Source organism: Natrix helvetica (genome assembly GCF_964273705.1).
Source record: "Natrix helvetica genome assembly, chromosome: 1".
Lineage (NCBI taxonomy): Eukaryota > Metazoa > Chordata > Lepidosauria > Squamata > Natricidae > Natrix > Natrix helvetica.
Window position 1 is genome coordinate 30,489,657 of NC_138548.1, and position 71,893 is coordinate 30,561,549.

The 71,893-nt window shown below is 44.1% G+C and overlaps 1 protein-coding gene across 1 annotated transcript; it reads left to right on the plus strand.

Moving 5' to 3' along the window:
• The first annotated feature begins 28,813 nt into the window (after window positions 1–28,813).
• Window positions 28,814–46,273, plus strand: OTX2 (orthodenticle homeobox 2). The gene is made up of 4 exons (XM_081939140.1): window positions 28,814–28,900; window positions 36,963–37,206; window positions 38,488–38,639; window positions 45,257–46,273. Exons 2-4 carry the CDS (start codon window positions 37,110–37,112, stop codon window positions 45,875–45,877), a joined length of 870 nt encoding a protein of 289 aa, XP_081795266.1. The 5' UTR covers window positions 28,814–28,900; window positions 36,963–37,109; the 3' UTR covers window positions 45,878–46,273.
• Window positions 46,274–71,893: the final 25,620 nt, after the last annotated feature.

The window sequence follows — 71,893 nt, forward strand, 5'->3', positions numbered from 1 at the left end:
GCTTAAGATACAGAAGGATCTTGACAAACTTGAACATTGGGCACTATCTAATAAAATGAAATTCAATGGTGAAAAGAGTAAGGTTCTACATTTAGGCAACAAAAACGGAATGCACAGGTACAGTTTAGGTGGTACCGTGCTCAATAGTAGTAACTGTGAGAGGGATCTTGGAGTCATAGTGGACAACCATTTAAATATGAGCCAGCAGTGTGCAGCAGGTGCCAAAAAAGCCAACACAGTTCTAGGCTACATAAACAGAGGGATTGAATCAAGATTACGTGACGTGTTAATACCACTTTATAATGCCTTGGTAAGGCCACACTTGGAATCCTGCATTCAGTTTTGGTCACCACGATGTAGAAAAGATGTGGAGACTCTAGAAAGAGTGCAGAGAAGAGCAACAAAGATGATTAGGGGACTGGAGACTAAAACATATGAAGAACAGTTCTAGGAACTGGGTATGTCTAGTTTAATAGAAAGAAGGACTAGGGGAGACATGATAGCAGTGTTCCAATATCTCAGGGGTTGCCACAAAGAAGAGGGAGTCAAGCTATTCTCCAGGGCACTTGAGGGTAGAACAAGAAGCAATGGGTGGAAACTAATCAAGGAGAGAAGCAACTTAGAACTGAGGAGAAATTTCCTGACAGTTAGAACAATTAATCAGTGGAACAGCTTGCCTCCAGAAGTTGTGAATGCCCCAACACTGGAAGTCTTTAAGAAGATGTTGGATAACCATTTGTCTGGAACAGTATAGAGTTTCCTGCCTAGGCAGGGGGTTGGACTAGAAGACCTCCAAGGTCCCTTCCAACTCTGCTATTGTATTGTATTGTATTATTTAGGGTTATTATGTTGAATGTCTGTTTACATGCAGACAAAATCTCTGAACGTATCATTATAGTCACACATGTGAGTATTATTCTATTTCTTCATACCTGCATTACATGCTTTGCATAAAAATGAACATGCCACAACCTCAAGTCCAGGCCAGTAGTGGGTTTCGGCTCCCATTGCAACTGCTACACTGCAATGGGAGCCTGGCATGGACCAAGGGCTTGCACACTTCACATACATGCACACCCACCACCTGTGACATTCCAGCTGCTTGGCGAAGTATCGCGCAGGCACTGTACACTGCGCACACGTGCACAAATGCCCCATTTCCTTCAAATACAGGTAAGGAACAAGGGTGGGCAGGCCCCCCAAAGCACCGTTCCGGTACGGTGGCTGCTGCTTCCGGCAGGCACCGGTACGCACGTACCGGGGCATACCGCCTGCAACCCACCACTGGTCCAGGCCAACATTCCTTTGAATAAGGGTCTGATTAAGAGCAAAAAGGAAACCTTAATGATGGACTTTCCTAGAAGGCAGTCAGGAGGCCAGAGGAATATAGAGAGGAATGTAAAAAATGATTGGAAGATCTTCCCCCCCCAATCTGTTATTATTTACACTAATTATTATTACACTAATCATCCAATGAAGTTGAATTAAATAACAGTTGAAGTTGTATTGAGTACAATCCAGTGATGGGTTCCTAACCGGTTTACTACTGGTTCGCTAAGAGAGGCTGTTTTGCGGACACGCAAAAAAAATTGTGGGAAAACAAGTGGGAAGTTCACAGAATCTTGTCAATGTCTATTTCACCTAGTTTATTATTTATTTATTCTTTAAATTTATTGTCTGCCAAATTCCAGCGGACTCTGTGCAGTGTATGAAACTAGGGGAAAAAATCATTTAAAAAGCTATAAATATTAAATCAGACAGATAGCCCAAACTAAAATATTGAGGACGAGGTGCAAAGCTGTCAGGCCAACATTCACCTTTTGGGGCCTATGTACTATTAGTATACACCCAAGAGGAGAGTTCTGCTGTCTCCTTGCACCTCCACATGCTATTACAACTACCGTACATTCCACCAAATATTTTTACTGTGCTTGAACCAGTTTCATCTTCATCTTCATTGTACTGAACCAATATCTCTTACTTAAAATGGGAAATTGGCCTAAAAATACAGTAGTGTAATGAAATGAAACATTCTATCTTGTCATCAGTCTTTTCTACTTACCTATTTCATTCATTCATTTTTAAGGCCTTCTATTAACCTCTCTGTGATTTCATAGACTACTCTTGTCTGTCCCCCCCCCCCTGCGCGATACTCCCCCAACACAGGGCAAATGATATCAAAAGAAACCACATCTATCTTCCAAGCAGTTACTGAAAGGTGCTGTAAAGAAGAATCATTATGTAGATTAACATCTTCTCTATGCAATCATCTGGCTATTAAATTCAGCTTTGTAAAAGTGAAGGAAAGAGAGAAAGTGGGGAAAATAAGATTTATCTGAAAGACTGTAAGCAGAACACGTCCCCACCTCTCTACTTCCTTTGTTCCAGTTTAATTCTATTTTTAAGAGAAATTATTAAAGCTAATTGCATTATTTAATCCCCATCACATGCAATTCTCCTGTGTTTCCCTAATCAGCGTAATCAAGCCAACCAAAACAGATAAAGGAAATCTTTTAGCAGGCCTTGATGAGATTTTATCATCAATCTCCATGTGAATTGCAAAGCCATGAGATACTCAGAAGAAACCATTTATATCTTAGGATAGAGAAGTCCTGATACGGCAGCCAGAGGCTGGTCAATCTGAGAATGGTTTTGCCCATTGTACATCTTGCAAAAGAAGGAAGAGGAAGAAAAACTCCAGGATGTGATCTTAAATAATAGCAAGGAGGAAAAGTAATGAATGAAAGTGAATATATGTGTCCCAGGAAAATTTTAGCAGGAGCCAACCTGGATCAGTCATTGGGACCAGAGGTTCTGTCTTCCGAGCTTTTGGACTCATGTTGGAGCCCATCTTCAGGGAACTTCTCTCTAGCAGGGTGTGTCCTGTTCTGGGAGTAGGATTTATAATCCCTGTTGTAAGTGACTTCTTAGATGTAGATTGGGGTGTATTAATGGCTGGCTTTTAAGTCATTAGCTGTCCTTTCCTTGTGCTGCCCACACCTTCTAAGTACTTGATAGACTGGTGGTAAATCAGATACCTGCTGACTGAGGAGGGATCTGTATCTCAGGCTTCAATCATTTCCCTGGTTGTTTTTGTGCCTGCTCGTCCAACAATCTTAATAGCTGCTAAACTGAATGTATGTCCTTGTTCATTGCAGTGTGAGGCTACCAATGAATTTGGGTCTTCTTGTCTGATCGCTCATTTGTGTTCTTGCAATCTGGTGGTTAGTTTCCTCCCCACAGGAACAGGAACATTGAGGGTTGCAACCTCAGGTGATCACCAAAATAATCAAGCAGATTCAAGCCTACTAGTATTGGAAAGAAGGTTAGCAAGAAATTCAAAACTGTGGTCCAGGGTAGGAAGTAGACAAAAAAAACAAAGGAAGGCAGTAGCAAAACTCTTCCAGATGTTGCCAAGATCTGCATGAAATCATGAAATTCATGAAATCATCAATAGTTTTCAAAGGGTAAGTAAATTACAGAGTCAACAATGATTTTATTGTATATATTTTTCAAGATTTCCAGAAAATAACTTATTTAACCATTCAGATCTTAAATAAACTGAAAAATCCTTTCATTTTTTAATCATTTTATTCATATTATATATGGGAGGAAAATGCCAGAAAAAAACACAAAAGTCCAAAGCTGATGAAAAAGGCCAAGTGTTCTTTTTCTTTGTATGTCCTTCCTCCCAAAATAATCAAGCTGAAGACACTACCCTAAGAAATGAGATTCTCCAAAAAGTCCAGAAAGCTGGGTGATCAGCTATTTTGGATGGCTTGATTAAGGATTTGGGTATTCTGTCTCATATATCCCTCCACCCACCCACCCACCCACCCAAGCTCTCACTTTTTGTCTCCCTCGCTCTCTCCGACTCAACAGTTTTCATCAATATTCTTCTCCAAATACCAAGCACCAACTTTCCAAACTTACTTCCTTTAGTTCCTACCAAGAAGAGGGAAGTTCAGATTGGCTAGACCTTCCAGTAAAACTGGAAGCCAAGAATACTTAATACAAAGGCAAAATAATGTTCCACAGGTAACATTTCTCCATCTTTCTCTTCACAGAATCACAGGGGTTAGAAAGAACCTTCAAGGTCTTATAGTCAAATTCCTTGTCCAGGCAAGAAATCTTCATACCATCTTGGGCAACTTGTTGTCCAACCTTTGTTTAAAACCTCCAGTGATAAAGTCCACAGACCTCCAGGAAGCAGGCTATTTCATTGCACAACAGTTCTCATGTTCAGGAAATTCCTCCTTTTGAGTTTGGATTTCCTTCTTAAAAACTTCCATCCATTGGTTCTTGTCCTACTTTGGGCCATTATGGAGAATAAACCCATATGCTCTTTACTATTACAGCCCTTCAGGTATTCGAAAACTGCTATCATGTCTTCCCTTAACTTTCTCTTCTTTAAACTAAACATACTCAGTTCCTTTAACTCTTATCCTAAAGTTGTGAGTATTGTGCTAATTTTTCTCTTTTGTGTTTATTTAGGCTCTCCAAAACCATTCCAGTCTATTAGACTTCTGCAAAGTTTTGATTCGAATATCTAATTTGAAAGAAATCCAAGTGAATTTTTAAATTGAACTAACTTTCTGACTCAAATCAACAATTCAAATAAAACCATTTATCCCAACACCTCTGAATCACGTTGATGATTTGTAAGGTCATTTATATTGCACAAGAACACTTTATTCCAGTTTGATTGAAGTTCAAATCAGAGTGAATCAATATGTTCCAGTCTTTCAAGTCAAAGCATTGGATCAAATTTTCTAGATCAATTCCAATCTTTGAATGGAAGTCAAGCGGCAATCTCGATCAGATCAATTATTCCAATTAGGTCAGAGCTGATTTGCCAGCATAATCTCTTCTCTAGATCAGAATTAATCCAGTTGTCAGAGGATAAATGTTTCCTTGGAAGGAGCCATCACAACATGATCTATTTTTACAAACCGCAACTGTTAACCTACAAAAGAAGGAATCCTGTCACAGTGGTATGGCATCGCCTTTGCATGTAGATGATTTCAGGTTCAGTCCCTATGTAAGGCTAAGAAAATATCTGGTCTTCTTTCTGTAGGCCATACTAAACTTTCTACATTCCACTGAGAATTATTTTTTAAAAAATCCTCCAGGAGATTGCAAATAAAGGCCTAAAGACTTATATCATGAAGAAACAGGTTATTAACTTACAAATTGAAACATAAAAGTATTCTTTACGTATCGAACTGGAAAACAAGATTAATATTTGTTTACTGTGGAGGACAGTTGCTTTCCAAGAGCCAAAAGAAAGATGCTTTCCTGCATAACTTGACACAGAATTCAGCTTCTGTCCTCATACACTAAACATACAACAAAAAGAGTGCAGAGAAGAGCAACAAAGATGATTAGGGGACTGGAGACTAAAACATATGAAGAACGGTTGCAGGAACTGGGTATGTCTAGTTTAATGAAAAGAAGGACTAGGGGAGACATGATAGCATTGTTCCAATATCTCAGGGGTTGCCACAAAGAAGAGGGAGTCAAACTATTCTCCAAAGCACCTGAGGGTAGAACAAGAAGCAATGGGTGGAAACTAATGAAGGAGAGAAGCAGCTTATACCTGAGGAGAAATTTCCTGACAGTTAGAACAAATAATCAGTGGAACAGCTTGCCTCCAGAAGTTGTGAATGCCTCAACACTGGAAGTCTTTAAGAAGATGTTGGATAACCATTTGTCTCAAATGGTGTAGGGTTTCCTGCCTAAGTAGGAGGTTGGACTAGAAGACCTCCAAGGTCCCTTCCAACTCTGTTACTCTATTCTATTCTAAGTTAGTAAAAGGTGGGAGAAAGGTTGCGGCTCCTGGTTTATGGATCTGTATGTCAAAAAGTCCCTGTTAAATCTTAACAATAACAAATTTATTGATTGTAGTGAAAGGATTTTTTTAATTTCATCCTTTGTATGAGACATGGCAACGCTTGATGTCTCATTAAACAGCTGGACTGTGCATTTAGTTAGTTATCCAAGAGCTGTAGCATCTCTTAAATGTCATAATTTTTACTTTGCGATGTATTTGGGGTCCAAGCAGCTTAAATAGAGTTAAATTGAATGAATTATGAAAGGGAAAGCTCCACAAAATCAATCTCTCTCTCTCTCTCTCTCACACAGACACACACACACTGCAGCCTTTTCCATTTCTCAGTACTTGTTCTTCCCTCCCGTTTTCCACCCTCTTTCCCTTCATCTTTTTTCTCAGCAAGATGCACACATCAAGTACCGCCTATCTGCATGTGCACACAAGCATATTCAACAAATTCATAACCCAGGTTGGCTGCTGTCTTTGAATCATGCTTCTGCTTGGGACAGATATGAACCTGCTTGTAGAAACATGCCAGAAATATCCAGCACCGATGCCTGCCTCGTGGCTCTTATGCTTCAGAGTTCAGATAGCTGGGGATAAGATCAGCCATTTAAAATTCCCATAGTTCCTCTGTGCGATGTTGCTGCTGAGCATTGTGGGAAATTAAGCCACCTGCTGTGAATTCTGAGAGCTGCAGTTTTAATTTCTGTCCGCTGCTTAAATTTCACGCAGAGCTCAGGAGGCAACAATAAAGCCAAGGCTTCCATTTGGGGCAGGGGGGGTGGGTGGGGAGGGCTGTCAAAAACAGTGAGATGATAGTTGAGAAGTCAAAGCCCCACTGCTTCATGAATGTGTGTGAAATTGATATGTATACACAAGGGGTGGGGCTTCTATTATGATGTCACAACTATCACTTTGCCTGAATTGATTTGCTCCAATTGATTAATGGCATTGTTGGAAACATCAAGGCGTGTCTTTGAATGTCCCCAAGGCCATTTGGCACCTGAATGGGGATTTTAGAAGAAAACTGATGTTTTTGGGTACAGTGTTATATTCACGCCTAAGAGCATGGAATTCTTTATCGCAAGGTGTAGTAATACAATTTTAAGCAAATTCATGGAGGGTTTTGGATGCAATATGCTGTTCCTGAGGAACATGAGTGGGATGCCACTGCTGTAGCCCTCAAGATCAGTAGCCATGGAAAACATCTGGTTAGCTATTGTGGGAAACGTAAGAACAACAATATTCATCTCAGAGAACATCACAATTTTTCATCCAAGCACATGTCAACTCATATTGCAAGCTTTTTGATGAAATTATCCCATTGTTTACCTATTTTCAGGTAGCCCTCCACCTATGACCATAAATGAGCCCCAACACTTCTATTGTTAAGTGAGACATTTGTTAAGGGAGTTTTGCTCCATTTTATGATCTTTCTTGTCACAGTTGTAAAGGAAATCGGGGCAGTTGATAAGTTATAATACAGTTGCTAAGTGACTATGGCTTTCCCGTTGATTTTGCTTGTCAAAAGGTTGCAAAAGGTGATCACATGACTTTGTGATCAGCAATAATCATAAGTATGAACCAGTTGCCAATCATCTGAATTTTAATCACATGAGCCTGAGGATGCTACAAAGGTTGTAAGTGAGAGAAATAGTCATAAGTCACTTTTTTCAGTGCCATTCTAACTTTGCACAGTCACTAAATGAACGTATTGTAAGTCGGGTACTACCTGTATAAGCAGTTGACTCTATTCCTTCATTTTCCCAGATACATCCAAGATATTCATCAACATAATTTAGTCAAAAAAGTTTTTTTTTAATTCTAAAAGTAGTTAATGCAATGTAACAGCCTAGGCAATTTAATCATTCTTTTTATACTTATACCTCTTTTGCATATACAGAACATGAAATAAGGAGGTGGGGGGAATCTGTTATATCCTAACTTGTGTTTTAAAAACTGTAGTTTTTGCATGAAAATGAACAAGATTTCAGGAGATCCTTTTCCAGTCTCAACTCTTAACAGGAAGGGGGGGGATACTTGCAGTGGGCTTTTGGCATTCCCTTCATCTCAGTATGCCACACTGCTGCTTTTTGGATGGAGCTCACAGGGCCTGGAGATCAAGCTGTGGAGGAGTCTTCCCAAGCAACTGGCAGCATCTGGCCCATTGGCAAACCGAATGAGTGGTTGAGCTGGTGACAGTGGCAGCAGCTTTTGACTAGCCTCTGGGTCTGTCATGCAATTTGGCTCTCTGAACTGTGTGGCTGTTTTTACAGAATTTTTTTTTAAATGCTTTTCTTTTTAGATGGTCTTCATGGTGCAAATCCTTCTGCTCTAGGGAAGCATCAGCACCAAAATGTTCTTGCCTAGGCCACATTCAACTGAAAAGTTTCTTTTCTGTGTTCTGCTTTGGTTTGTCAGTTGGTTTTACAAGTGCTGCCCTAGAACTTTAAGAACAGAAACTTGTCTTTTCTTAAAGAATCACGGAAGGCTAATTTCAGGTGCTATCGTGTGTATGTGTGCGAGAGAGAGAGACAGAGAGATTATTCTGTTTCCACAATAGCAAACCTTAGCACAATCCAACCCTTGTTATGGTAACAGAAAATGCTAATACGGGAGTGTTAAACTCAAGGCCCGTGGGCCAGATCCAGCCTGCAGGATGCTTAGATGTGACCCACGGCCCCACCCTGGAAATAGTGAAAGACCGGCCCGCAGTGGCTCTGCCAGAAAAAACAGGCTGCTCTCCGTTTTCAGCTGTGACAGCCTCCTGCATCCTCTGCCAGAGAGGGCTGCAGGATATCGAACTGGCCATGCCCATCCCAGCAGCACCCACTCCCCCCCCCCAAGGTCAAACACAACCCTGATGCAGTCCTCAATGAAATTGAGTTTGACACCCATAGTCTAATAGTATTTGAATTGTCCTGATCATCTTTATAATAATTATGGTCTGCAGCTGCAAGGTGTTTTGTGGTATGGGGAAAAAAAACAGGATGAATAACTCCTCAGGGATGAAACAAGGCCAATATCACAAGAAGATAAAATAATCTTTGATTTTAGGCCAATGGGATATATGGGAGTATGCCCAACATGCTGAGAAGACCAGAATATTATTTGTATTCCAAAATATAATATTTTTAATTCAACCTGTATATAGGGATGTATCTTTGAAGGAGACGGGTTTTCAATGTCTGAGCTCAGCCTTCAGCATTTGGGTGCCTTGATCTTTTTAGAAATAGAGTTGAAATGGAAATAGAATAGCAATAGCACTTAGACTTATATACAGCTTCATGGTGCTTTACAGCCCTCTCTGAGCTGATTTAGAGAGTCAGCATATTGTCCCCCAACAATCTGGGTCCTCATTTTACCAACTTTGGAAGGATGGAAGGCTGAGTCAACCTTGAGCCTATTGAGATTCGAACTGCCAAATTGTAGGCAGCCAGAAATGTATTTATTTATTAGTATAATGCTTGCTGCATTCAAGGAGACTCTTTGCCATGCATAGAACACGTCTATATACGCTTTATGATGCAAGTGGGAAAATAGCTTCCATACTTGCAAAAATTACTCTGTGAAATGTCTATTTCAAAAGGGGATAAGAGCCAGGTCTTTGTCTTCTATGTCAACTTCCTTGTTTTAACTCATTATCATTATGCCCCTTTCTCCTTGTAGCTCAATGCATCATAATGCCATTTATGCCTCCTTTTTTTTCTCCACAATAATAATTTTACAAGGTACACTTCAGTTGACAACAGCTAACTCAAAATCACATAGTAAACTTTTGTGACTTGGGACTCCTAACCTTAGTCCAACAACTAAAATCACTGCACTAAAAAACCCCAAAACTGTTCTTCCAATCAACATAAATATTCTATCATCCTGATCTTCATTGTTTCTTGCTGGCAGTTTGTAGCTTTGCTGCCTGAACCACAGACTTTGCATAGATACCAGACATAGCAAGCCACAACTGAAGTATAATATTTAAAAAATCCGTTTATGGTCTCCAATATGCCATTTGACTACTTGTGAAAAGATTATTTGTTGCCCCTTTCCTTTGGGGAGAGCAAGATCTCTTGACCTCTTATGCCCACACAAGATGACCTTCTTCCATCTCCAAGACTCCTCTGGCTCTACAACTTGAAAAACAGTTCCTCCAACATGGATATTCGAAGGAGAGTCAGAAAGAGTTAACATCTGTATTCTGTATGAATTTAAGGTAATGTAAGGTGACTATAATTATATTATTCCTAGGGTTTTAAACCTGAAAAAGTTTTCCAAGGTCAACTACCCCAATCCTTTGTTTGATGCAACCAATCCATTACTATGACGTCTCTGATAAGTAGGTTGAGATTTAATCAACTTCTGAGGCAGTACATTTCTTTATCCAGCATCTCATACCACCAGGAAGTTTTGTCTAATATTTAATCTCAATGTAATTTATGTCTTTTGGTTCAAATGAGTCTATCCCCTGAAGCAGGAGACTGCAACTGCAGCTCCTATCCAGTGTTCAGTGTAATTTTAAAGCTCTTTTCAAGATATCAGTTCAGGCTACTGGTTAAGAACTATCTGTCTATTCCCACAGCTTGCTGCTTAGAAGATAGAGAAGAGAAGAAAGGACTGGGTGTGTATAGAAGGGGGGGAAAATATCAGAAGCAAAAATGTCAACTTTCCGCTCCTGCATTTTGCTTTCATTGAGTCCAGCTACCACATAGCCTTCAATAGAGTTTGACTATTAGTAGCAAAAAGTTGTCCCGGTCAGGTGACACAATGTGGCAGAGGAAAGATCAAGGGCCACATTATTGTGGTGTTGACAAAACAGGTGTGGTTAAGATTTTCAGAAGAATCTTTGAGAGGGCTTGAGGTTTGTTTTATTTTTCTCTTGGTTGCTTTTCTGTTTGCAGTATTCAGCCTAGAAAAGAGGCTTACAGAACTTATGAGTGCTTTGCATTTGTGTACACGTGTATAAAATGACTCTGACCATTTCTTAATTATTTGCCATTGAAATTTAATGGTATCATTTCTGGGGATTTGGAAAATAAAACAAGAGGAAAAAAGAACTGGCTTAGTGGTCATTTATGGCTACCTCTAGCTCAGAAGAATGAACTCAATTCCATGTTGTCCCTGTGTCATTTACTGTAATGTCAACTGCTAAAAGAAGATCTCCCCACATTTGAAGATCATAGGAGTCTCGAGAAAGCCACTGTGATATCATGATTGCCCTCTTGCCCTCTCCATGGACATTCATGTACTGGCTTGCCATTAATAATATTCGGTTTCATTTCTCTATTCCATTAGATTCCAGGAACAGTGTATAAAGTACATAGAGTATCTGAACTGTTGTTTAAGGACACTAATGGACTAAATGTGGCTTTCACAAATGAAATTTATTCCAGAAGCAGTGGTGGGTTTCAAATTTTTTTAGAACCTCTTCTGTGGGTGTGGCCTGCTTTGTGGGAGTGGCTTGCTGGCCATGTGACTGGGTGGGAGTGGCTTGTTGGCCATGTGACCAGGTGGGAGTGGCTTGTCAGCCATGTGATGGGGTGGGCGTGGCCAGCTTGTAAAATGTGGTGAAACTCACTTAACAACGCTCTTGCTTAGCAACCAAAATGTTGGCTCAGAAACTCTGGCATTTGAAGACGCAAGTCTTAAAGCTGTCAAGTTACAAGACCCTTGCACCCCAACCCTTTAGAAAAAAACCTAGGGGTGTTCAAACTTGACAGCTTTAAGACTTGTGGACTTCAACTCCCAGAATTCCTCCTCTCGCTCTTCATCTTGATGATGTGCGGACAGGCGGGGGGGAGGGAGCTGGAACCGGTTCTAAATGGCACTGTAGATTTGTGGAACCTCTTCTATAGAAGAAGTTAGAACTGGCAGGAACCCACCTCTGGCTGCTTCTGAGCTGAATGTGATGCTGTTCCCTTTGAAATGAAAGCTTGTTGATGCTCCTGCCTCTGTGTTTTTCCCTGCTCCAGGAAGAGCTTACTTTCTGAAATCTTGTGTAACTGTCTTATAAGCAGGGGTGTTCCAAAAAAGTCAAGGTAGTGGCTGCAGGGCACATTCAACTTGGGATATATTTTTTTAATCATACCCTGCAAACACCCCTGGCAGTGGGCCTTGTTCATATTTAGTTGTGTTATTAATGTATTTTGCTGAGAAGAACAGGTCAACTGTACCATTACATTTTTATGATGTCCTTTTAATGCTTGTGATTGTTCTTTTAAAATAAGTCTCTTCTTTTTTTAGCATGTGGTATTTTGAGAGGTCTTTCGTGTTCTGTCCCTTACTAAACCATTTTGGGAGGAAATCAACTCATGCTTTTTAATAAAAACTTCAAGAGAGAAGGTTCATCAAAGGAAAATATGGCCAGAAACTTGCCCTTTCTAAACAGTACCACTGAGATAAACGTGAATTCCTCTGAAACATAAGCAGGGTAGTCTGGAGGGATGTGTGATGTACTGTTTGTCTGGCATACATTCACACAATCATCCCCTTCCCTGATGAAAATATTCATTCCTGGTTTTTCTGCTTCGTTTGCTTGACCCATCCACCACCCATCCAGCTGCAAACGTGTTTGATTCTTGGTCCATTTCTGGGCAAGAAAAACAAAACTCTCTGCCTAAAAGCCCTCTGCCTTCAAATGTCTCTGCAAAGATAAAGAAAGGCTGACACCAGGACAGTTGTCTGTCAGTCTGTCTGTCTGTCTGTCTGTCTGCCTGCACAGGAGAGAGGAATCGGCGTAGCCCTCTGTGCCTCTGAGGAGCAGATGGTTTACAGCTGGTCCTCCTGACCAAAGAAAGAAAGAAAAGATCTTAATTGGGGCACTACATCTGCCTGCTTGCCTGTTTGTTTCTGCTGGTGGCCTTGCTTCAGGGTTGCCACCAGCCCTCTTGGCTGAGCCCTCCTCTGGTCATCCGAAAGGGAGTTTGCAAACTCGGTCCCCGGATATGACGGGTTTCCAGAGCGGAGCTGGGCTAAGGCCTGCTCAGCTGTCAGCAAGAGGCCCCTGTTTTGGAAGAGGCAGAAGCAAGAGCTGGGGTCTGGCCGCCAAATCTGCCAGGAAGGAGTTCAGCTTCCTTGACGGACGGTTGCCCAGGTTGTTTCGGCATAGACTCCAAGCAGGAATGGAGGAGGCAGGGAGGGACACGGAGGTCTCTCTGCTTCTGCCTTCCCACCCCCACCCCTTGGAGATTAGCCTGGCTGGAATCTGGCTTGGCAAAGGCTGGGAGGAGACGCGTCACTGCCTTTGTGTTGCAAACGGCAGGGAGAAAAGCTCAGGAGCCGGCATTGTCAGCTCCAAATCCACCACATGGTCTTCTCTTTCTCGGTGTCAACAAATTGACAAGGAACCCCAGTGGCGGCCTAGGCCTTGAGGCCTGGGCACCTGGCCAGATGGGTCCCAAAGCCAGCGAGGGGGATGGAGATGAAAGCCCCAGAGATCAGAGACCCCAGATGTGGACCACCTCCACTCTCCCAGTCCAGATCCTTTGGCTGCACACACACACACACACAAACACAAACACACACACACACACACACAACCTTTCCTCGTGTAGCAGGCTAGGTCCATTCCATGTTCAGCTATCCTTCTGAGCAGCTATGTTCCTGCAATCATATTCCTGAACTGCACTTGCATGAAAAATTGCTCCTACCAGTAGTTTCCTTGCCTAAATAGGAGAATGCAGGTCTCCTGGTTATGACTTTTCCTTCCATGAACTGGGAAATCACTGGGCTTCTGTCCACAGGAGGGAAGGTAGAGACGGCTGCTGTTGTGAAAATATATAAATAAAGACCTACACGCACACACAGAAATGCAGATTAGGATCCTATTGTAAGTCACGTCCCAGAGTTTAGATATAACTTGCAAAAAAAGGAGGACTAGGAGGAAATAAGTTGAGTGATCCATCCAAACCACGTACAATAATGGGTTAATACTACGAATGGATTAATAGCATCAATACCATTAACTCAGAGGCCTTTTCTGGCCATTCAGAAATGTTGACCCTTCCCCCAGGCCCTACCCTCATTTTCCTTTACCACAAAACAAAAACAGCCATGTATTTTGCTACTAAAATTCAGTAGCAAAATTCTATGCCTCTAAATGTCAGAGTTAATCCATTTGAAAACACTTTCTGGGTGAGTTTTCATTATTGTCTGAAGCAGAAGCTGTTGAATCTCCTTTTAGCTTAGCCTAGTGTATTGTGTGAACTCAGACTCTTAAGTATCCTTTCAGTTAGGAAGAAATACCTTCATTTGTTTTTAAATCACAATTGTTTGTATTTAGGAGATAACGACGAGATGAAAGAAGCATTAACAATCAATAGTCTGAGCATTGAAGATTATTATGTTACTGGTACATTTCCACACTGCAACACTGTCATATCACAATATAATGCTCTTCAGATTGCAAGCTTTTGTGAGGTGTTTTGGGGGAAGCCTTACAGCAGTTACATACATGCTTCCAAAGAATATCTCAATTATCCAACTCTACTATTGTATTGTATTGTATTTTATCTGCAACATCAGTGCAGTGTAATGACTAACCAGCTAAACACAACTCCATGTAAAGTCAACAGAAATACATATCAAGATAATAAGAAACAACAGTGTCACATTTTTCTCCCTTAGTCAGACCTCCTTAGGGCAACTCCCAAGTTCTGGGCATGAACCTAAGAAAAATATCAACAAGCTGGAATGTATGTAGAAACTTCACAAAGAGGTGAGGGATCTGAACATTAAGGCTCATGAAACAAGATGAGGATTCTGGAGAATTTATGATCAGGAAATGTCATAGTTATCTTCAGATATCTGAAAAATTACCATGTAGATTGGAGAACCTGTGTTCCTCCAGATGTTTCTGACCTCAATTCCCAGCATCCTGGATCTGCTGGAGGTTGCTTTTCAGCAAGCTGTGAAGGGCTACACAGGATCCCAAACTTTGTTATGCTTCTTGGATGAGAAGCAAAACATTTGCAAAAGAATAAAAAAACCCAAAATCCCAGTTGCTTTTTGAAAAAGAACCTTTGGGACTTACCCAATGTATTCAAATTACAAAAGTATAGACATTCACTTCAATACCAGAGAACCTGTCTGGAAACTCACTTAGAAGAGTCTTCCTCCCCAGTCTGGGACCTCCATTCTACAGCTCTCATCATACAAACTCTGGGGATGGGATGATGAGGGAGAACATGCAGCAATTTTCGGGGTGCTCACAAAAGGTTCCAGCAGGAAAACTTTGATATCTTCCATTCAAAGACTTTCTCCTGTTGCCAGACTTTTCCTACAACCTGATCAGAATGGAAGGCAGCAGCTCTTCGGCTTGGCCAGTGGCATAAGGCAGCTTTCTCTTCATTTCCACTTTGGTTTGGGCTGCCTCTCTTTCACCCCCCCCCTACATTTTATTCTTCTTCTCCCTTCCTCCCACACACAACCCCCCTGGCATTATCTCCCAAATTAGGGCAGTTTGTTGCTCTTCAAATAATTTGCTTCTCAGAGAGGGTGCCTCTTAAGAAGACAATTTGGAATGGTCTCTTCTTTGCTTTCAAGATGGGAGGGAATGCCAAAGGCAAAGTGGCCGACCTCTTGGGAGAGGGTTATCTGTTGGGAAGGGGAAATATCTGCCTTTTTAAAAAGCCCAGAGGGCTCCAAACTCTCAGGTTATCCTCACCCCATTAAAATACCTGCCAAAGTTGGAATATTATTGAAGGAAGGATACTTTTGTGGGTGGAGGAAGAAGAGAGATGAGGAAAGAAAATCAGTCCAGAGCTCAGGGGTTACCTAGATTTCTGTATATAAATAATAATGTAAATATTTTAAATGAATGAAAATATGTATTCATTTTCCCATTCGCTCATTCATTCATTCAAGTGGAGGCCACCCAGCTCATCTCTCTATGCTGGATTTGGATTACATTTACAGTTTATAATGGTTCACAGCAACATTTTATGGAAATTCTCTTTAAAATGTTTTAAAATAATATATTGGATGTCATCTATGCAAAGTGAAGCATTCCATAGTATTCTTGATATCCAAGGGACTTGCTCATCTTTTGGTGTGGCTGGATAATAAATCCAAGTTTGGGGTATTCTTTGCTCGATATTATTATATTTTTAAGCTTGCCACTACTTCTTCCAGGCTGTTTTTTTTTAAACCAAATCTCTTACTTCTTTAGCATAGGAGCTGAAAAAGATTCCTTGATGATCTCCCACCCAAGTTCTAACGAGACCTGACTGTCTTGACATTTTGAGATTAAAGATAAAGGTTCCCCTCACACATATGTGCTAGTCATTCCTGACTCTAGGGGGCAGTGCTCATCTCCATTTCAAAGCCGAAGAGCCAGCGCTGTCCGAAGACGTCTCCATGGTCATATGGCCGGCATCACTAAAGACCAAAGGTGCACAGAATGCTGTTACCTTCCCACCAAAGTGGTCCCTATTTTTCTACTTGCATTTTTAAGTGCTTTCGAACTGCTAGGTTGACAGAAGCTGGGACAAGTAACAGGAGCTCACTCTGTTACGCGACACTAGGGATTTGAACCACTGAACTGCCAACCTTTCTGATCAACAAGCTCAGCATCTTAACCACTGAGCCACTGCATCCTGACATTTTGAGATTAGACAAGGCCATTTAGGGACAGCCACTGGCAAGGAAATGTACTTATAGTCAACACCACTCTGGATTTCTCTCTCTCTCTCCTAAGATCAACCTAGGAAATGTACTTATAGTCAACACTGCTCTGGATCTCACCACCAACTTGGGGAGACCTTGGGCAAACACCACCAACTTGAGGAGACCCAAGTATTGGGACGTGTGTCTATTGGGGTTTACTGCTCTGAACAGTTGTGGCACCACAGAGATAGATCTTCCTTATTGAGAGCTATTACATTGAGTGGGGTTGACTTCAAAATAGCACCCCAACCAATTCCAGTTTATCTGTGTTAGAAATGTGGAACCAAAGCAACCTGATTTTGCTTTATCTGATTTTTCTTATTGGCTTTCCCCAGCTCTCTATGCAGTTACTCACCTGCACTCACTGAGAATTCATCCAGGTGGACCAGTTAAAGCTTAAGTCTGGTCTTTGAGTGGGCATTAAAAAATGGTACCCCGTAGCAAGGTCCTACAGTACTTCAATAATGACATTAATAAGTGGCACTGTCTCTATAGTTGTAATGTCCAATGAGTTAAGGAAAGTGGTTGGTAAATACTCCTGGCTTTGTCACCTCTTTCAGTGAGCAACCAACAATTAATCTACAATGGGGAGGGGTGTTAGAATAGTGTAAGTGGGTGCTTGCAATTCCCCTCCTCTTTCATTCCACGCCCCTCCTTCTTCCATGGAACCCATGCTCAGGAAATGCCCAACTGGAAGGTCAATATCATGGAGGAAAATTCCAGGTCCTATTGGGTGAATTTCCTCCTGCTTCACTTCTGTCCCTCTTCCAAGCTTGTAATCTGTCACTTCCATCCTCATCTTATATTGTAAGAGAACATTGGACGTGGTCAGCACCAGAAATAGCTGATGGGGTGGACACAATGATATTAGCACAGGAAACATGGCATTCCCTCCCAAAGTAACAAAATGTATGGCCGCATTGTAGGAAAAATAGTGGAAAACCAATGATGTGTTCTTGGTGGCAGAGAACCAACACAATGTGTTTAATAGACCTGACTTTTTCTACTGGTTTAAACTCATTTCCTATGTAGCACAAGACTAGTGCTGTTTTAAAGTAGCAGTAAACTCATATATAAATGCTGGGCAGATCCAACAAGAGCTTCAAAAAGTTCCGATCAGACATTATGATGTAGAGTCCAGATGATATAGAGTCCAGTCTCTCCTGAAACCCAAACCAAAATGTCATGGGGAGGAGGAGGGGGGCAATGCTCAGAGGGCAGAGGGCATGCCTGTAGCACCCTAAAGTGTCTTGCAGCAGCTGGATAGCCTCTCATGAAGCATGATAGCTAATCCCAAAGGTGTTTTTCAAGGGGCAACTGGACTTCCTGGTTTTTCTTTGAAGACAATTCGCTTCTCATCCCAGAAGCTTCTTCAGCTTCTTCTTGGATGAGAAGCGAAACGTCTTCAAAGAAAAACCAAGAAGTCCAGTTGCCCCTTGAAAAAGCACCTTTGGAACAACCATGATCTGGATGACTGAGAGTCTCCATAGTCATGCTTGCTAATGTCCCTGGCAGAAACTATTTTGGGAGAAGAGAGGAAAGATTAAGCGAACATCTTCAAAACATCTCAGCTTGGCTGGGAATAGGACAAGACAATGCAATGAGGATTTGCCTTATGTAAGAATCTTACTGGGCCATACTTGTCCCGTGGGTTAAGGGAAGAGAGGATGAGCATCAGAAAACCATAATGCTGTGTTGCCCAAGCGTGATTCCTACACAGCACTACTCAGATTTGTTAGAAAGAAATGGAAGGTTGAGATCAACGGATTCCTGGCTTGTTCTTGGAAAGCCTAGTCCAAACATGGTGGAAAAGAAGACCACTCACAGAGAGGATGGGGTGGTGGAAATTGCTTCAGTCAAGTTGTCAGGACAGAAGCCAAAAAGAGTAGAAATTTTTTCCCATTATGATTTACAATATCTTTTATAATATCACCCAATTATGCTGTGCTAATATTGTAACAATGAAGGCCATTTCCACACTAATGATTTATAGCAGGGGTCCTCAAACGTGGCAACTTTAAGACTTATGGACTTCAACTCCCAGAATTCTCCAGCCAGCTGGAGAATTCTGGGAGTTGAAGTCCACAAGTCTTAAAGTTGCCAAGTTTGAAGACCTCTGATTTATACTGTCATGCAATTGTCATTGGTCTTTCTAGCTTATGCTGTCTCCACCCAGCCATGGTTGGATGAGGCAGAGAAGCTCTGAATCTCTCAATGGGAAGGCCAATAGATCCCATATACAGGTAGTCCTCAACTTACAACAGTTAGTCTAATCAAAATTACAAGGACATTGGGGAAAAAAGTGACTTATGGCTGTTTCCCCCACTTATGACCATTGCAGCATCCCATGGTCAGGTGCTCAAAATTCAGACGCTTGGCAACTGACTCATATTTATGATGGTTGCAGTGTCCCAGGGTCATGTGATTGCCTTTTGGGATCCCTGGAAAGCAGAGTCAATGGGGAATCACTTAACAATCAGGTCACTAACTTAACAACAACTATCTTGCTTAGCTTAATTAACACAGAAATGTTGGGCACAATTGTGGTTGAAGTCGAGGACCAACTGTATGCACACACACACACACACACACACACACAAACACACTTAATAGGAAACAAATTTGGGAAATTACACAACATGAAGGTGGATTCAATACAGTGGTGAAATTCAAAATTTTTAGTACTGGTTCTGTGGGTGTGGCTTGGTGGGCGTGGCAGGGGAAGGATACTGCAAAATCCCCATTCTCTCCCCATTCCTGGGGGAGGATACTGCAAAATCCCCATTCTCTCCCCATTCTTGGGGGAGGATACTGCAAAATCCCTATTCTCTCCCCACTCCTGGGAGAGGATACTGCAAAATCCCTATTCTCTCCCCACTCCTGGGGGAGGATACTGCAAAATCCCTATTCTCTCCCCACTCCTGGGGGAGGATACTGCAAAATCCCTATTCTCTCCCCACTCCTGGGGTAGGATACTGCAAAATCCCCATTCCCACCCCACTCTGGGGCCAGCCAGAGGTGACATTTGCCGGTTCTCCGAACTACTCAAAATTTCCACTACCAGTTCTCCAGAACCTGTCAGAACTTGCTGGATTTCACCCCTGATCCAATAGCATGTTGCCCCCTGGATTTAAAGCAGCAGGGCAACAAGGTGGCTTGGGGAAGAGGGCAGAAGTTCCCCTTTTGCATAGGCTGGTCTCCATGGACCTCCAGATGTTTCCCAGGATGCTTGTAAGGAGGGGCTCTTCAGCCCCTCCATTTTCACGGCCGTCCATTCTAACCCATTCCCAGCCCAGATCCCAGGACGGAACCCGACTTCTTCTCAGCCTGCTCCTTGACGCCTCCGTTGCTGTCCAAGGGCTGAATCGGCCACCGCTAATCCCCACCTGACCCACTCGAGCCCTTCTTTGGATCGCCGGAGGTAGGGGATTCGAGAGACGTTGGTCGGCTGAGTTTGGCTGTTTTACTTACAAACGTTTCCTTACTAGGTAACATCCGCAGGGCTAAGACCAAGTTTAGGTAACGAAAGATCAGGAAGAAACCAACCAAACGCAGAGATGCGCCAAGCGACCCCTCATCTCAACCCTGAGCTACAAGTATTCTCCTTTAAAGATGGGTGCCTGAGGGTCATTGCTGCCCCCCAGGCCCAAGTAGAAGCTGTCCCTCCTCCCACGTGCAATCCCAACAGCGAGGCTTCTCCATTGGGGTTAATGGCCGCGTTCTCCCCACCCCCACCCCCTTTTATTAATTGACTCCTTGTTTGGATAAAGTCCGTAATCTTCTCCTCGACGGCACCATTAAAACCAGGTTGCCTTTTTTTTCAATTAAGAGCTGCTTTGCATCCCCACCCCCACCCCGACCGTCCATTGTCCTAAGGATAATACATGATATTTCCACTGTTCTTTCTCTGCCTCCTTCCCCTCCCCCAGGCCAAAATAATGGGCCATCCTACGTTTTCATTAGACCTGATTGGGGGGGGGAGGAAGACCAAGAGGGGAGGGAGGGTTGCCTGAACTAAATGCCCAGGCCTTGTTGGGTATTATTAAAGCACGACGCTTTTAAATAAATTGGAATTTCATACAATATAAGCCCGGGGAGCAGTCGATGTGTCCACAGCAGCTTCTTTCAGATTAAAGCGGAACATTATATATCACAGAACTTGGTGGTTGATGTTTTTTTTTTCCTTTTAGTCCCTTGATTGGAACCGAGGAGGGCTGGGGCGGGAGTGGAAAAGGGCGGATGATTATTTTGTTCATTTGTTTATTCGATATACACCCCGCCTTCCTGCGCTCCAACTTCCCTCCACACTGAGCTACCATTCTCCAATAAACTTCGGCGGCCGTGGTAGTGATGGCTGTTTTTTCCCCGTTTTTTTCTCCCTCCCAGCTCGGTTTAAGTCTGCATACATTAAATGCCAGAGAGACGAAGCTCTTGAAATTGTCTGTCTGTCTGTCTGTCTGTCTGTCTCTCTCTCTCTCTCTCTCTCTCTCCCTCCCTCCCTCCCTCCCTCCCCTCTCGGGTTTTGGGAGAACAAGTCGACCGCTTAGGTCAGGCAGAAGCCCGGGATAAATTCGAAAGATCGAGCCGCGCTTCTTTGTGATTGTGATGGTTTTTGTTGTGGTGGTGTTGGACGAGGGCGTTTAGATTTAGATTATTATTTTTTTGTCCAGCCAAACCAGACTGTCAAATTTAAAAAAAAGTTTCTTCCCCCAATGTTTATAGACCAATTAAGGAGGCCTGTCTTTCCATGATTTTGTAACATTCAACCCTCTGTTCTGTTAGGAAAGGAAGGACCGAATCCCGACCCCCCACCATCAATTCAAGATACATTTTTTTCTGGTGTAGAAATGTAAAGAGATGGGAGAAAGGGGCTTTCCCCTTTCCCTCCTGTGCAGGACACAAATGGGATTATTCCCTACTTTGCCGTCCCTACATGTAGTTATTTTTTTTAAAGCAACGTTAATTTCCTTTTTCGAGTCAAATATTTTGAAAATCTTTGATGAAGAGAAATGAGAGAAATAATTTGTGAAGGTGTAATTTGGAAATGCAAAAGAAAAAATAACAACAACAACAACCCGAAACAGCCCTTTCCGGGAAAAAATGGGAAAGAAAACAAAGCGAAGGTCTGCTAATGCTTTGTGCATCTCTGTTTGTTATCTTTGACACCCCTTTGTCACTTTTTACACTTCAGTCTGCTTTTTTTTAACTCCTGGAAAGTGAGATTTTGCCTGTGTGTCGAAGTAAATGCACCCCTCTGATCAGAAGCTTTTAAAAAGCAACACACACAGACACACACATACAAACATCTTTTCTTCTGATTAAAACCTTATCCCATCTCACCCCGGATTATATGATATCGATTCTCCAAATAATTGATGGGGCCTAATTAAAAATCTGAAGAAAGGAGGAGGGAAAGTTCTTGGACAGACCTTTCTCATAAAACAGGGTAGTGGGCTTTTTTTTCTTAAACAGGAAAAGAAAGCTTGGGGAAAGTAGCAAACGAAAATATTTAGAGGCGATTGAAAACTCCTTCACTGGGTAGCGTTGGTGTCTTTCTCACCGCTTCTGCTTATTCGACTGAGGCTAGTTTCTTCTTTCTCTTTCTTTCTTTCTTTCTTTCTTTCTTTCTTTCTTCCTTCCTTCCTTCCTTCCTTCCTTCCTCCTCCCCCTCCTCCTCCTTCTTCTCCTTCTATCTATCTATCTATCTATCTATCTATCTATCTATCTATCTATCATCTATCTCTCAATCTCTCTCTCTCCCTCTCCCTTTCTTTCTTTAGCTACGAAGTTTAGAGACCCAGGAAAATCCGAGGACCGTGCGGGTCATTTTTTTTTATTTCGGGTTTGGATTCTCCTGAAGGATTGTGTCAAATGCGGGACGGGGAGAAAAGGGTGGGCAGAGGAAGGGGTTATGCCCCATCGGTGTGAAAACTCCCCAATCCATAGTTGCCTGGCCATTTGATAGGGCCAACTAAAAAGGTCACGAAATAGTGTGCGAGTTTTCAGAAGCCCTTTCCAAGTTAGTGATAAAAGAAAGTCACGGGTCAAAAAAAAAAAGACGCCAAAACTGAAGCCGAATGTCGACCGCGGGGATCCCACGGCTACACACTTGCACCAAGAAGAGAGATTCATTCCTCGGTTGGTAAGCCCCTACCAGGAATCTGTGGAATATCTTTCTCTAGTCAACCTGCCCGTTTCCCAGCCAAAGTCCACTGAACGGAGCTCTGAAGTGCCTTCAATCCTTGAAGTTTTCTCCTACTTTTTCTTCTTTAGGACCTCGATCTTGAACAAAGTTTCCTCCACTTTAAGCGCTTCATCCCTGCTTTGGGGGATCCAGTCTTCAACTGTTTTTTTTTTACGGCGCAGCGGGGGTGGATGGGGAAGGCGATCTCTTTCTGGTTCCTTGAAAATCCAGCTTGAAATCAGAGCCAGGGTGCTTACATCTCGGGAAGCGTGGGCAGCAGGGAGGTAGGAGGAGTGGGGCTTGAGGCAGGGTCGGTAGCGTGGCGAGGCAGACCTGCTCCTTGCGCGGCCGTAGATGCCCCTCACTGTCTCCCATGGGGCCTTGAACGTACAGCGAGTGCACCGCTGCCGGGGGCGGGTGGGGGGCAACCATCTGCGCGCTGCCCACCCTTTCCACGCCGCTCCGAAAGAAGGAAGGACGAAGGGGGTCAAAGAGAGAGGCTGGACTGGAGAAGGGATGGGACTTGGGACCGAAGTAAAGGCTCTCTCCACCGTTGATACAAACACGGTGGATTCCACCAATGTTGGAATAGTGCTAAGCAATCATATGAGGAGTCGGGGTGGGAGTGGGGACTCGGGGGAGGGAGAGGGAAAGGTGGTGGGAGAAAATCGTTCAGGATGCGCCCCCATCCCGTCCCCCCCTCCTCCCAAGCAGAAATTTTCCCTCTATCCCAAATCTCCGGATGGGTGATAGCTAGGAAACCCACGCAAGTCCAAGAGCGCTGGGGGGGGGGGGAGGCAGATCGGTCGTTCCTCCCCCCTCCCATTTCTGGTAACTCCTCGCCTTCCTTCAGCTCCTTGCCAGCTTCCAAAGAAAGAAACGTGGGGTCGGCAGGCACCTCAACTTCAAGGAAGGTGGAACCAACTTCCCTTTGCCAACTCTCTTGATAAGGAACACCCCCCCCCCAGACACACACACACGCACACACACCACTTTGGTTTGCCATAGTATCTCTTGACCTTTCCTAATCCCTAATTTACGGTATTGGAGTTAGAAAGCAAGCATAGAAAGAACCCAAATTGGCCGCTGCTCCGGCTGAAAGGGAGAAATCATTGTCAGCTTCAAAGCCCTTTGACCGCGCAAAAGTTCCCGAGTCGGTGGCAAGTCCCCATTCCCGGAATATAAGTGGAGCACGGAAAATTGTTGCGAACATGCTCCGAAGAGGAGTGAATGGGGAAGGCAGCGGCGGAGAAAAGTGCATATTTCACTGACAATTCCTATTTTCTAGGGGAGGGGACGTGTCTCCCCCCCCCCAACCCCACTTCCAGTTTACCGCAGACTCAGAGCAGATTACGAAGTCGAGGAAACTCCCTCCTTTCTCAAGGGGGGGGGACCCGTAAAGATAATTGGGAAGAGTGTGGGAAAGTACTGAGGGGGGGGGGGTGTCCGCAGGGAGAGAAAGAGGATGGGTGAGTGGAAGGCAAGGTAGAAAAAGGAGAGAGGGGGGAGGGAGGGAGGGAGAGAAGAGCCGGTCTCTTAAACAGCTGGCGGGACGGAGAATGGCAAAGTAACTTACTTCAAAGAAGGTGGGAGCGCTCTCCCGTTCCCAACACCGCAGCAGCGCCAGAGTTGGAGCATTATTCCAGTTCCTTCGGATCCGAATTCGGTTTCAGCTGGGACTGTAAACAGTTTCCAAGTGGACCGGGTGGGGGAATTAGAAACGCGTTTGAGGAGGAATCCGGATGCATCCTTTTCCCCTCCTCCCCCATCCCCAAAAATCTCACGTTTCGGTGGAGGAGAAAAAAACACCACACACACTAGGATCCGCGAGAAATCTGCAACTTTTCTTTTAGCTGTAAAAGCCCCGGAGGTGTGAATGGCCATTCCTCAAAAAAAAATAAAAAATCAAAGTTGGTTCTGATTCCTGTAGAATGCACACCCACAGTTCCCCCCCTCTCTTCTCCCCTTTCTCTTCCTTTCAGGTCCATTCTTTTTCCCTTTCTTTCCTTCTTTTCTTCCTCTCTGCTTCCCCTCCTTTTTTTTCCTCTGAAGAGCCCTATGGACGCCACTATGGCTAAGCTAAAAGGGGGGAAATTTCACTTTGATAGAGCCGTGTTCCCAGCCACTGGGTTTTAAAACCTAAATCTATATTCAAATCTGGCTGAAGGTGTGTTCTGGGATTTATGAAAGCCTCTTAAAGGGGTAAATTTACCAAACCGTGACAAAATCATCGCGATCTTGCTTTTTTAGACATCTGGAGTGGAGGGAGAATTTTAAAGAGGGACCTGTTGTTTATTTAAGGCGCACAAACGCCAACAATCCGTTTTCCGGCCCGGCTTTATTTCGTGGCCTCGCGAGAATGGCAAGTCCCTGGACCAGGGGGCCAAAGGGTCGGAGAAAAGCGGCCTGTGTGTTTTATGGCTCCCTTTCGCCGCCTCAAACCGCAGCCACGCAAGGACCCCTCTGCAATTTCAGCAGGACATAGTTAAGCTTCTGTAGACAGATGTGGGCATGTATATGTGTGCTTGTGTATACCCTATATATATATATCCATATTGTGTGTGTGTGTGTGTGTGTGTGTGTGTGTGTGTTTTCCCCCAAAAGTATTTATTTACAATTAGGGGTGCGAAGTGGCCTCCAGTTTCATTTAGTGCCCCTTCTCTCTCACACACACACACACCATCCTCGCTTTCTCTTGTCCCCTCCCTTTCACTTTCTCTCTCTCCCCAGATCTCCTCCCTGAAGTTTTCCTTCTAGCCTGGCTGGCTTTTCCAAGTCCCATTTTCGGGGCCAAGAGAAAGCTCCTCACTTCCAAGAAAGAAAGAAAAAACTTATAAGTAGCATCAGAGAGTCCCGCGCACCGAACAGCGTGTCTAAGGCGGAACTTTAATAGACTTCGTTATAAGTACTCGCAGATACAGACGCGTCAAATACAAGGAACGCAACAAGCAGCCCAACCGATCCCTCTCTGCCCCCCCCCCCTTACTGTGATCCTAATGAATCGCAGGAGCTCTTCGGAGCTGAAGGCGGACTAGGAGAAGAGTCTCCTTACCCAGAGCTGGCAATGGGGGTCGGGAGGAAGCGGTCCAAGCGGTCCGGGCCGAAAGGGTTGGGCAGGAAGCAAATCACCCGCGCCCGCCGCCCTCCGTTTCTTGAGGAAAATCAAGGCAAGGGTGTGCCGGAGGCTTTTGCCCCGGGAATCCAGTCACAGGACTTTCCTGCTCTCTCTGCCGCGAAATTGTCTCCTGTCCCCGAGCCGTGGCGTGGTAGATTTTCGGTGGCAGTTTGGAGAGATGGAAAGAGCCCGCCAAGAAAATAGAGCACTCAAAAGCAAAGCATCCGAAGGAAAAGAAAGGAAGGGAAGGGAAAGAAGGAGGAAAGAGAGGAAGGAAACTACTAGGCAGTTTGCGAGAATTAATTTATTGCGGTGGGAAAGTCGTTTGCTTGAGGCAGGGCCCAGCCAGGAATTAACATAAAGAGGAGATTTAACAAATTGCCTGAATGCGAAGAAAAGTCTTTAAGATCCCGAGAGGAGCCAGAGGAGGACTCATTCGTCCTGAAACGCAGCCCTTCAGCCCGGCCAGAGAAGTTCACACAACTCAGACTAACGGCTACACCCGGAGAACCCTCCTTGGCGCGTAACCTTGGTTGGCTTCTTGCGACTTTAGAGGGCTGGGTCAGCCTGGCCTTTCTTGTTCATTTCGAAATATAGCACGGACGGACCCAAGAAACGAGTTGATTCAGTAAGGGTTATTATTACAAGCGCCTTGTGTGAACGCAGCTATTAACATTTGACGTTTTGAATGAACGGGCTTCAAACTTAGGGAGGAATGAATGTGTCCAAGCAGAGGGGGGGGGGAGCAGATTTCCTCCCTCCATTTTAGGAAGAAGAAGAGGAGGAGACCTCCGGGATCCGAAGTCGATTTAAATCGATTTCGTTTCCTCAAATCCTGTTTCAAGGACCTCGGGGTCTATATCTATAACCAAGCCTCGAGTCGTGGGAATGGCTCAGGTTATCCGTGGAAATCTCTCTGGTTCTCGAAATGCCTCGTAACGCCGAGGCTACTCGGCTCTCCCCGACGGGACGCGCCGATCCCCCCCCCCAAGGCAAGGGGGTTTCTGTAGTTTGTGGGAAGGGGAGACCCGTGTCTTTAGTCAGCTTCGCCGGGAAGAGAGACCTACCGGACTGAAGAGAGGACTAAATATTCGTTATGTGCTCCTGCTGAGGATTGTCTTTGCTCGCTTTCAGCCAGGCCTTTCCATGAAGTTAGGCCAGCAGCCCTCCCTCTCTCAAATACCCAGAACCCCACAAATGAGCTTTCTCCGAAACCCAACGCGTGGCAGTCCTGGGGGCCACCTCGGGGGTGTGTGAGAGTGAGAGAGTGAGGGAGAGAAAGAGTGAGGGAGGTTGTTTTAATCTCCCCCAATGAAATGTGTCTTTATTAGCTGCCGTCTCCCGATTGACTTCTGGGGAATCGTGGTTGGGGGGCAAGTGACTTAAGAACTGCAAGTTTAGGCAGGTCTCCGCAGAACAAAGTCCGACCGAGTCCAGGAGGTTCTGACTCCCGAGCAAAGAGGGGGTGAGTGTCAGGGAAGCTCCTCCCCCACTGACGCTCAGGACTTTCACCTCCCTCGTGGAAACGCTCGCCCGCAAAGAAGAGGCGAGTCCTCCTTGCGCAGGTAGGCTACACAGGCGCGCCCGCAATCGCTGCTTGGCTCGGGGCTCGGGCACACTGGCTGCGGTCCCAACACAGGCTCGCCTGGGCTGAGATGGACCTGAGTAGCTCCTAGCCCAGACGGTTGTGGGAAGCCAGCCTTAGTACCCCCGCTTGGACGAGCCCAGCCGTTTCCTTTAGGCTTTCGTCGAGGGAGATCGCGTCTTACGCCACTGGGGTCGCGTTTGGGGAGCCCCAATGTGAGGGTTTAGCACCGGTGGTGAGAACCCAGCCAGTGAGTGCAACCGTGGACATTGCATGAAATCTCCGCCACGAGCCTATGGGAAATAGGCTGGCTACCATCCCCGTTCTCCCTCCTGCCCATTTTGGCGGACTTGCGGAGATTGGGAGGCTGCGGGTGGGAGGGGGACGGGGGGGGTGGTCTTCCTTACCCACCAGCAAAACCGCAACGGCTCGACTCTCCCCCCTAGGGCTGGGGAGCTGAGTTATTTAAGGAGCCGCGGCCGACTGGAACGCCGCGACCTCAAGCCCAACCACTTGGCCTTGCGAGAGGGAGTTCCCCCACCCGATTTCCCCCACCCGCGTCCTGATATTTATTTATACGATCAAGGGGCTAATTGCCCCCCATCTCTTCTCTCCGCCCTCCAAGCTATCCTTCGTTTTCTCTGCCCCGCGGCAAACAGGGTAACCCGATCCTGGTTTGTCCACCCGGCGTGTCTTGAGAGGCTTCCAGTCAGAAGCGCTCCGAAGGCTGGAGGGCTGGAGTAGTGGGGGGGGGGTGGCAGGAGAGGGGAGGGTGGGGAATGGGGGAGCCTTTTCTCCTGTATATTTTTATGTGCCTGCCTGTGCGCCTCTTTTTGAAAAAGGAAAAAAGTAGCTGTTATTTGTTGCCTGATTGTCCCCCCGGCGAAGCTGGGCCCCTGTTTTCCTTTCCCCCCGTTGTCTGTTTTTATTCTTTTCCCTCTGGCTTAGATGTGTCAATCATTCCCTGCTTGCCATTGGTTGGAGAGCCGCCGTCAAAAAAGTTGCCCGAGAGGCGCTTGTGCAGCAAACCCAGCCGAGAGAGCGAGCGAGAGAGCCCGACTGCCGCGCGTTCGCCACCATTCTGCCCCCGCCCCCCCCCTCGCCCAGTTCCACCTCGCTCCGGCGCCTCCTGCCCCTCCGCTCGCCAGAGGGGAGGGGGGGTTAGAGAAGGAGCTTGGTATATTTTTTCTTTAAACCATTATTCTTATTTGCCTTGACTGTTTAAGAAGCAGGTCGCGGTTTTCCAGCTTGCCCACCCCCCTTTCCTTCCTCCCCCTCTTTCATCCTCATCCTCCTTCGCCGTCATCGTCGCCCCCTTCATCTTCATTTCCAGAAGCGAAAGGGAAAGAAGGCGAGAAGACCGCTGTCTCGGAGGAAGGGTCTTTTTTAACCCTCTTCCCCTCTTGGTTTCTTTTGTAGGAGAAAAACTCGGCTTCCGGAGCTCCTGGAGATCCTTCGGCCGGGCGGTTTTGCCACAACATTTTTTTAAAAACTTGCAGCTTTTCGGGAAGCTTCAAGGTAAGTGAGAGGATGATACTCCGGCACACACACACACACACACACACAACCACCGCCGGGCGTTATTTTAGAATGGGCCTTTAATTGTGGCTATTGGGAAATAGGAGGCGAAGGGAAGGCTGCTTCTTCTTTCGTTTGGCCACTCGTACAAATCGGGTGTTCCCCCCTCCCCCGCCATCCCCCCCCCCCAACACCCCGTCTTGAGACTCTCGAAGTTAGGCTGAAATCGACGGGCCTTCTGCTTTCTAGCGAGGTGGGTGCGCTCCTGTGCCGGGAGCCTTTCCCAAGATCGGCGATTGGGTCGTTTTTGTGCGGCAAAAAGTTGTTACTGGAGGTTGAAAACAAGGCACCGATCTGAGAGGTCCTCAAACTGAAATAGGTTTTTTTTTCTTTTTCTTTTTTTCTTTTGTTACACTCTTTCTGGCCCGCTTGGTTCCTTCAGTATATCGCTTTTCTTTTGTCAGGGTGGGGGGGAAATCGTTGAATAGTGCGAAGTGAAATGTTGGGTGTGCGCTTGTGCGTTTCCCCTGCAGAATCCTCCTAAATTTACCTAAAATTCGGCCCAATCCGATCATTTCTTTTGCTGGCTGTAAATTCGTCTGAATTCAAAAAAAAGATTTAGCCAGAAAGGTTGCAATTTATCCGGGGGCTCAACTGAACTGAACTGGGGCTACCTCGGAGTAGAGAGGGGGGGAGGTTTACAATTAACTTATTTTAAAAATGGGTGGCGAACAAAGATCCCTCCGGAGGAAAGCAACGTTAATGTTAACTCCGTGGTTTAGCTGGGGTGTGTGCAGCCAACAGAACCACTCTCCCCACATACGCACAGCTCTCGTTTTCTTCCCTTGTCTTCGTGGAAGGGCCGGGCAGGGCAGAGAGAAGGAAATTAAATCCACCTAGCTCACGAGTTATTGATAAATAGTTTATCTCCGAGAGTCCGATCAATAGACTAAAAATCATTGGACATACACACAGCATTGGATTTTCAAGTATACTTGAAAGAGTTGCAGCGCCCAGAGGAAAACCTTCGCTCAACTGAGGGAAAAGAAAGGAAAGAAGGAAAGGAAAAGGAAAAGGATAGGAAAGGAAGGGGGGGGGTTGAGTTTGAAGAGAGGGAATCTAGCCAGATAGGATCCTGTTGAAGAGATTTCTTCCCCCAGTCCAGCCTTGATATTCTTGGACCAAGAATATTACTAGACAACGCAGCGAATTTAGGGAAGGAAGGAAGGAAGGAAGGAAGGAAGTAAGGAAGGAAGGAAGGAAGGAAGGAAGGAAGGAAGGAAGGAAGGAAGGGCAAATCAGTCAATCTGTTCTGCAGAGGAAAGGAGAAATCCAGTCCAGCTAAGGGAAGGTTGCTGGGTGATTGGGTTTCTCTGTGGCTGCTTCTACAGGCAACAAACCAGCCAGAAGATAGACAACTCCAGAGATTTTGGACATGCCCTGCCCTCTCCCCCCCCCCCCCAATTCTAAAAGCCCTTCTTTGGAAGGCAACCCTATTGGAAGCCAGAGGCCTTTACCTCCGAAGAGTCCCCCTAATCCATCTACCGACTTCCAACTTTCCTGGGTTTGTGGGTGCTTCTTTACACTCGAACCAGGAGCGCTTTAAATACTCAAAGTAGTGAGTTTAAAGGTGTCCACAAAGTTCGCTCTGACGCATCACCTTGCGATGTCTGAGAAACGGCAATAACCTTCTCCATCGGGTTTGTTTGTTTCTCCCCCCCCACTCCCATCAGGGAAGGGAGAAGACCATCACTATTCCCATGAGTTGTATTAGCCAAAAGGAGGTTTCGAACGGGGCGTTTGCGAGCTTCGCGTTTTTTCACGCAGGGCCAGCTCGCCGCTGAATTCGTTTTAAGTCTCTCTTAACGCTACGAGGGCGTAGATCTAAATCTCCCCACCGAGATCCCTCCGCAACTGTACGCAGGTCTAAAAGGCGGCACACATTGCAGGTTGCCAGGTGGATCTTAACAATATTGGTAAAAAGAGAGTGGATGTGGTTTAAACGGTTGTGGCGTCGAAATGTTCGGCTCTCTCCTGGGCTGCCTGCAAGGGAGAAAAGGCGCGGATTTATGGGCCCCAGGAAAGATGGCAAATTTGCTCAGAAAAAAAAAACCCTCAGTCTTTCTTGCTGCCTTCCCCACCAGCTACGCTTCTCTTCTCTACTTTTTTTAACAACGCCTCTCCCATAAGCAAAGAATTCGATTTTGCGCGCCCTCCTCCCCCACTTCGTAACTGTAACTCCCTTTACTTGGAGATCGCGAGGATCTACTTGACATTAGTTGCAAAGCGAGGCTCTTGGGGATTTCGGGTTAGGGTGGCGGTCAGATCCTCGTGTCTAACCTTGCTTCCCGGGCCTCTGCCATTGGCCCCGCTCGTATTTCAAATCAAGATTTTAAAAGGTTTTTAGCAGATCGATTCTAACTAACCCTGTACACTTAAAAGTAAAACAGAATTGTTTTCTCGGCGTAAAGTTGCACGGAAGGCTTGCAGTTCTGTTTCTCGGAGGGGGGGGGGGGTCCTCGGGAAAACAAACACAAATCAACCGGCCCGGGATCGTACCTTTGAGGAAAGGCAAACTTTGGTCCCGATCCGTTTGTTCCCCAGCAAACTCTCCCCGACTTCCGCGGGATGCTCGGAAGTCAGGCCTATGGCTGGTTCCCCGAGCCTCGGGAAGCCTTAGAAATCGTTGGAGAATTGTTGGAGAAAACGGAGGAAGGAGAAGTCTGGAGAACTCAAACTGCAACCCAGCCTAGAAAACTTCCTAATGAGTTGGGGCAAGAATCGCGCTCGACATGGCTCAAGCCGAAGCGACTTTCTTTGGCCCAAAGACGAATTTAGGCTTTGTGCCCCCTCCCAAGAGAATTCCTGGAGCTCCTGTCCCACTGTGGAAGGCCTTCTCCACCGTCCAAGCTGCCCCCATCAAAAGAAACGGCCGGGGAGGAAGGGCAGGAGGCGGTAGGAGGCGCGTCGGCTTGGCAGTCGGTTTGAGAAACGACTTGAGGGTTGCCTGCGCCCCAAGGCTCACTGCGCCGAGGGTCTGGGGGTTGGTGTATGTGCTCCGTTTGCTGGGCAGTTGACGCCGAAGATCTCGGGGCAGGACGGAAGGAGACGGGCTCGTCCATCTCCCTGCGTCGGTTAACCGGTGGAAGCGCCTGCTAGCTCTCGCTCTCTCCCCGAACCTCTCCGCCAGTCGGTTGCAAGGGTAGGACTCTGGTTTTTTTCTTTCATCGCCATCAGGCAGAAAATTAATCAACCCAAATGATCCTGAGTGCTGTTGCAGCCGTCCCGTAATTAGGGGCCGTGTGCCGCCCGGATTATCTCGTTAGTTTATCAAGAAAACATTTATTATAATTAATTCTCGGACGGGGTAATTATAAATGAGCGGGGACAGAGCAACTGGTAGATGGGGGTCCGCGCAGGGGGGAGGAGGAGGAGGAGGTCTGGCGAGGGAAAGGGAGCGCCCTGGCAGCGACAGATTGCGGAGAACCGGCTCTTTGGGGGGGGGGGAGGCAGCTGTCGCCTTTTCCCCTCCTGGCTGAAAGGGCGTGACTTCGGATCAGGTAGGAAACTGGAGGGAAACTATTATTTCCCTTCGGAGCTTTCCAAGGGAACACCTGCCCTCTCGGCTCTTTGGAGGCCGCGCTGCGGATTGGTTGCCAGTAAAGGGAGATGTGGGTTGCTGTCTGGGGCGCGGAAACACGAAGGTGGGTCGTGGGGGGTGGGGGAAAGTGGCGTGGACCGGATGGGTTGAGCCAAAGGCGAGGATGGAAAAAAAAGAGGAAAATCTCTCTTTTTTCCCCCCAGAAAGAGTTTGCTTGTTGCGGGACACGATCCAGCCCAAACCTTTTGGAATTTCGAGCCAGCTGCGTGCTATTCTTTTATCTGTTGGGGCAGGGGGGGGCGAATCGAGTTAAAAATGTCTGTGGGCATTCACTAAACCGTACTCTGAATTTAAGGGAAGGGGTTTCTGTCTCTTAACCAAAGCAGACGGTAGGATGAGGCTATATATAAAAGAAAATAACCATCACCAAACAAACTTGGTTGGAGTTCTTGTGCTATTTTTAAAGTTTTAGGGGTTTTTTAAAATAAATAAATAAATCTAATAGAAGATTGGCCTTTTAAAAAAAAAGCCAGAGAGAAAAACAGCATCGAAAACATGGCGAATTGGCGATCCCATTTCCTTTTTTGCAGAAAGAAGGATGGCGGGAGTGACCCGTAGCAGCGCGCAGTCCCACTCTATGTTGAGTAACATAGTTCCAGTGAGTTCAATGCTGTTTACTTGCGAATAGGTGTAAAAGGGGTTCTCTAAAACGGCCTTACCCGTGTGTTTACTCAGAAGTAAGTCCTACTGTATAGAAGTTTGTCTTGCCCAACGTGTTAGAGCAGTGTTTCTCAAACTTGGTGACTTTAAGTCCTGTGGACTTCAGCTCCCAGAATCTGGGATTCTGGGAGTTGAAGTCCACAAGACTTAAAGTCACCAAGTTTGAGAAACACTGTGTTAGAGAGTTATACTCTCACTATTACTGGAAAAATAAATTTATTGAGGCTTTCTCTTGGTTTAGTAAGTAAAGAGAAGATGGGGCCCCTAATGAAACACTTGGAAAATCAGCCGCTTTAAGCCACAATAGTCCCTGTCTGCTTCCTTGGGACGAACTGTTCATATAAGGTGTGGCAGAAAATGAGCTAGCTGTTTCCAGCGGGGCACTTGAGCTACAGGTGTTTAACCGTTTCTTTCAGCAGATTGAAAGTTTTGTGATCTCAGTTCAGCAGCTTGAGATAACGGTCAACGAAAAATCTGAAATCAATCAATGGATCCAGATAAAACTGGGACGGGGGAAGATGACGTGACCCCCCCAAATCCATTAATACGTTTCAAAGATTTTTTTAAAAGCTACCTGTAACTTTTTCCTATTCTTTTTCTCAAGGACATGGTGGTTTTTAAAAAGAAGCGCTATGTATTCGTTCCAGTCTCCTTATTCAGACAAACGCATATTCGTAAAGGGATTGGCATTCGTAAAGGGAAGGGTTCCCTGATGCAAATAAATGCACAGCTTTCAAATCTCTTCCTAAAGATCGAGGACCGATCTCTTAGTAAGGATCCCTCCGTTCTAACTCGACCCCCTGAACAATCGCTTACTTGAAATAGTGTTTACTTTAAAAAAATTGGGGGGGGGTGATTTGCACTTGTTTTTATTCAGAAGCCGAGAAGGAAACGCCTGAGTTGAATTTCCTATTGCTGATTTAAAAAAACGTTAGTTGCCCTGGGGCCATACACGTTTTATTACCCTTCTCTCTTTTTCCCTTTCTCTCTTTGAAAATAGGTCTATTTTATGAGACAAATCTTGAAAAAGTTTCGTGCAGGGATAGATTGATTTGGGCAAACTGTATACTGTAAACTGAAATTCCTTAAGGAATACAAGGCTTGTACGAATCCCCTATACTGAAATTGCCAGGAAGGAATCTTAGGGAGTACCCCACATTTTGTGTACCCAGAAACTTTTTTTAAGTCCTAATTTGTTTGTGTAGATTAGGTGGCCTTTGAATAAAACAGGGTTTTGCTGCTGTTGTTTTATTTTAAAGTCTCCTCAGAGGTTGAAACTTCTTACCAGGACACAAGGGCTCCCCAAGGTGAAGGTTTCACCTGTAGCTGAAACCACTTTCTCTTGGTGAAAGTGAAAAGTTTAGTGGGACTTTTTGGAAGCTGCAGAAAACTGGGGCTCTTATTTAGGATGCTGGGGAAAATATCCCAAGATCTTTGAAAAGGCGACAATCAGGCTGCGATCTTTGCCATCGCTACTTCTGGGTAATTCTTCTGTGAAAGCTAAGCCGAGTTTGTCTCTTGTTGGTGCCCATCTGAGCAGTGAACCTCAGAGGCATATTCTGCTCTGGCGTCAACACGCGTTTAAGGCATGTCTGAAAGGGAAGGCTGGCTTTAGCTTTCATCGCCCACTGGCACGAGTGTTGGCGGTGTAAGCTTCCCTTTCCCGGGCAACCCTCTTGCTCCGGATTTGAAAGCGATTTTGGCCGTAAAATTCGAATTGACTGAAAATGGTGAGTAAGTTCGCGCGACTGGCTGAGGGAGCTGTAAAAAACGCCTTTCGGCCTTCCTCTGCCCAGTCCCCCCCGTTTGCTTGCAAGCTTAGCGTGCTGCGTGGACTGGATCGCCTTTCCTGTAACTTGGATCGTCTTTCCCAAAATAGAAGGAGAGCCGTGTGCGGAGCCTCAACGTTGCCTTAGGAGGGAGAGCAAAGGGATTCCCTGCGAGGAAGTGGGGGGGGGGATGGACATTTGAGGCGGCCAACTTCCAGCCCGTCCGCCTCTTTTCTTACATGCCTGGTTAATGCGCAGAATATTTTTTCCTTATAAAAACTTTTTTTGCCGTAAAAATCCGGCTTCCCCAAGCAGGAATTGCCTAGGGATGGAGGGCTCGGCTAGAATTCCTACGGAGATGTTGTACGCTGTATGCCCACTATTTGGTTGCAATTAACTTCGTTAAGTTTATTTGGTTGCAATTAACTTCGTTAACTTTATTTGTTTCTTGAAAGAGAGAAAAGTAGGAGAGTGCTAGAAATAAGGTAGCCTTTTTTGTTTGTTTGATTGGTTTTGGTTGGTTGCTTTCCTCCAGACGGCCTTTGGTGGCGGTGCAAAAAGAGGGAGAAGACCCCAGCCTCCTCCCTCCTCCTCCTCCTCCTCCCAAAACTTCAAACCCATTAGATCCTCGCAGAAATCTTAAACAACCCCCCCTCCTCCGTTTTCCTCCTCGATGCGCGAAGGTTTGATCTGTCAGGAACTATTACCGTCCCCCTGCCTGGGATGAGAGTAGGGGGAAGTCTCTGGAAGTTTGCCGGGAAGGTTGCTGACACCAAAATCTTGTGTTGAAACGAAGAAATGCACACCACGAATTGGTGCGGAAGTTGATCTTTTGCAGATTGGTCTCCAGACTAGCTGGAGGTGCGGGCGCGCGGGGAGGGGGGGGAGAGACTCCCAAATCAACGAAAACCCAAGATCGCTTCTTTCCTTGTCCTTCACTCAGGCGCAGGTTTCAAAGGCTTCGGTTAAGGCCGACCTTTCTTCCCCTTCCATCCTTCTCCAAAAGCGAGGAAGGCAAAGCCCGACGGCGGCTTGGAAGAGAGTTTGGACGAAAGGATTCCCCCCACTTCATACAAAAGTTAATTACTTGTTTGTTTAGCTTGCTGCGGCCTTCTCTCTCCTCCTCCTCCTCCTCCTCCCACCTTCACGAAAAGTCTTCAAAATCGGGGAGTCCCTTTCCCCCCCTCTAAATCTAATTAGCGCAAGTGCTAATTAGGGGGGGGGACTAGCTGAAAGAAATCACTTCAGGCATGCCGAGATAGAGGGACGGTAAATCAGCGGAGCGCCCCCACCCCCCACCAACCCCCCTCGCTTAGATCTTCTTTAAAGTGCGCATTTGAATTCTCAACTTTCGGGGAGGGGGGGCGCTTCTTTTGCAGTTGCAAAAATCCGGGGTAATTAAAAAGCTCGGGGTGGGGGTGGGGACAACAGATACGCTCCTTTGTCGCCGAGGAAAATTACGGCGTGGGGTGGGGAAGCTTTGTTAGCAGCCTTATTTATTTAGCCAAGGGGTTCTTTGTGTCCGTAAAATGGGTCCCAATCAAGTTTTGTTGGAGGCAATTAACTACTTGCTAAACCCAGGAAAACCTTGGCAAATGCCCCCTGGAAAGCAAGCCCGAGCGGAGGAGGCTGGAGTGCCTGCCTGCCTGCCTGCCTGTGTTCGGTGGGGGTGGGCTGCTCATAAAACGAAGGGAGCTGCTACTGTACGTCGCCCCTCTGACTTATGGGGGGGGGGAAGGAGTTTCTCGAGGCAGTCCGGGGGAGGGATGCGCCCCTCCAGTCGGCCGGGGTTTGGCAGGTCCTGCAGCTGAGCGGGTGCCACCCTGAAGCAAGCAAGACTTCGCTAGTTCGAAGACCCCCGTGGACAGGACTTTTTTTTCACTCTGCTTTCTCTCCTTCTCTCTCTCCCTCCCTCCCTTCCCCTCCCTCTCCCTCTCTCTGTCTCCTTTTTTTGTTTTGTTTTCTAAATTAGGCTCCAGATTCCAAGGTTAACTTCTCTCTCCGAAAGCTCTGGAGAAGAAAGAGGAAAGGAGCAAGAAGTAGGTCCAAGAGGCATCTCCTTCCAACTCCACCCAGCCCCAGAATTTTGGCCATTTTTTCTCCTCACCCCAACTTTAGCATGATGTCTTATCTTAAGCAACCACCTTACGCAGTCAACGGCCTAAGCCTCACCACCTCCGGGATGGACCTGCTCCATCCCTCCGTCGGGTATCCAGGTAAGAGAGGAGACACCCTGCCGGCGAAGGGGAGGGGGCTTCCAAAGGGCGGGGACTCGTTGGACTTGGGCCCTCATAGTTACTCCCACCGCCGGTGGGATCCTATTTCCCGGGTGCCCATGAAAACCAAGAGGGTAACTGGAGAACCTCAACTCTCCCCTTAAATTTCTCCCGTCCACGGGTTCAGGAAAAAGTTCCTTGAACGGTCGGTCACACACACACACACACACACACACACACCACTCCGAATTTTTGGCCTGAGAGCACGCCAGCCTTTCCGGGCAAAGTGCTATTCCCGACGATTGGAGCAAGTCGGGTTTTTGGGGGCGGGGGTGTTTTGTTCTGAGGTCTGGAGAAGGAGGAGAGGATTGTTCATGGGATGGAGGGCGATTAGGCTACCTCTGCGAGGGAACCTCCGTCTGTGGAGCCCTTGCAAAACGTTTCATTACCTAACTAGGTAAGATCATCAGTTACACACTAATGGTCTTACCTGGACTGGTGATCTTACCGACTTGGGAGCAAACCGCCAAGCTCAGAGAGCCCCAAGGACGGTTCAACCATGAGCTACCTATCTTCTCTTCTATCGGAACCTCCATCTGCACGGTCAGTCCAGATCCTGCTAGCTCCTCGCACTCAGACGCCACCAGCAGGCCTCCCGATGTATCCGAATCGATTCCCCAGTCGGTGCACCGTCAAATACGGCAACTCTGGGGCTGCCACCCTGGGCTCACTGCTCTCCTACCGGCGCCCTTGAAGCTACGCTGGCCCACTTTTTTTTTTCAAGAAGTCGGGCTTGCACACACCACCCCCATCCGCACCCCGGCCTCCCCAGGCCTCTCCCAAGAGAGTCCGTCGCCTTCAGCTCGATAGGGCTCCTTTAGAAGGGAGACGATAGGATCGGGCGCTATTGCGGCCTGTCTTTGGTCCACCTGGACCCGGAGTCGGCTAGGCTGCGTCCCGGAGAGCTTGGTCTTCTCTGAGCTCGGAGAGGTGGCCACCATCGCGCAGCAGAGATCTCTCCCTCAACCGGATTCTGCCCGAGTCCGCCCAGGAGAGAAGCTTTCTTTAGGAATCAACCTTCGCGAAACCGGACTTGTCTGGGCTTTACTCCCAAGGAAAGAGGAGGGCAGGGCTTTCGGGGAAGTCAGCGGTGCCGAAAACGGTTTAAGATGGACCGATTGCCCCCGTTGTAGCGCGGCCGAGTCCTCTTTTCCGGACTTAAGCCCGACTTTCCGGGGCTTTTCTGCTGACCGCTCAGAGCTGGCGTTTCTTCTTTCTCAGCCACCCCTCGGAAACAGCGGAGGGAGCGCACCACCTTCACCCGCGCGCAGCTGGACGTCCTGGAGGCCCTGTTTGCAAAAACCCGCTACCCGGATATCTTCATGCGCGAAGAGGTGGCCCTCAAGATTAACTTGCCGGAGTCCCGAGTGCAGGTAAGGGAAGGGCTGGTGCGCGCGCCTCCCCCTTTTACTTTTTCCCTCTGGATCTCCAGGGGGCTGGGGAGGTGGGGAGGAGGTGGGGGGAGGACGATACAACTGGTAAGGGTCTGGGTAGGGTAGTGAAGGAGGAGACCGAGAAAAGAAAGCGCGTGGAGTGGAGAAAGAGATGTTGAGATCCAGGGTCATCTTCAGTATGGTGTCCTCAGCATCCTGACTTTCCTCTCAGCCCAAGAAGCTCCTGGAAAAGAGAGGAGCTCTGAAACTCAAACCTCTCTCTTCCCACCCCAATGGCAGAAAGCCAACATTCTAGGCAAGCGAATGTTTTAAGAAAGTTTTATTCCACTTCATTTTTTTTTCCTTTTTCGATACCTCAGCCTCATTTAGCCCCAGACCCTGTTAGTAACAGCAGTTGAAGGGAATGAGAAGAGCTGTTGCTGAATATACATATCTGAAGACCCCTAAGAATAGAAAATAGAATGGAATGGAGTGGAGTGGAGTAGAGTAGAGTAGAGTAGAGTAGAGTAGAGTAGAGTAGAGTAGAGTAGAGTAGAGTAGAGTAGAATTCTTTATTGGCCAAGTGTGATTAGACACACAAGGAATTTGTCTTTGGTGCATATGCTCTCAGTGTACATAAAAAGACAAGATACATTCATCAGGAATCATAAGATACAACTCTTAATGATAGCCATAGGGTATAAATAAACAATCAGGAAACAATCAATATCAATATAAATCGTAAGGATACAAGCACAAAGATAGAGTCATAAATGGGAGGAGATGAGTGATAGGAGCAATGAGAAGATTAATAGTAGCGGAGACTTAGTAAATAGTTTGACAGTGTTGGGGGAATTATATGTTTAGTTGAAAAAGCCGTCTTCAGGTATGGATTGCAGCCATCCAGAGATATCCCACAATTTTTAAAGCAAGATGGCATTGAAGTGGAAGGGCGATAAGCTAAAATGGGACCCAGGCTCCAAAGTTCTGGACCTCTGAAAACCAGAAGTTTGAAGTGGGGCAAGACCTGATGTTTAATGGCCTGTCTGGGGAGTGGGAGAGATTTCTGCTTTGCCATTATCCCCCCCCAAAAAGGACTCTGCGTTTGTAGACCACCAGTCGAATTCAGCAATGCTCTAATTCTTGATCCTGCACCTTTCCTTGAAAGAATGTCATATGTACCATGTCAGAACAGTATTTCATCCTTGCATGTTGCTAGGCCAGTGTTTTTTCAACCTGGACAACTTTTAAGACCGGTGGACTTCCATCGCCCAGAATTTCCCAGTCAGCATAAATTCTGGGAGTTGAGGTTCACACAACCTTAAAGTTGCCAAGATTGAAAAAACATTGGGACAGACCCACCCAGGGCATTTTCTCTCTAGTGATTTGTATTGTCATCTACCTGTAATGTGCCATAATGAGGTCCAGCTTTATGAGGACTGGGGTAGCAGCACTGTAAGACTCTATAACTCTCTAGGGAGTGAATAGGCCAAATCTACTTTGCTTGGACAATATCCTGGACTGGGTTTTTCTCCCTCCCTCTCCTTCCAGTATTCTGATCTTGAAAAATGACTGGGATGAATTAGGTTCAATGCCATCCTCCCATGCAGTTGTTGAGCAAACTGCTGGCACTCGGTAGCCCTGTGCTTCCCATAACTACGAATTCCTTGCAGGCCACCCAGTAAATCTTCATGGTTTCTTGAGATAGGATTTATGAAGAGGGCTGACAACTGAGTTCAGTTTGGCTGGGGTGCATGGAAGAAGATTCTCAGCAAGGCTTAAGACAGACAGGCCTACTGGTCATATTAACTTGCCAAAAAAAAGCAGAGGATTTTTGGAGCATCTGTTTGCTGGTTGATTACTTTTCTTGTATCTCGTATGACTGTAGCAAGATAATCACATTCCTCTCCTTTTATTTGGTGGGAAATGAATGAGCGCTTTTAGCATGGCATTCACAGGCAGGCATCTAATGATTTAGCAAGTGGCCAGAAACCAAGATGATTTTGCAGATACTCATGCTCAATCTGAGGAGGAGGAGGAGGAGGAGGAGGAGGAGGAGGAGGAGGAGGAGGAGGAGGAGGAGGAGGAGGAGGAGGAGGAGGAGGAGGAAGAGGAAGAGGAAGAGGAAGAGGAAGAGGAAGAGGAAGAAGAGGAGGAGAGGAGGAAGAGGAAGAAGAAGAAGAGGAGGAGGAAGAAGAGGAAGAGGAAGAGGAAGAGGAAGAAGAAGAAGAAGAAGAAGAAGAAGAAGAAGAAGAAGAAGAAGAAGAAGAAGAAGAAGAAGAAGAAGAAGAAGAAGAAGAAGAGAGTGGTGGTGGTGTATGCAAGTGACTACTTTTGGAAAGAGATCTTCAGAGTGCAAGCCACTAGACCAGCTTCACCAGCTCTGATATTATACCAGCTGAGAACAATCATTTAACATACTGCTCTTTCAAGCAACAAACATGTACACCATTAAGTACTTCTAAGTGGTACACCCTGAAAAGGAAAGAGGAAATATGAGAAAGTGGTGAACCTACATATGTTGGGACATATGGGTTGAACTATAGGAACTGTGCCTTCTTGGCGTAGCTCACTAGTATACCAGTGTTGGCTGCTATGCATAATGATGAACAATTTTCTAGAAGTTTGGAAAATGAATGAGATTGAGAAAGTGGGTTCTGATTGGACTGGCACTAACCATGTTATTGGACCAGCCCTGTACCTTCTTACCTAAGCTTCTACCTAGCTTCTCTATTGATTTTGATTTTGCTAAGAAACCAGGCAGCTTCTTTCATTGAAAACCTATTGCTTTTTCAGTAGACTAGGGATATTGTTTGGGTTGTTGCTAGCATCATTGTTGTCATCCTCATGCCATGAAATATAATGGTACCTATATAAAACCAGGGGTCATTTAATGTTTATTTAGCCATCAGATCAGCTTTTGTATCTTTTTAACAGCAACATTCGTCTGTCTCTCTTAGCTAGAAAGTATATGAGCTGTGTACTTCAGAAATGGTCCCAAAACTGATTTATTTCGGATGTCATGTAAAAGCAGTTCTTGGGGGGGGGGGGGGGAAATGCAAACCCAGTGACCAAGGGAAATTCTTTCTCCAGCCAATATTTTCTAATCCTAACCGTAATTACATGGCGAAATGATATATTGCAATATAACGTTTTTAAAAAAGAACTTGCAAGAATGAAGTGAAATCTGGGTATCAGTAGTACTGTATCAGTTTGCAATACCTGCATTGCATTCTGCCTACTCATACTCCATGTTTTGCAGCTGGGGATGAATATGAACACACACACACACACACACACACACACACACACATGCATACACCAAATCGCTACACATTTCAATTGATAAGCAGGTTTCCCACAGGGTCCACCAAGAAAGCCTTGACATCCAAAATGGTCCTTACCTTGAAAGCATTGTCCAGTGATTCCATCTATACTTAACTTTCCACTAAGCATGAAATGAATTGAACAGCCCAGATATATTCAGGAGGGGGTAAAATAGGTTTGCCAAAAAAAAAAAAAAGGATGGCCACAGGACACATTTGCTGATATTACATCTGGGAATTCATAATATGTTGGAAGCTACAGGAAGAGGCAAGGCACATTTACACTTGTAGAGTTAAACTAGTTTAATAGGTTTTCACTCTCTCCAGGAGATATTCCGGAGCTGAGATATTCTCTGGAGCATAAAGGATCATTTTAAAAAGACCTCTCAGCACCCAGAACTCAATTTCACTTATCGTATTGTTTGAGTTTGATCATCAAACTGCTATAAAATATGTCTTTTCTAGACAGGGAAACACATATTTAAACATAAATTGATTTTTTTTTAAAAAAAAAAGAATATTGCTTTTTTTAAAAAAGAAATCAACTCCTTTTCCAGATACATCACAAGTGCCATTTATTTTAATGGAACAGACCTGATGAGAGAAATCTCAGCTGATTTCATAGGCTTTGCCAGGTGATATTGTTAAACCCCCGGTTCCTAGCAAGCCTGAGAGAGATACTTGTAAGGTTCTTGGTGCTCTTTGAGCTGAGCTGTTTGCTTCCATTATCCAAGTAGGTAACATCATCAAGGCGATGCTTGGAGCAACTGCAAGCAAACAACCAGGCTCAGAGAGCCTAAGGACTTCACAGTTCAGGCCTGAGTACAGATACTCTCTTCTGTTGGAGACATACTTGTACCATTCATGCGACCTTCTGGAATCACAAACCACAAGGTTTTGCATCATACACCTGGAAGAAAGAACTTTTTAAAAACACTGTTTAGGCATTCCTAAGGTGCCCAAAGCTAGGGACCTTAATTTGTTGTGTTTGGTGTAACGTAGGCTTGTATGAATTTTAGTTCCATTGTTTTTCCTTTTCCATGAGCTGCATAAAATTTTTGCCATATTTCCTAACTGGCATCTTAGCTGTGTGGTTTGTTTCATGACTTCCTATCTAGTTTTCTATTTTATTAATATAATTTATATTGTTCACTGTAGTTAATATTACGGGCTAGGTTAGGAATAAAAGAGAATGAAAAAACATACCACTAATATATATATTTTAAATGAAAAATGACGCACTCAAAATGATGATTTCACAAAACGCGGTTAAAGAGCAATTTAAATGGTAGGTGAGAGGAACCGAGATGAATATTTTATTGAGTAAATGTTTGTCAATTGGGCAACTATATACATTTTTTAAATAAATAAGTACAATCTCCTTCTCTTGAAATATTTTCCTTTTTCTTTTTTCCCCTTTTCCTTTTTTCTCCTATTCCTTAACGCTCCCTAGTAAAGATAGTTTTATCATTTGTATAGAAGTCACAGATATGAGATCAGATCAGAAGAAAAGCAAACTTGATGTGCCTTTTTCTTGCAACAATTACTCCAGTCAAGCACCAAAATCGTGGTACTTGATAGCTGTTACTTTATGATACCTAAAAAGATGCCTGGTTTGGGAGGAATTCCTAGAACTGTCATTGATTATTTGAGTGGAGGTGACAAGACAAAGCCAGAAATATGTCATCTAAGGAAAGATAAGAGAATGTTGTGACAGTTGCACGCAGTGCTCCACCCATGTGATTTGGGTGTTTTTAAATAGATATCCATGTGTTTAATCACAATGAACACAGAATCCTATTTGCATTGGAGTGGCCAAAATAGCTAAGATCTAAATGGCATCTGTTGTGCAAGAGAGCACCTCCATCACCAAACTGGAAAACGTTGTTGAGTGGCATGCCTGTATCTCTTACTGATCTCTTCATATCCCGGCTAGTAGAGAATCGAAGGCTATTCTGATCATAAATGAAAGCAGAACATCAGAGAAGCAAGGGATAGATCTCAGAGGAGTTATGCCTCTTTGTTGGTATGAAGGGAATTTTTGGGATCACAGAGATGCTTTTTCAAAAGGCAACTGGAGTTAAGGAGTTAGGAGTTAGAGGGAAAAAACAGAGAGAGAGAGAGAGATGCTCTGGTTGGTAATCACGTGATTTGAAAACAAATCAAGTGACTTACTTCCATGAGATGAAGTAAATGAAGACCTTTAACATCTATCAACAGGTTCTAAGGAACTTCCTGCTATTTAATTGCCCTTCTGAGAGGGGTGGAAAGAAAGAGAAGATACAGCGCATTTAATTGGACAAGCATGTTTCCCTCCCATTCAGTTGCTCTCTTAATTGATAACCTCTCCTTTCTAATATTCTATTCTTTTTAATTAAGGGCTTGACTTCAGTAGGACTTAAGTGGAAGTCCTTGGGGTACCTAAGCTGCCAGGCTCAGAGGCTTGCAAAGAACTTTTCCCCTTTCTTCAAAGTACTCGTATTAAAGGTTTGCTTGGCTCTACATTTCTGAAAGCGCTGGTAGTCTGACACTCGGCAGTGGTTTTCCACATATGCTATTGCTTCATGGTTGCAGATAAAAACAGCAGTCCTTTGGGTGGCCGTCTTTAAATAAAACGTAACCACATATTTTTCAGCCTGGGGTTGCAGTAGATGCAATAAAGCTGGGATGAACAGGAGAAGACGAAGAAGAATGGATGAAGCTAAACAATGGGCAACATCAATGCTTCTGCAGTAGATCCATGGTTATCTTTGTTGGCTCCCATGAATTAAATCATAATATTTTCTTTTGCTCCTAGTCATATATTTCAGTTTTCTGAACCCATTTTTAAGGAGCAAGGGGTAGGCCTCAAACTAAGTACTGATAGGACTCCCAGATAAAGTCTGGTAATGCCCTGTTTTAGGGATGCTCGATGTTGATATGGGCTTCTGCATTATAAAAGTTGCTACCATGTTCCACCTGGGTTAAAAAAAAAATTCAGACCAGGTTTTTTTCCATAGTGCATCAAGGGATGTTGAGGGAAGCTCAGAGGGAAATTGAGAGGACTAGCAACATTTCCGTAACAACTTTTAAACCCCTGAGATATTTTGCTTAATATATGTTGTATAGCTATTATATATAACATATAATAAACTGCTGCTTAATATGATATTCCTCCGTAAAACACCATATCCTCCTCAGTGCAGTCGTTCTCCCTGGTGATAATTATTCTCCTCCCATTTGTCCTTGTTGTGACCCGTATAGCTAATACCCTTCGCTCTTCTTTCTCCTCCTTCCTGGTTGGTTTTCCAGGTGTGGTTTAAAAACCGTCGGGCTAAATGCCGCCAGCAGCAGCAGCAGCAGCAGAACGGGGGCCAGAATAAAGTGAGGCCTGCGAAGAAGAAGAGCTCTCCAGCCAGAGAAGTGAGTTCAGAGAGTGGGACCAGCGGCCAATTCACACCTCCAGCCAGTACCTCAGTCCCTGCCATTTCCAGCAGCAGCGCTCCAGTGTCTATCTGGAGCCCAGCATCCATCTCTCCTCTCTCAGACCCCCTGTCCACTTCTTCTTCATGCATGCAGAGGTCCTATCCTATGACCTACACTCAGGCTTCAGGCTATAGCCAAGGATATGCCGGCTCAACCTCATATTTTGGAGGAATGGACTGTGGATCTTACCTGACCCCTATGCATCACCAGCTCCCTGGACCAGGGGCCACCCTTAGCCCCATGGGTACCAATGCTGTGGCCAGCCATCTCAACCAGTCTCCAGCTTCACTCTCCACTCAAGGTTACGGAGCTTCGAGTTTGGGGTTTAACTCGTCTACTGATTGTTTGGATTATAAGGATCAAACAGCTTCCTGGAAGCTAAACTTCAACGCTGACTGCTTGGATTATAAAGACCAGACATCTTCATGGAAGTTTCAGGTTTTGTGAAGACCTGTTAGGAACCCTTTGTGATAAACAATAATGGTGATGATGCTAATGCTGATAAACGATAAGTGACCACAATGATGACGTTGAAACAGACAAGACAATAGCCATAGTAGGCTGACATTTCCAGTTTTGAGATCTTTGATTTAAGTTAAAAAGAATTGTGAACAGGACACAAATTAATAACAAAGGCAAGAAATTCAGTGGCCGTGATCATACCTCCCAATTTCACCTCTTGCTCAGATGCTCTGGAAAGGAAGACAAGAAGGAAAGACATATTGTGTAGACCAAGAACAGAATCACATCACTTAGTTTCTCGTTGCTCCATAGTTTTAGTCAATTGTTGGGTTTCTTTGCCTGGATAGGGATGGAAGTTTATTCTATGACCCAGAGTAGAGGGTATTGGGTTCTTTCTTTCTTTCTTTCTTTCTTTCTTTCTTTCTTTCTTTCTTTCTTTCTTTCTTTTTCTTTCTTTCTCTTTCTTTCTTTCTTTCTTTCTTTCTCTTTCTTTCTCTCTCCCTCCTCTCTCTTCTCTCCCTCTCTCCCTCTCTCCCTCTCTCCCTCTCCCCCTCTCCCTCTCCCTCTCTCTCTCTCTCCTGCCTTCCTACACTTAGATACCTTATTTTTGGTATGGCAAGAATGACCCTTCTTTTCCTTCCCCTTCCATCCAACCTTGGTTAAAATGTTTGTGTTATGGGACAATACATCCATATACATCTCTCAAGCTTCTTCAATTGCTTCGGCCACATTTGTCAAAGTTGGCCATAGGAAAAAAAAAATGAACAAAGAACTCGGTTAAGAGCTCTGTGGATCATGGGACTGATTGTCTTAGCTGCACTACTTTATTTAAGAGGGGGGAAATAAGAATAATGTCAATAAGGAGTCAATATGTAGTTTTTAAGAGACAATCAGTGTGTGTCTTATATAAATGGTACATCTGTGGTTTTTAATCTGTGCTAGACTTTAAAACTGTGATCTCCTGTATTGTATGCAATTATAAACCCCACACCAGCCGGCGGTTCTGCTGCGATTTTACAGAGGTTATAATTAACAGTGAAATTTGAGCAACTGAGTTACATGTGACCATCTTTCTATTTCTTCTTTCTTTCTTTTTCTATCTCTCTTCCTCTGCCTCCCCGTCTCTGGTTTTCTTTCTGTCTTTCTCTTGCTCTAAAATTGCCTTTTACCAGAGGTAAACTGCACTGAAAAACAAAAACAAAAACAAAGCAACTTTTAACAGCAAGCTGTGGCTGAATGAACATCAGTGAGATCTTTTTTTTTAAAAAAAGTCACTAAATAAAAATACACTTGGACTTTGACTGACATTCACCTGTACTACAGTAGCCCACTGTTGGAAAAGCTAGCAGTAAGGAGAAAGAAGTATATATATTTAAGACATCGGTCAATTGCTCTGACCTTGAATTTCCAAACAGCAAAAAATACTTGTTGTTTTTAATGCTTGCAGATGTGAAATGGAGAAAAAAAAAGATATATATGCATAAACCTTTTTTTTCCTGGATTTGGCAGATATGTATAATTCTATTAAATGGTTCTAGCACAAGTGATAGTCTTTGTCTCCCCATGTGCTGGGCAGGGTTGCCCCCTCCTCAAAAAGCTCGTTTCGACTTCCATAAAGTTGAAAGGTTTTAAGAGTTAGTTTCTTGAACCGAAGGGTGTGTGTGTGTGTGTGCGTGCGTGCGTGCGTGTACGTGCAGGGTTTTGATTTAACCTTTTGTGGCATTCCTAAACCAGCTTAGCTTTGCCGGGTCTCCGCAAACTACAAAGAATCCAGATCTTTGCTCTCTTTTGGGGGGTTAACTCAGGAAGCAACCCCGAATTTCTTCCACTGTTTGCTAGAATAGAAAATGGTGGTGGGCTGTCCCCCACTTTCCCTCGCTCGCCCGCCCCCCTTTCCCACTGTCTTTTATTTCGTTTCAGCTTTTTGCTGATTAATTTAGAGACTGAAAAGCAGAGGAGAGGAGATAAAGAACTTAAGGGGGAGGGGGGGAGAGAGATGCTTTGGAGGCTCAGGGGGTGTTTGAGCCTCTCCTATAAAACGTCCTGAGAAGAAGGGATATAGGATATACGCGAAAACAGCAGATGCAGTCACGCACAAACGATGGGAGGACAAAAGAGTTGGGGTAAAGTTTTTTAAAGCTATGATTTCTACAGCTGGACACAAAAGGACTTAGAGCACCCTGCGCCCCCCCCTTCCCTTTTCCTCCCTGCCTTCCCCACCCCTCTGAAATCACCAGGAAAATTGTTGCCTCTTTGGGGGGGGGGGGAGAAATAGCCTGCCTGACTCTCCCTCCCCAGCCTTCTTTCCTTTCCTATCCTTTCCTTTCCTCCAATTAGAATATCTTAAACGTTTTGGAATTGGGGGGGGGGGGCGAGGCATTTAAAGGGCGGCCACACAACAATAAACAGACGCTTCGAATTAACTGCCTTGCAAACGAATTCTCCCCTTTTTTTCTTGCTTTCTTTGAATCAGCTAAGTTCTCCCTTTCCTCCCCTCTACCGCCACCCCCCCCGCCACCCCCCTTGGCACTGACAACCCCCCCCCCCAATTTCTTCTTCGGGCGTCGTTTATTCCGGACGCTGATGGGGGCCCCGTTAGCGATTTCTGAATATGAATCATATTCCCGGTCGTGTCGCTCAACGGAATGGGCGGGGATTACAAAACGTCCATCGCGACCTACAAAACGAAACTGCAAATAAAGTGGCAATTAAGGCAAAAAACAACAACCACCGCAACCGAACGAAAGGGGTGGAATGCAAGGCTCAGGTTCCGTTTACACTGAGAAAGATCGCATTTAAGGCCGGCCTTGGCTGAGGTGTGACTGAAAGGAATGGTTTGTTTCTCCCGAGGCTTTGGCGCACAAGAAATCCGTTCTACCGAATTCACTTCAAAATCAGCAGCCTCGAGGGCAAAAATATTTCCAGATACAGACAACGCGCGTTCTGGAAATATTTTTGCCCTCGAGGCTGCTGATTTTGAAGTGAATTCGATAAAAAGGACTTCTAGCCAGATTTGTTCCAAACGCAGAAGTTTTTTTTTTAAACTTCTCCGTTCTATTTTTTAAAAGTTATATCTACAAAACTTTTTTTCCTTTTAGTTTGCTATTATTCCTAGAATCTGGATATTATTATTATTATTATTATTATTATTATTATTATTATTATTATTATTATTATTATTATTATTATTATTATTATTATTATTATTATTATTATTATTATTATTATTATTATTATTATTATTATTATTATTATTATTATTAACTTTATTCATGAAACTCAGCCAAATGCACATTCAAAAATGCATCACAAATACCAGTGACTGGTGCTAATGGTTGATACGCTTTGCTACCAGCGTCCTAGGTATCAGCTAAGTAACTTCTTAAAATATACCATGTTCTGAGTAGCGCAGTTTTTTCGCAGTTCCACTGGTGTTATTGCAGGAAGCTGCAATTTGTTGATGTAGCAGCTTATAAAATTCCTGGACATGGTGCCAAGTGCCCCGATAACAATGGGTATCACTGTTACATGTTTCATCCATAATCGGGTAGTTTCGATGGCCAGGTATTATTATTATTATTATTATTATTATTATTATTATTATTATTATTATTATTATTATTATTATTATTATTATTATTATTATTATTATTATTATTATTATTATTATTATTATTATTATTATTATTATTATTATTATTATTGGGGCGAGGTAGCAATTCCTGACCGGTGGCTTTCTTTTCCTCTAAGAAATGGAAACTTCGCTTTCGGTTGATGCGTGCCCTGTAAACGCGGAGCCAGATTATCCTTTTCAAATAAACAAAGCCTCAACGCTCCCAGCGCAAATACACGGACGCCTTTGCGGGGGGGGGGGGCTGGCGAGGTGGGGGGGGGGGGCTGAAGGTTGAGTTGGGTTGGGAGAAAAGCTTCAGTTTGCTGTTATTGGTTTAATTCAGGCAGGAAGCAGAAAGGCAGAAAAATCTCCGCCAGCAGTCGCAGATCAAAGAGGAGTAACAATTTTATTTTATTTTTAAAAAACTTTTCTCTAAACAATTCAATTAGAATAAAATTGTGTATGGTGTGCGAAGGGAGCGCTAGATAGGAAGCTTTCCGGTGGAATTCGTTAAGTGTTAATGGGTTGTCATTTTTAAGCGAGAACGTCCGTGTGAAATGATCGTGGTCTTCACCAGAGGTCTGCCTTTTTTAAAATTTATTTTTCAAGCCTTAGCTGCCTCTACCCAAAAAGGAAAGGAAGGTTTGAATACACTCGCCAAGGGCATTAGAAGTTGCCCCTGTCGGCTACCATTTGGCCCCAGTCACTCGGCTCGCAATTGAATCTATTTCGATCGAAGCTGGAGGTCATCCTAGCCTCTTGCAACTGCCCCGGGGATTCCTTCTGGCGGTGCGAGAGGCCTGATCTGTTTGTGGTCCATTTGGGGGAGGGGATTCTGAAGCCAAACCGAATCCTAAGACTTTAATAATAGAACAGACAAACTAGATCGAAAGTCGAAAGAGTTTGGGGAAAGAAACGGGAGAGGTAAGTTCCTTTGGCGTGGAAAAGCCCTGGCTTCCTTCCTTCCCTATTTGGAATCCCCTCTCTCTGTAAATCGGATGCCCACAACTGCTGAACGAGAACGAGATTCAGAGGACGCTTAAAGACTGAGGACTAGTCGCCTGACTTTTGCCCAGTCCTGCCTTCGAGACCACTTCCCTTCTCTTTCCATTGCTTTCAGTTCTAAATTGCCAAGTTGTCACTCCCCCCTCCCCCCCCCCCCCCATGATGACAATGGCTCCAAACCAGTCTACTGGAGGATGGAAGCCTCTGAATCGAGGCTGTATTGTAGCTGGGTTGGTAGAAATTTGGGGGGAGGGGAGAATTCTAGGGCTGAGAGAGAGAGAACATTAAGAAATCACCAAAGCACCCAGCTGGCTTCTGTGGATAAGGAAGAACTAGGACCTACTTCTCCCATCTCCTAGCCAAGCCAGTTTGGTTTTAGTGGTTAAGGCACCAAGCTAAGAAGCCATTGAAAGAGAATTCCAGCACTGCTTTAGCCATGGAAGGCAGTTGCTTGACCTTGAGCCTGTCTGTCTGTCTGTCTGTCTGTCTGCCTGCCTGCCTGCCTGCCTGCCTCTCTCTCTCTCCCCCAACTCACCCCACAGGGTTGTTGTATGGAAAACAGGAGGAGGAAGGTATGTTGGGTGTGTTTGCCACCTTATTTGTAAAACATAGTACAGGTGGGATATAGATAAAAGAAAAAGAATAATTAACCTCCATTGGCCAACCAATAAGAAAAGAGAGTGGAATTGCTGTGTTGGGAATGTGCAAAGGAGCAGCCGAGGTCTGGCACTTTGGAAAGAATGGGAGATAAATGTTTCTTGGCCAATGTATTTTCACAAAGGTGAAGGAATCCTGCATGTATTTCTTCTTGGGGATGACACTCAAAGGCCAATGGGGTTACCACCTCAGAAGCAGTCAGGGATCAATATTACCCAAACACACATGCAGCCGTGTGTGTGTGTGTGTGTGTGTGTGTGTGTGTGTGTGTGTGTTGTGCATGTGCTCACAGAACCCACTTTGCTAGGTCAGGGAAAGACTGACAGGCTGCATTCACACATGCTTGAAGCATGGTTAATTTTTTTTTCCTGAATAACCACAGAAGGCAAACTCTTTGCTAGTTTATGATTCTATCTAGTGTGCAATCCCAGCTAATGTCTCCATCCAAAAATAGGTTGAGTGTTGCACAAACGTGTCGGCTGAAAATGTCCCCTGTATACACAGCTGTCGCTTCTCCTTCCTCCCCACCCAACAGTTATTTGAATACAGATATTTCCCCTCTTAAAAGAACGAAGCCACTGGTGAACCAGGCAGTAGTCAGGAAAGCTATGTGACCATAACAATTGGTTAAGCTTTAGAACAGTGTTTCTCAATCTAGGGGCTATGGACTTCAACTCCCAGAATTCCCTAGCCAACCTTGCTTGCTGGGGATTTCTGGGGGTGGAAGTCCACACATTTTCCAAGGTGTCAAGGTGGAGAAACACTTATCCAGAATATCACCACACACTTTGCTGTGCTTGGTTAAGGTGTTTTTGCCAAGTGGACCACGGCTACCTTCCTGTTCTCCAGATGTTGCATTTCTGAAGCAGCAACATTATTTGCAACAGCTGCAAGAGAACTCAGCCTGGCCTGTGCTTCCACTCTCCGTGACTCCAGAGCAGGACAGAAAGTAGCTGCCTTCTGCTTGTTGGAGGATGAGGGTGGTGCATTGGAAATGGAGGTCTATGGAGATTCTCAGTCATCTCGGTCATGGCTGTCCCTTCAGAGGTGAAGGAGCTTCTTGGATGAGAAGCGAAACATCTTCAAAGAAAATCCAGAACGTCCAGTTGCCTCTTTAAAAAGTACAGTTGGGACAGTGAAGATGAAGGCATCTGCTTAATCTGGGAATGAAAGCAGCTGGGGGCTGCTGAAGGACTTGGCTGAAACTTTGGCTGGGTTCACACATCACACTATAACTCGCTTATCCTGATAGGGATAGCCCAGTTTTTAGATCTGGAAGCCTTGTTGAACTCTAATCACACAAACACAGAGAGAGGGCTGGATGGGGAGAAAGTGAGCAAAATGCAAAATAAATTAAGGTTAAAACTGACCAAACTTAAGATGCTGTGCCTGGTTAAATGGATTGTGAGAACACAGTCACTCCCTTACTCAGAAAACCTCATGAATCGGAGACCACGAAAGGTCACTATTTAATTTTAATAATTTTATTTATTTAAATTTTTATTTAATACATTTATTTTCATGTATGTATGTATTTATTTATATTGCTGTTATCCAACCCTCAAAAGTTGGCCCGACAAATTTTCATTTTTCTCTTTTCTGTGCACACTTGGGAATAGCAAAATTCACCTGGAACCCAGACAATTTCGGCCCCAATCGGTCTTCCAAGCAGGGGGAGAAAGGTAAGAGAATTAGGGGAAGAAAGACCCCTTTAGCTCTGCCAGTGACTGCAGAAGGATTTCCCTGCTCTTAGCTGCCTCCTCCTGACACATGCATATTCCCCCTCTCTTTCTCTCCCTCTCCCTCTCCAGTTCCTTAATATCATTTGTTTTCATTTGAAACAAAAGAGGTATAAATCCCTTCCCTCCACCCAGCGCTAAGGAGTATTGTCCGTTTCCAAGGAGACGTGCAGAACAGCTATTTATTTATTTTAAATCCGGTGTTATTTACTCCTGGCTGCCTTCTTGTATTTGTCCTTTTGCTCAGAAATTTGAGTTCAGTCCATTCCTGGATCTGGGGAAGGAGAAAAAAAAAGAAACAAGTATGGGTGGACCAGTGGGGCTTCCCTCCACGTACATTTTTTTCTGAGCGGGGATTGGGGGGGGGGTGATTTAAAAAGAAAATTAAATTAAACCAACATCAGCAAAAGAAGCAACATGGGAAAGGGTTGAGGTACCAAAGCTGGTGGTGGAAACACAAACTCAACCAGCCTGATAGGAGAGATGCCAGATCAAAGAAGGATGAAAGGAAGCACTTTTTTTTTTTTGCAAAGATATAAAGCTGTATGCCTTCTTTCCTCCATCTTCCCACCCCAAATTTCTTGAATATTCCTGATGATGAAATGGAACCCCAGGCTGTTGAGAACAGAAGGTTGCCTCAATGAATCCTCAAAAATCTCTTATGTTGGGGTTGAATTTTGACACCAAAAAGAGATTGGGTTGTCCTACCAAAATAAGACTGTGTGCATGCTTCCAAGTCAATGATGACTCTGGCAACTGCCTGGAGCAATTCCTCCAGGGTTGTTTTTAAAAGCAAGGTTTCAAAAGTATTTTGCCATTGCCTCCTTTCTGTGGCTGAGAGACTGTAACCAGCCCAAGGTCACCCAGCTGGCTTTGTGCCAAAGGCAGGAGTAGAAATCACAACTGCCAGGATTCTAGACTGATGCCTTCAACATTACACCAATCTGACTCACTTTTTACTGAGATGTTCTCCTAATTAACATAAGCCTTCCTAGCTCCCAGTGTGTTAGGGTTTGTAGTCTTTCACATCTGTCTGGTAGATCCTTAGGGAAGATGGCAATGTTGCTTTCCTTTCTCAGTTATCTAACTCTTTGTTTTCCTCTCTTCATCAAGAAGTCCCAGCCAAATCAGAGGAGAAAAACCAATCCTCCCTTCTAAAGTACACAGTTTGGAAGTTGTTGTGAGATAAGATTGGCAAGAGGAAGAGGAGATTTGAGGTTGGTAGTATTTTGTGCTTATTCAAGGATGAGTAGAAAGAATTTTGAACATGATTGACTGGGAGAATCAGGAACTTAATGCCCTGTGGTTACTCTCATCTACATGCTGAAACAGGCATGGAGGTTTGTTCAGGTCTTGCCAGCTATTTACGGAGCTACAAAACTTCCGATACAGTCAAGCCAATCATGTATCGGACCTTAATGAAGCGGCCTTTGGTCAGCCTGGAAGAGGATGGAGATACAATGTCAGCAAAGTTAGCAGCAGCAACATCAACACCCTTAAATGATATTTTTCAACCTGGACAAATTTAAGATGCTGCAGAGTTAATATCTCAAAAGCTGGGATATTAACTGTGCTGGGATTGAAGAGATCCTTTCAAATCCAGTCACAAACGTTGTGCCATTGTTTCTACTTGTCATTATGGTGTTTTTTTTTTAAAAAAAAAAACCCACCAAGGATTAGCAATCCTGCTCATTTGAACACCTAAAAAAACATAAAATATCTGGGCAAATTTAAATGGGAACAACAGAAAGTATAAGCCTGCTCCTCTGGAACAGCATTCCCTCCTCTCAGAGATACATATGGTTCCAAGACTTCATATCTTCTATAGCAGTGATGGCGAACCTATGGCACGCGTGCCACAGGTGGCACACGGGGCCATTTGTCAGGGCACGCAAGGCGCTGCCCTGTCAGCTGGCCAGCTGAGTTCACACTTTTTAAAAGCCATTTTTCGCCCTCCCCAGGCTCCAGAGCCTCCCCCGCCCCCACCGGAGGCCCTCCAGAGGTGTCAGGGAAGCCTCCGGACAGTCCCTGAAGCCTTCGGAACGCTTAAAACGACCCTCCGAGCAAATTGGAAGTGACTTCCGGTTTGCTCAGAGGATCGTTTTGAGCTTTCCGAAGGCTTCAGGGAAGCCTCTGGACGGTCCCTGAAGCCTCCGGGGGGGCGGGGGGCTCTTTTTGCCCTCCCCAGGCTCCTATAAAGCCTCTTATCGGGGAGGGCGAAAAAAGCATTTAAAAATGGGTTGGGAAAGCGCCTGTAGTGCACACATGCACACTGGGGGGGTCGCGCATTGCATTATGGGTGCGGCACTCCAGCCCACGACCCCCCCTGCACTCCCTCCACTTGTGGCACACGAACCAAAAAAGGTTCGCCATCGCTGTTCTATAGGCTCCTGAAGATCTGGTTTTGCCCCCATGGATTTGGGGGATTTATGGAGCCCCTAGATAGTTAGTTATTTTTTATTTAATTTTTAAAATTTAAATTTTATTTATTTTGTCAAGCATGTATAAGATAACAGATATAAGTATAAACATGATTATGAATACAGGAAATTGATATGAATAAGTGGGGACAGAGGACAGGGATGGTAGGCACCCTTGGTGCACTTATGCACGCCCCCTTACAGACCTCTTAGGAATGGGGTGAGGTCAACAGTAGACAGTCTAGGGTTAAAGTTATGGGGGTTTTGGGATAAAACCACAGAGTCAGGTGGTGCATTCCAGGGATTGACCACTCTGTTGCTGAAATTGTATTTTTTGCAATCAAGTTTGGAGCAGTTTACCTTAAGTTTGTATCTATTGTGTGCTGGTGTATTGTTGCAGTTGAAGCTTTAAGTAGTCATTGACAAGGTAGGACATTGTAGCAGATAATTTTAATAGCTTAAGAGAAAGAAGGACTAGGGGAGACATGATAGCAGTGTTCCAATATCTCAGGGGTTGCCACAAAGAAGAGGTCCAAGGCACCTGTGGACAGAACAAGAAGCAATGGGTGGAAACTAATCAAGGAGAGAAGCAACTTAGAACTGAGGAGAAACTTCCTGACAGTTAGAACAATTAATCAGTGGAACAGCTTGCCTCCAGAAGTTGTGAATGCCACAACACTGGAAGTCTTTAAGAAGATGTTGGATAGCCATTTGTCTGGAACGGTATAGGGTTTCCTGCCTAGGCAGGGGGTTGGACTAGAAGACCTCCAAGGTGCCTTCCAACTCTACTATTGTATTATTGTATTTTGTGTACTACGCTCAGGTCAGACCGAAGGCGGCGTAGTTATTAACTAATAATTTCAGTTATTATTTCTTTGAGTTTGCCAGGGTGTTTATGTTTTCTATTTGTAATATGTTTCTTTTTTAAAAAGTTGTAAGCTGTCTGGAGTCTTTGTGGAGTTAGGTGGTCTTGAAATCGTATGAATCAATAATATGGGGCACCTAATTAAATTTCCAGTAGACGAATCAAGTAATAGAATCACTCTGGCTAAAGAGCATCCTTTATGTCAGGGGTGTCCAAACTTGAGAACTTTAAGACTTGTGGACTTCAATTCCCAGAATTCCCCAGCCAGCATGGCTGGCTGGGGAATTCTGGGAGTTGAAGTCCACAAGTCTTAAAGTTCCCAAGTTTGGACACCCCTGCTTTATGTTGTCAGTCTCAGTTGACATCCTTCAATTGTCTGTGTACATGAGGACTTGGAACTTCAGAGACTGGATTTCTAGGGGGGAAATTGACATATTTTACCATTGGTATATTCTTCCAGTCCTGATTGCTAAAAGAAATAGTTCATTCATTTCCAAAATTGCTGGAAATGTAATGGGTAAATCAGATCATTTTTTTACATTTGACAGCAATGGTGTAAAGCTCAATAATTCTAGAAAATAATACTAGAATGAAACAAATGTATAAGGTTCAACCTGCACTATTCATATCAAACTTTATTAAACCATGTATTCCTTCACAGTGTATCAAATTAGCTTTTGTATATGTTAGCTGCTTCAAGTATATTACATGGTTCTTACTGGAAAGTTTATTAGAGCTCCTTAACAGAAGAATGGTGAACCACTGAAGTCTAGAATAAAGTAAATTTGACATAGAATTCGATTCCTAGAATATAATTTAATATGTGGATTTGTACCCCGTCCAAAAAATGGATAGACTCTATCCAATATTTCATTTTAAATTATAGTTTTACAGTATATCTAATTTTATAGTATGTTTTATAGTATGTCTATATATGAATAGTCAAATGGATGTAGGAAATGATGAGGTTAAGCCAGAGGTCAAATGCATCACTAGCCATGAGTCCTTCGGGGCCACAAGAGATCTACTATATAAAAACACTATTATGAAAATGGATTCTTCATGGCTTTTCCACAACTGCATTTAACATTTTTCCCTGTTGTGTACTTAGGACAGGGGTGTCCAAACTTGGGAACTTTAAGACTTGTGGACTTCAACTCCCAGAATTCCCCAGCCAGCATGGCTGGCTGGGGAATTCTGGGAGTTGAAGTCCACAAGTCTTAAAGTTCCCAGGTTTGGACACCCCTGACTTAGGATGTTACCTCCATCTCATTCCAAGTAATGAGTGAGACAGGCTTAAGTTGTTCTCTACTGTGCCAGCTTTACAAAATATTATTAATTCTGACTCTGTCCAGAAAGAGGCTCAAGTTGCACAAAGTGTTAGGCTTTGTTACCCATCTGCTAGGAAGAAGTTATGAGAGTGACTAGGAATAAAGGAAATAGCGGCAGGATAGGAGCTGGCAAATTTCGTTCTGGTTTAGTTTTCTGACATTCCAGAGAAAGAACAGAGCACTTAAACTCAGCTGTTAGGAGAGATCCTTGGCTCGGGCAGAAATAAAAGGGAAGAGTTTCCACCTTAAGGAAACATGCAGGACTTTATTTTTCTCACTACTGCACTGCTTTGTGTTTGCTATGGCTCAATGCTCAAGTCTGTCAAGATCCTTTTGAATCTTGAGTCTATCTTCCAAATTGTTAGTAATTCTTCCTAGCTTAGTGTCATCTGCAGCTTTGATGAGTTCCCTGTCTATCCTTCATCTAGAACATTTATTAAGATGTTGAAAAGTACTGAGTCTTATACAGAACCTTGAGGTACGCCTCAAAGTTCTGTCTTAGATACTTTCCTCCATGTAGATGCAGTTCCATTGAGGACTATACACTGAGCATAGTTAGTCAGTCAACTGCGAATCCATCTGATGGTGATACTGCTCAGCTCACATTGTTTGATCTTACCAAGAAGTAGGCTTTAGTCTATTTCAGTGGTGGGTCCCTATTGGTTCGGACCGGTTCAGCCAAATCGGTAGTGGTTTGGGGGCCTGGGTCGTTGAAACCGGCAGCCACCCAGGTCTGCCACACCCGCGAACCGGTTCTCCGGGTGGCACCATCTTGGGTTTTTTTTGCTTCTGCGCATGTGCAGAACAATTTTTATTGCACTGTGCATGCACACACATTGCACATGAGTGCACAGCATGCGGCGCAACCATGAGCAAACGGCAGTAGTGACTGCCAGAACCCACCCCTGGTTTACTTTGTCTAATGCCTTACTGAAGTCCAAGCACACTACGTCCACAGCATTTTCCTGATCCACTAATGTAATTACTTTATCACAGAAAGCAATAAGGTTTGTCTGGCATGATCTGTTTGTAACAAACCCTTGCTGGCTCCTAGTAATCATCTTGCTTGTTTCTAGTTGCTCACAAATCTGCTTTTTGATTATCTTTTTCCCTGGATTTTCCCTGCTGTTGATGTTAAGCTGATTGGTCTGTAGCTTTTTGGATCCACCTTTCCCCCTTTTCTGAAGATTGGAGCCATACCAGCTCTTTTCTAATCCCCAGGCAGTTCCTCCATGCTCCAGGAGCTCTGAAAGATTTTGTTCAGCGGTTCTGAGATCTCATTTGCTAGCAATTTGAACTTGTCTAGAGGGGATGAGTCCACTCTTAGCAATTCCTTCCTATTTTTTATTTGTACACCTTGTCTGTCTTCCATGTTGCTGCTTTGGGTAGGTTGGACTATCTTTTCCTTTCGCGTGAAGGAATTGAGCAATTCCACTTTTTCTCAGCTCCCTGTCACTTCTTGCCATCTTCACCCATTAATGGACCAGTCAGTTCCTTGACTTTTTGTTGTTGTTCCTTACATATCGAAAGAAACATTTTGTTAGCTTTGGCATTTGTTGTAAGTCTTAGTTAATTCTGAGCCTTAGCCGGGTCTTGTTATCTGCTTTGCCTGGTAGTTTTTTAAGGTACTGGCTATATAATACTTTGCCTTGCCATGTCTCTTTTCAACTCTTGATTTGGTCATTTTTGTAGGCCACTTTGGTCTTGCCAGTAAGCCTTCACGGTGCACTAGCTTCAATGCATCAATACAACCATCTTGTTTTTTTTTCTTTGACCTATTGTTTTTATTTGGGTCTTTATTATCTTGTTTTTCAGTTTTCCAAGCATCCTGAACTATTTTCCCTATAGGATTTCTAGCCAGGGAGTCCTTCCTATTCTTTCTTTTAATTTGTTGTAGTCAGTGCTCCTAATAATATGGATGTGGATATGAAATAAAAGACCTAAAAATTGCAGAATACCTGCTTGCTTTCACTTTAGAATCCATTGTTACTTAGGGCAGAAGATAGGAGTAATGAGAAAAGCAGAATCAATCTGAAAAATAACCAAAAATGCAGGAGCATACCAGGACTCACACAGAGTATGTTTATATTTATAGTAATCCACAAACCAACAACCACATTTTAGCCCCAGCATGTTGTAGCAACCCAGACTGTAAAAGTAATCCATCATGCAGTTGCCATACATACCCATGAAACCAGCTGGAGTAAATATGTTTAGCCATGATTATACAACCTTAGCTATTGACCATGGTATTCAAGGAAAGTTCAATCAAAATAGGAAATTGTCTCAATCTTCTTATTCAGAAGGATCAAAAGGCCATCCTGGGTAGATGCAGTCTGTCCAGGACACTATTAAGTAGCACCTGCCGTTTAAGGATTCATAACACCGCACTGCCATATATAGATCAAATATCTGACACTTCCTAACAACATTATAATTGGTACCATTCATTGCCATAGTTGGGCTTCAAAAACACAGACGACCATGAGAGTGATACTGAAAACTGCTGCCCTCTGGTGTTCATCCAGATTTTTTGCAGTGTATATATGCTAGCCTTAACGGCTCAGTTGTATCAAAGATCAGTGTACATTCAGTAGTGAATTTACATCTCACTTGACATAATATATTAAGTGACCTTTTTGGGGATGGGTAGAATAACTGATGTCATTTCCCAGATGTCAAAGTTGCAGAGTTGAACAAACCCTGTTGCACGATTTGCTCTGATCGTTGGTAAAATTGAGCCACTAGAAACTCAAGCTGACCAGTTGTGGCCATTTCTATTCAATATATTTTAAAAAAATAATAATAAGAACCATCAGCTAGAAAACTTTTGTCCTTGGTGCACTTGACCATGCGATATCAGCACTTGTATAAATACATCAGAGGTAACGACAATGGGTGAAAAGAACAGTGTTGGTGTCATCGGAAATGAATGGCTCAACCTGAGAAAATCTTTTTAGCAATCACAAGCTCCTTTGGAATCAAAATGACATGTTTTTTCCATAGCTGACTCTGGCAGGAGGAAGTCTAAAGCAGAGTTCTCCAACCTTGGCAACTTTAAGCCTGGCGGACTTCAACTACAAGAATTCCCCAGCCAGCAAAGCTGGCTGGGGAATTCTGGTAGTTGAAGTCCGCCAGGCTTAAAGTTGCCATAGTTGGAGACCCCTGGTCTACTCTAAAGCATCCTCTTCAGATAAATTTAAGAGGAAAATCCAAGGGGCAAATTAGGACCATTGTCTTTCCTCCAAAGATCTGTCTCTCCTGTATTTCTCTTTCTTGGCTCACCATAGAGAAAATAGGTTCCTTAGGATGATGAGGAATACCAATATCACATGCAAGTTTTCTCAAAGGGGTACCCAGTGCTCTCCAAATGTACTGAGGTTATGAATTCCAGAACATACATCTATGGGTCTCCCACATACCTCGATAGCACTGATTTGGGGACTGCCAATGTAGAGTGATGGTACCTTGTCTAAGATGGCATCACAGGACAGCAGCTACAGCAGCAATCTGAAGGTGTTATATTAATAATGCCTATCACTGGTGGGAAAAGGGGAAAGGGGCACTGAGGTATTGCTCAGAGACAGCTAAAAGCAGTTCTTCTTCTTCTTCTTCTTCTTCTTCTTCTTCTTCTTCTTCTTCTTCTTCTTCTTCTTCTTCTTCTTCTTCTCTCTCTCTCTCTCTCTCTCTCTCTCTCTCTCTCTCTCTCTCTCTCTCTCTCTCTCTCTCTCTCTTCAAGCTACAGGTTGCTTCCATTACCAGCCTGTGGCTCACCAGCTCACTGCTTCAAGGCACTTGGTAATTATTTAGGGGCAATCCATGGAACACAGTATTCTAAATAACAGGCTCCATTCAGTATCTCAGCACCCAGGGAAAACATGCGTTCACTGGCTCAAAATACCTTTTAGTGACACCAGCCATTTGCCAGGATGGAATCATTGTATGTAATGGATAATTGCTCACCAATTAAACAATTTGGAAGCCATGAGGCAAGATCATTAGAGGAGAAACAAATGGAAGGCAGAATGGCCTTTATGAAAGCAACAGCAACCCAACAGAGTTGCTTTGGAGAAAACACACAAGACTTTTGCCAGGATTTTTGGAGAAGGGAGATTATCACCCACAGTCTTCAAGCTCTGACTTCCAATCTGGATTGATTCAGGAAATGGATGGGGCTTCAAAAAGCTCACCTTCAGAAAATATTAACATTGCAATAGAATTGTCAATGTAATAAATTTGGATAAATATAAGGGATGTTTTGTGTACATATCTTTCCCTACTTTGGGAAATTATAAGCTACTGACAAAGCCCTACATTGTGGCTTTCCACTCCACTCCACTCCACTCCAGCATTAATATGAAGTTAATGTTTCATAACTAGATGTCTTCATTTTTTTCTGCTTCTTTTTCAGTGCCTTAGTTGTTACCTGCAGGGAACCATGTTATAAGGCTTTAGGATACAGCTTAAGATGAAGTAAATAGGCCACCAAAAAACCAAAAAAACTCAACATAGGATGGGCATTTTTGACATATTATTTGCAATGGGGCAGATTTTGCAGTTGTTGAGTGTGTAGATACCCTGTTTTCTATATTATTTATTTGTTACATTTATATTCTTTTGTATAGAAACTCAGGTTTGGATCCTGATTTCATCCTCTCAACAATCATATATGGTAGGTGAAAAAGTTACCTCGCAGATTCCATGGTTGAGTGGAGACTTAAGCTTGACTCTCTTTAAGACAATCTTAATCCCCCAAAGTCCACTTTAACCTCAGTATTTTACTGAATTTGCGAACAAAGTTATGAAGTTGATGATTCAGTAAGAATCTACTGATGACAATAGCTTATGATGCCTAGATACATTAGATCTACACTATAGATTGCTCAATATAAGTTTTTAAATATACTTTTATATATTTTCCTGCAAGCAAAGTAGACACCTGTCCTATTAGGCCTATTAGTCTTTGGTTGTTTCATATACAATATAATGATCCCTGAATAATGATTCATACCCTTCATCTATGCAGCAACATTGAAAGATTGCTTGCCAATGAGCATGGGTGGAATGTTGAAAGTACACCAGACAGCTGAAAGAGAAAAAGGGGCATTGGAAGAATATCTGAAGGAGAGAAAAAATGATGCATTGAAGCTAGTGCACCGTGAAGGCTTACTGGCAAGACCAAAGTGGCCTACAAAAATGACCAAATCAAGAGTAGAAAAGAGACATGGCGAGGCAAAGTATTATATAGCCATTACCTTAAAAAACTACCAGGCAAAGCAGATAACAAGACCTGGCAATGATTGAGAGCAGGAAAGTTGAAGAAAGAGATCGTGAGGCTAATTCTGGTTGCATAAGACCAGACCTTAAGAACAAATGCATACAAAGCCAGAATTGAGAAGATAGCAAAAGACAAATGCCGCCTCTGCAAAGAAGCTAAAGAAACAATGGACCACCTAGTTAGCTACTACAAGAAGATTGCACAAACTGACCACAAACCATTATATGACAAACTAGCAACCATGATGCATTGGAAGATCTGCAAGAAATATCACTTGCCTCCAAGCAAGAATTAGCAGGATCACAAAGTAGATGAAGTTATAGAAAAGGAAGAAGCTAAAGTGGTCCGGGACATTAGAATTCAAACAGACCTGTCATATAAGACTTAACAATTGTTGATAAGAAACACAAAAAAGTCTGGATAGTAGATATGGCAGTACCTGGAGGCAACAGACTAGAAGAGAAAGAACTGGAGAATAATGACAAAATACAAAGCCCTGCAAATAGAAGTAGAATGACCATGGCAAAAGAAAGCAAAGATAATTACAACTATAGGCACATTGCATACAATTCCAAAACATTTAGCACACCACTTGAATACTATCGGCATTGACAAAACCCCCATCAGTCAATTTCAAAAGGCGACTTTACTTGGAACAGCTTATATCCTGTGACAATATCTTTAAAACTATCAAACAACAACATCCACATATCCCAGTTCCTTGGGAAGGACTTGATCTGTGGTACAAAATGCTAACTCTTGCTGATTGTGTGACCAACCATAATAATAAAAAATGAACCTCAATGGATCAGTCTTCCTATCCACTGAAAGCATCTGAAGTGGAAATGGGAAGATTTCATGGCTGTAAATACTGCTAGTTTTTACCAAAGGTTTTGTGAGCCTCCAAATATATAATTTCTTCATTTCCTTTGGCTGCCAGGCTTGTGAAATACAAACTAAACAATCTATTCTGAAGCTATATATTACTTATATGGCTTGCTTTGTTTCTTATTTCTTTCTCATTCTTTTTCTGAAGTGGTATTTGGAAATTCAACAAGGAGGTTGTCTCAAGTATTATCTTTCCACATTCCTCAAGCCTGTGCAATTGTCCTTATCATGAAACCTAATCCCAAACAATGTCAAACAATATCTTGGAATTGTTTTATTTCCTTCCCTTCCAGTCCAGCATCACCTTGTCCATACTCTTTCTACTCTCCTCTGGTGTTGCCTTCCCGTTTCTTTCCCCATTGCAGAGGCATTGAGAAACCCTAATGGCCAGATGTGCAAATTTGCTCTTTCCTGACAAACTCTTGGAAAGCTGTCCTGAAGTGAACTACTGAAGGCCGAAGTGAGGTTTTAGAAACACCAAAGAAGAACAGAAAAGGAAGCCAAGGTTAGTTTTCTTCTTGTGGTCACCTTGGCCAGATTAAAAGAGATATTATTGAAGGTTATACAATCTGGAAAGGCACAGGTTCTCCAACCTACCCTATGACACTACTGCTCTGAGAATGACACTGGCTACCAGAAGGCTTTCAGGTACAATTTGTCAGGCTGGAAGTCATCTTTTGCAATGGGCCTTCAGGCCTGCCACATTTATTGCTTTGGGAAACTGGGAGGAGGGATTATATGGAGTGGGGTAGATATAGTCAAAATAACATTCCTTTCTCAGAGAGTCAAAAGGACACCTTGCCTTGCAGCTGCGATGGTGTGACTGGGAGGCATCTCCAGTTGGGGTGCCGCCTGATTGCACCATGTGATGGACATGTGGGTGCTGGGCAGGGACTTGAACTTTCGGTTGGGTGGGGAAAACCTGAAAACTTTTGGATTCACATTTTCCCAGATACGCCAATATGACATCTCTAATTAAATGGAACTTTGAGGAAACTCAAGCCTCGGAGTCTTCTTTCATTGGGGGTGTCACTTAGAACCCTGATACAATTCAGGATGCTGGCTGACAAGGCTCTTCACAACAGGTTATTTGAGAGACTGCTCATCTTCCATGGTTTCTACTCATCCAGATAGATAAGCAATCTTTCCCAAAGTATAAATGAACATTATGTTTATTTATTATTTATTAGCTTTGTATCCAGCCTTTATTGTTTTTATAAATCACTCAAGGGGGCAAATATTATATCCTCCCTCTTCCAATTCTCCTTACAACATAACCCTGTAGGATGAGTTGGGCTGACAAAGAGTAATGGCCTATGGTCACCAGGATTGCTTTCATACCTAACGTGAGGCTATAAACTCCTGGTTTCTGGGCCAGAATCTTCACCACTACACCAAACTGACTTTTTATGTCAAGAATATGAGTAGGTACAAGTAGGCACCAACTACACCCTCATCTCAACTCCAGCCCATTAATGAAACAGGTTTAGGGCATCCCTCACTGTTCTGGCATTAAAACAGGTGAGATTGAAAAAATGTTAGCAACCAATCCTCTGCCCGGTTGCTGGGTGGGCGTGGCCATGCTGGGCATGGCCTACTTGGCCACCTGCACCACAACAGGGGGGGCATTTTCACCCTCCCCAGGCTCCAGAGGCTTTCCTTGAGCCTCTGGGAGGGTGAAAACGGCCTCCCCCAGCCTCTGGAGGTCTTCCAGAGGCTGGAAAAAAGCCCATTTCTGGACTTCCAGAACTTCTGGGAGGCCTGTTTTTCCCCTCCCAGAGTCTCTGCGCAGGCATGATGAACAGGCCATATGGAGACTCCTAGGAGGGGCAGGTGGGTTGGACAGGACCAGCCAGTCCTTGCAACTATTGGTTCAGTGAACCAGATGTAAAATTAACATCCAGTTTGCCCGAACCGGTCTGAACAGGCTGAATCCCATCCCTGCATTAAAACAATACTTTCTCCCTATTCTGTGATCAGCCTCAATCAACATCCATAAGATCTGATAGGATTTTATTTCTCCACTCCTTTAGATGTCTGCAAGGGCTTGAAATAAAGGCAGTAGGCAGGATAGGGCTTGGCAATGTAGGCAGGAAGCATCATACTGGTATAATTATCTGTTGACTTAAGGATGGGTGGAGAACACACAATGCAACCATGGGGAAAGACTTTAAGACTTGGTTCTTCAGGCATCTGTTTAAGTATGTTCTACCTCACCAACAGCAATCAAGCTAAGACCCTTTTGCATTCAGGGCATTGAACTCCAGATGTTTTGTGGTTTCTGTAACAAGGCCCAACCACTGAAATCACTGCCAGGATTGCTCTGGATATTAAACAGGAAAATTAGCACTTCTCAGTCTATCATTGCACACCTTTTCTCAGGCATCTTCCATTCACTCCAAAGGAGCGTATATAGTCCTGGTATAAGCAGCACACAAGGAAATTATCAAGGGCTTAACAATACTTAGGAGGGAATGTTGCCTCAATTTCACACAGACGCACACACTTTGGAAAAGTGAATAGCTGAGGTTTGAGGTGAGGTATTAGAACTTCTATTAATGCTTCCTCAGGAAAGAGTACAATAGAAGCGTTTACACAACACCTGAGCCATCCGATGCCAGGTTGATCGTTCCCACGTTCCTAAAATGAGATGCTTTCTGGAAAGACTGAATTGCCCACCTGTTGCTTGCATGCTCTTTTCATAAAAATGAATATGTAGGCCAGCAAACATTGAGATAAACGATAATGCAGTTCCTGATTATATTACAACACGGGACAATGCCTAACAAGGAAGCCAATCATTATTATTTTTTTGGAAATGGCCAACGTTTTAGATGTTTTGGTCAGCTAAGAAGATTAAAATAATTTAATTTATAGCAAAGAAAACATCACATTCCATACAGAGAAGTAGGAGGAGATTTATTCACAATCAGTACTGCATTTGGCAGCCCCACGAGGGAAATAAAAAGGTATTGTTGAATGCTTTGCTTCAAGGGAAAACCCTCCAGTCTACACAATCAAACAGAAACATAAATAACAAGGAAGTGCATCACAGTTAGAAACTCACAGAGCTCTAGGCTAAATATGTTACCGGAAAGGATTAAAAAAAATAACAGCCAAATTAATTTCTCAGCCTCTAAATATAAATAAAACAAACTTAAAATCATGATTATAGTGGGTTTTTTAAAATTATTTTTGTTTTGTTTTGAATGTCTTGTAAATTGTTTTTGTTTCTAATGAATGTTCTGCCATGTTGGAATTATTTTTCATGACTCACGCTAGAGACCATCCATCTTAACAGTGCCAACATGGAGAAACACTGTTCTACAAGGCTGCAGGAAGACATCCAGTTGCATGGTGAGGCCAGCAGAAGGAAAAGCAACTGAAAAAGTCTAGCTTAATTCTTGGTGTTTCGTGGGATTTTAAAAAGGAAAGTGTGAGTAGAAGCAGAGGTGGTATACAGCTGGTTCAGACCAGTTTGCGCAAACCAATAGTGGAGATCGCGGGTAGGCACGCAACGCCCCCTCCTTGGTTCTATGCCATCCTATTTAGCCATGTTTTTGAGCCCTGGTGCATGCACGGAAGAGATGCACGATTAACAAAGCGCATGTGCAGAAGGCCAGGTGCATGCACAGAAGGTGCACGCCCACGCGAGATGAACCGGTGGTAAAAATAAGTGAAACCCACCGCTGAGTAGAAGGCAAACTAAGCCTAAATCTATTGTCAAAGAACCTCCAAATATTCAATTTTTAACATTTTGTGGTGGTGAAAATGGAGGAAGGAAATCTTTAAAAGGAAAAATGACCTAAATTCTAACCCTCAACACACCCTTTTCCAAATAGCCACAAAGCTTTGGGGTTTAAAACTTGGTAATACCTGGCTGAGTGTGCCACAAATAGGATGCTAAGGGGTTTCATGTAGTCATTGTGTTTGACCTGCCTATTACACATGTTCTAAAGCTGTGTTTCCCAACCTTGGCAACTTTGGGAAGTGTGGCTTCAACTCCCAGAATTCCCCAGCCAGTCCATACATCTCAGAGTTGTCAAGATTGAGAAATACTGATCTAAAGGAAATCATTTCTCTACATTATTTGCAGTTGGATGTTCCTCTCAAGCAGCAGCACCCCCTCCCCAAAATTAATTGTATCAGTGCCATGAGATATCACATGAATTAATAGGATTCCAAAATCTATTTTCTCTATTTTAAAAAAAAAGGTTCGGTGGAAGGAATAATTTGAGATCTCTTTCCATAGGGATTGAATGCAGGGGTGTCAAACTGGTGGCCCGTGGCCTCAGGGTCGACCTCTGCTCCCCTGCCAACACACATTGCGTCCGGTCGGAGAGGTAGGAGCAGAACCACCATAAAATGGTGCCCCTTACCCCCAGCCCCTCCAGCCGGCGCAATAGGATACCATGGTCGATGGTATCGAAAGCCGCTGAGAGGTCTAATAGGACCAGGCTAGAGGAACAGCCCCTATCCCTGGCTCTCCAGAGATCATCAACCAACGCGACCAAGGCCGTCTCCGTGCTGTGCCCGGGTCGGAAGCTGGACTGGCGCGGGTCTAGATAATCAGTTTCCTCCAGGTGATGTGGGAACTGTATGGCCACCACACTCTCTACAACCTTCGCTAAAAAGGGAAGGTTGGAGACAGGACGATAATTAGCTAGCTCAGTTGGGTCCAGAGAAGGCTTCTTGAGTAGGGGCCTCACAACCGCCTCTTTCAAGGCGGCCGGTAGGAACCCCTCACTCAGCGGTGAGTTTGACATCCATGAACTAGAGCGTGGGAAGCCAGGGAAGCTACAGAGTTATGGGGAGATGATGACACAAGGAACGGTAGGCTAGACCACGGCTGTCAAACTTGCGGCGTCATGTTGCCGTCACATGATGTTTTGTGACATTTTCCCTTTGCGGAGCTGTGGTGGGCGTGGCCTTCACATGACACATCTGGTCCAGGGGCCACCAGTTTGACACCTCTGGGCTAGACATAAACTCATACCTTCAATCCTAAGCATCCACGAGAGAACTGGTGGGGCAAGGGATGTTCTCAATCCTGCAGTTTAAATACCTAGATCTGACAAATTCAAATCAACAATGCACATTACTTTTCTGAGGGGTAAAGGGAGGTTGGCCAGAGACAACTAAGCCTTAGCCACATCAAAAGTAAATAAGTACAAAAGAATCATTACATCAAGGACAGTTTCAACAAAATTATCTTGTCTGCTGGTTGCTGGAGTGGAAGCAGCCCTGTGCTTCTGTCACTGTTCTTTTCTGGGCCAGAATGTTAGATTGTCCATAAGCCATTATCCCATGGGTTTGAGCTGCTATAGCTCTTTGTCTTATTCCATTGAAAGTGCCCTTGAAGCAGTGGTATGTAAAACCAGCTCCTATCATCTCACTAGAGCATATTGTGAAATTTTCAGGAATTTTGCGAGTTGATTGGCAACAGAGCTGAGCTAATAGCTAGTATCCCAACCAGCTGTTGCAAGAAGTGATGGTAGTGAGGCTGGCAGACCTTAAGCATCTGCCAACATGTCCCTGTCATGAAACATTTCCATAAAGAAGAGAAGGATAGATAATCTTGGTACCAACAGAGTATTTGTAGCTCAGGATTGAATGTTGGGATCCCTGGTACTGAGAGATCTGATAGATACCGTAGTGATCTCATAGATAATCTTGGTCACAGTATCAATTTTTCCTACTCATCTCCAGTCCCTCCCCATCCTTACAGATTCCTAGATTTTTTAAAAAAATTGCAGGTTCCAGTTTCACATTTCGCTTTAGAAAAAGAAAGGCGGATTACTCCATTTGAAAATAACCAATGAGAAAATAGACCAACAAGAATCTGTTTGGTGTAGTGGTTAAGGAAGGCTAGAAACTGGTCCTGCCTTGGCCATGAAGCCAGTCTTGATCCTTCTTGATCCGCTTATTTTAGCGTATGCGCTCCAAAGCCCGAATGGGCTTGTTATCTGGGGAGGTCTTACTTTCAGGGAAACAGGGTAGAAGGGAGGAAATGGCTAATCACTTCTGAAATCTTGCCAAGAAAACTGCAGGGACATTTCTAGGCAATCACCAGAAATCCACACTGACTCAGAGACACCCCCCAAAAAAAGGAATAGTGAGGGGGGGGAAAACAGATTTTTCTTTTTATGTGCCTCTGCTGAAAAATGCACCTTCCAAAAGTACTTTAATCTGAAGGCGTGCAAACTAAATTTTATTATGGCACTGCATGCTTTATTGTGTGTCTGGCAAAGATTAGCCAGACAAGGTTTTTTTAATGCATATTGCAAGGAATATCCGAATTCTTCCTCTGTTCTTCTTGCTTTGTTGTAAGCACAACATGACTTGAAAAGCAAACAAGTCTTTCTAAAATGTCTCCCTAAATTTCTGGATAACCATGGATGAAGTCTATAAGCAGCCTTAGAGAAAACCACTTTCAGCAAAGGCCCACAGAGATGCTTCATTAACCCAATTAAGCAGGTGGATGGAGAAGAGCCTGTCTGATCATTTACACCTTGCTAATGAAGTGTGTGACGGTTCATCTCTTCCAAACAAGAGAGAATGCCCCCGTGCAGGCAAAGTGGAAATTAATTAAGTGAAGGAAGGAGGAGATGAGATTATAAACAGGGGAATTTGAAGAGAGCAACAGTAACCTGGTGCTGATTAGTCATTTATTAGTGTGCCATTTTCCTTCCTAAGCCTATGGCAAGGTATCAGGTTACGAAAGTTCTTCCATGGCTTCAAACCATCACTTTTTGAAATCCAAAATACAATGTGATGTTAACAGATAATCTGTATCTGAACCTTTGATTTGTAAGTCACTGATGAGGAAGTAGATAAAAATCGCAATCCTTAACAAACATAGGTTAAAACAGTACTATTAGAAATTGCCAATTGTTGTTGTTGCTATTTCTTCTCAGCTATTTCTTCTCTTCATCATGCCTCTTCATGTTCCTTGACCGTTTTTCTTACATGTTTTGTGAAGATATGAAGTTATCCTTTAGAAAATGTGAAACAATTGATGTGTTCTAGTGTCAGGGTTCCAAATAGCATCCAAAATTAAATCAGAGTCCAAGGCAAAGCATTCCTCAAAGTTCCAGTTTATGAAGAGAGCCATGTTGGCACATCTGTGAAAACCTGGAATCTGAAGACTTCCTGGTTTTTCCCACCCACTTGAAAGTTAAAGATCTTGCTCCCACATCCACAAGTCCATCACATGGTCCAATCTTCCACTGCCATGCTGGCAGCTTTCACCATCCAGTTCTGGTCAGGTGCAGAAGTGCAGAGACAAAGGATGACCTTGGCTTTCTAGAAAGAATTTTGTCATGGCTACATATCATCTAACTCCGTACAATCCCCACTCCCATTTTTCCACAATAGAAAATGCATGGTAGAACAATAGAAAGCGTGGCAGGCCTGGGGTCCAAAAGAAAAGATGATTTGCAAGCCTGACATCTAGTACCACAAAGGGCAATCTTTTCCATTAAGGACTATATTGGAAGAAAAATCGATGTTTTCATTGCCAATTGCTATCCTGCCTCTGTTGTCCATCATTCCCAATCACCTGCCTTTCCTTCAACTTAACGGGTAACAAAGCCTAACTTATTTTAACTTTGACATAGTCCTTGGCTAGAACAGGGATTGGGTACCTTAACTAAGGACAGTTCTTTCAGTCCATTGATTTTGAAATCTCAGTTATCTCTGACTTAGAGAGAGCATCCCTTCAAATTTCAGTGGCATAGGAATATTGGAAGAGAGGAGGTTACTATCTGGCTACCCATTATGAGAAATAAAGATGGGCTAAGAAGGTTCTGGCCAGATCCAACCTTGTTGGACCAGTATCCAACAAGTATCAGACCAAGGGATAAAATGCTACTTTAAAACTGATATCTTTACCCTACATCCATTCACTAGAAGATTAATCAGGTTTAATTATACACACTGAAAAAAATCAGCACCTTTCTATATATCATGTCTGTCCATCCATCCATTTGTCTGTTTGTCCATCCAGCCTGCCTGCCTGCCTGCCTGCTTACTTGCCTGCCTCTATCTATCTATCTATCTATCTATCTATCTATCTATCTATCTATCTATCTATCTATCTATCTATCTATCTATCATCTATCTATCTATATATATATCATCTCTCTCTCTCTCTCTCTCTCTATCTATCTATCTATCATCTATCTATCTATCATCTATCTATCA

Bases quoted from the DNA above. Each gene is read 5' to 3' on its own strand.
- OTX2 (XM_081939140.1), top strand. From the start codon at position 37,110: ATGATGTCTTATCTTAAGCAACCACCTTACGCAGTCAACGGCCTAAGC. The intron at 37,207-38,487 runs GTAAGAGAGGAG...CTTCTTTCTCAG, and splicing joins TCCCTCCGTCGGGTATCCAG to CCACCCCTCGGAAACAGCGG. The intron at 38,640-45,256 runs GTAAGGGAAGGG...TTGGTTTTCCAG, and splicing joins TGCCGGAGTCCCGAGTGCAG to GTGTGGTTTAAAAACCGTCG.